Source organism: Centruroides vittatus, unplaced genomic scaffold, assembly GCF_030686945.1.
Source record: "Centruroides vittatus isolate TY-2023 unplaced genomic scaffold, ASM3068694v2 contig_2734, whole genome shotgun sequence".
Classification (NCBI taxonomy): Eukaryota; Metazoa; Arthropoda; class Arachnida; order Scorpiones; family Buthidae; genus Centruroides; species Centruroides vittatus.
The window spans coordinates 67,484-139,572 of record NW_027121741.1 but is presented as its reverse complement, the minus strand read 5'-3'; the positions used below and the strand labels follow the sequence as shown (position 1 = coordinate 139,572).

The 72,089-nt window shown below is 32.9% G+C and overlaps 3 protein-coding genes and 1 long non-coding RNA gene across 4 annotated transcripts; 3 read left to right on the top strand and 1 right to left on the bottom strand.

Moving 5' to 3' along the window:
• The first annotated feature begins 13,398 nt into the window (after nt 1-13,398).
• On the top strand, nt 13,399-28,196 carry LOC136971955 (inositol monophosphatase 1-like). Its single transcript, XM_067266476.1, has 8 exons — nt 13,399-13,646; nt 18,389-18,522; nt 18,595-18,699; nt 20,391-20,436; nt 20,509-20,617; nt 27,568-27,673; nt 27,745-27,896; nt 27,971-28,196. The coding sequence occupies exons 1-8, from the start codon at nt 13,578-13,580 to the stop codon at nt 28,075-28,077; spliced, it is 828 nt and encodes a 275-aa protein (XP_067122577.1). The 5' UTR covers nt 13,399-13,577; the 3' UTR covers nt 28,078-28,196.
• A 5,894-nt stretch (nt 28,197-34,090) lies between these two features.
• Nucleotides 34,091-48,092, bottom strand: LOC136971957 (AN1-type zinc finger protein 1-like). Its single transcript, XM_067266478.1, has 7 exons — nt 48,028-48,092; nt 45,577-45,619; nt 45,432-45,477; nt 42,681-42,915; nt 38,552-38,727; nt 38,407-38,487; nt 34,091-34,441 (listed from the first exon to the last, which is right to left on the bottom strand). Exons 1-7 carry the CDS (start codon nt 48,083-48,085, stop codon nt 34,289-34,291), a joined length of 792 nt encoding a protein of 263 aa, XP_067122579.1. The 5' UTR covers nt 48,086-48,092; the 3' UTR covers nt 34,091-34,288.
• Nucleotides 48,093-52,637: 4,545 nt separating this feature from the next.
• On the top strand, nt 52,638-53,325 carry LOC136971963 (uncharacterized). Its single transcript, XR_010880251.1, has 3 exons — nt 52,638-52,721; nt 52,824-53,152; nt 53,237-53,325. It is a non-coding gene; the product is annotated as an uncharacterized lncRNA (long non-coding RNA).
• Nucleotides 53,326-55,492: 2,167 nt separating this feature from the next.
• Nucleotides 55,493-67,347, top strand: LOC136971952 (alpha-1,3-mannosyl-glycoprotein 4-beta-N-acetylglucosaminyltransferase C-like). Its single transcript, XM_067266471.1, has 4 exons — nt 55,493-55,579; nt 55,656-55,796; nt 62,809-62,912; nt 65,953-67,347. Exons 2-4 carry the CDS (start codon nt 55,703-55,705, stop codon nt 67,168-67,170), a joined length of 1,416 nt encoding a protein of 471 aa, XP_067122572.1. The 5' UTR covers nt 55,493-55,579; nt 55,656-55,702; the 3' UTR covers nt 67,171-67,347.
• Nucleotides 67,348-72,089: the final 4,742 nt, after the last annotated feature.

The window sequence follows — 72,089 nt, the reverse complement described above, 5'->3', positions numbered from 1 at the left end:
TCGGGTAGGGTTTTATTTATATAAAAATTTTTACAATATCGATTATCATAAAAACATTGAAAACAAAAACTATTTTGACATCTTGCACAATTTATGAAGGACGATTGTTTACACGATCAACATCTTTTAAAAGGTTGATCGTGTAAACAGAAAGAGAAATTTTCATTGATGTAAACGAAAGCATACTTCGTTTACATTCGTGAAAATTTCTCTTTCATCAGAAAGCCTGGAAGCATACCAGGCATACCGGATCATTTCTTTAAAAATTGGCGATGACAGTTGATGATGCACTATCGATTGTATTTTTATACACCCTTCACGGAAATTTATTTCTCTATTATTTTCAATCAGATAAGCGCAGTTTTGTATACGCTTTACTGTATTAGATATTTTACCTGTCTATAAAAATAGACGTCACAAGGTGGGACAAGGGGAGTACATTTTGGAGGAATCACTTTAATTGTAGAGAACGGGCTCAAGAACGGGATAATCCCGGAGAGCGGCCCAGCTACAAAAGGGGCCTGCACGGTGCAACCGGAATCCGTATCTTAATCCGGATGTAATCGATCAACTGCGAGTTCAGCGCAGGGCGCCGGATCCGCCCAACAAGCAGGCAGTTGTCCCGGGGAACCCCCCCGGCCGAGCGAAAGAGCTCGGATGCCTGTTGCATTACAGATTGTAAGCAACTGGCAATAATAAGCCTATTGTTGACCTTTGGCTTTTATTAACAATTTTGTGCGTTTATTGCTAATGTTTCACAACTCTAAACCATTTACTTACAAAACGGCTTCTCAAATTTTAAAGCTTTTATTTGAATTCCATCTGAAACGTCTTACTCGTACGAAAATTTCTTAAAAGTGTATCGTTTCTTCCATAAATCGTCTTAAATTCCCTTCCGAAATTGCATTTCGTCGTTATCTCGCCATCCAGTAACGACTGTTGGCATTCAAATTTCTATTAATATTAAAAAATTAGTCGCGAAAGTGTCCTATTGAATTGTCTTGACTTAAGACAGTTCAATAAAACGCTTTCGCGAATCCTGTTACAAGTTCTTTGAAGTTTGCATTTTCTAACTCATGTCGAATTTTTTTGTCCACATATGGCTCGGCGAGTGCCCTTTGGCACTCGCCGAGCCATATGTGCGAAGTCCTGCGAAGTCTCATCCCGAACTGAATTTCCGAGACCGTAAGGTCCCTTGTAAGTGTGTATTACATCTTTCCGAAGTATCCAATCAAGAAACGTGTAGGGAAATTTTCTAGCAACGCTAGTGTCGAGATGATCGAATTCACTGATTTTGTTCTTAATATCTCAGGATTTAGTGATTTTTTGCTGAAATTTGTTGGTGAAATTTTCGCGTCAGTAATCTCGGTATTAGTCAAATCGCTGGATTTACGAATACCACGATTAGGCAGTGTTGGTAAAACATCCTGTCAGTGTTTCCGCGAAACTTTTACTCAACTCAATTGCTGAAATCAGCGATTTTCGACAAGCACGTCTTGCAGAAAATTCAAATACATGTGGCTCGAGTCGGAAAGTTGCTCGCATGAAATTTAAGCATGATTTACACTGGGCGCGAAGGACGCGTAACGTAATAAAGCGAAGAGAGCTATGGACGAAACGTGAGCGTACGTAATCTCGCAAAGCCAGTTAATAATTTTTGCCAATGTCAACCAATGAGAGTACGCGACAACTAGAACGGCTTGGCAAGAGCGAGCCAATGAAATCGACGTTTTCGTCTAAATTAGCCTTCTCGACTCACAGCAGGAAAAAACGGCAGCAAATAATTAACGTGCCAACTGCAGTATGTATCGAATTTTTAAAACGCTATCTATTGATAAAAGTGCAAAACTGGAACTCATGGCACCAATTGCAGTGTAAACAAAAGTCGCTTCGTTTGCTTTGTTTGCTGTTTTCGCTCTCGCGCCCTACCTGTCCAGTGTAAATCGAGCTTCACTTTCGATGTCCTCTCGTGAATGAACGCTGCGACATGTCGGCTGCCACGAATTGCGAAAGACTGTCCGTTCCGGACAGTTTGTTCTCGTGCAGCTTTGCAACAAAAATTAAACGATCGCAATCTCGAATCCTCGAGCTTTGCGAATACTCGTAGCTTTCCCAACAGTTAAATTCTACACGAAGCGGAAAGAGATTGTAGTTTCGACAAACGTGTGCTCCCATGTAGTCTAGTGGCGAGGCTACCTTACTTTCACCCAGTTGGCTCGGGTTCAATTCCCGGTGGGAAATCCAGTTTTGTTCGTTTTTCCGCACTTCTTGCTGTGACTTGGCGTTGCTGATTATTTTTGTACTTCAACTCAAACATGTAAATCCGTCTGCAAAAATTTTCACGAGACTTCAGGTCACGAACTGTAGGTCTGAAGGATTGCTTCTGCCATATTCGAAAAAGAAAAAAACAACACCCGTAACGTTGTTAAAACACGCAGCAAGGAAAAAATCTCCCACACCGGGAATCGAACCCGGGCATCCTAGCCACTAGACCGCATCGGAAGTCGTTCTTGTCATCTCCATGAACTACTCTATAATTATACGTTATCCCTCAAGCACGAATCGGATTAATAATGTAAATGTTATAATGAATTATATAAAAATTTGACTAGTCTTTTATCTTTGAAACGCTTTTGTAATCTCTCCATTTACGTCGAATTATATCTACGCTTCTACGTACGTTACTAACACTATTCACTTCGCAAATTAATCTCCAACAATAAAGGGGTTGTGGCCGACGTTTTCATCGTGAAAACATCAACTTCGGACGTTCAGCTCCGCCTTCCTGTAAGCCTAGAAGTTTGACAATGGCATTTGGTACGCCAGTAGAATCATGCTCGACGTTCCAAACGTCATTGTCAAACTTCTAGGCTCACAGGAAGACGGCGCTGAACGTCCGACATTGACGTTTTCGTGATGAAATCGTAGGCGCAACCTCTCTAATTATCTTTTTCGCCTTATCCTCCGTTCTATTACTTTTTCCGATTCATTTCTCAACGACTTTATTTCGGAAGAAGTAAAATTATTGAAATTTATATAGGAGACAACATGAGCCATTTTTCAAGTTAAAATTTTAGAGAAACTGTTTTGAATCATAATAAAATGATTTAATAAACATAAAATTCTAATAATATGTATTTATTTAAAATTCATTTTGATTAAATTTCGTAAGACTGAAATTGTAAAATAATGATGAAATATGTAAATACGGCACTCCCAATCTGAAAAATACATATATATCAGTTCCAAATATTAAATTTGATAATTAAATTAATTTTTAAATTTTTAATAAATTTTGAATGTTTTAATCGCGACAAAATGATAACGAATGAAAACATATAAAACCAATATTTGGACATTTCTAATGCACCCTGCCGCTCCGGAGAACTAGGTTCGAGTTCGGAGTAGGAATCCCAGAAAATTTTGCTAGCGATCTCTTCCGAATATTTCCGGTTCCGTCCCGCACCACCCAGTCCCTCCAATTTTGGGCTTAGCTACAATTGTAATTTGATGGGGGAAACAGCACTCGGAGCACCCAAAAGACTGAAAAAACTGAATAACACAAAATGATGCGGCTTATTTCTGATTCTATTATACATTTTGTTTTATTACAAGCTGATTCACCCGGACAAAACTGGCAAAGACATTTTAATATGGCAAATCAGTTTGTAATTAGGGATTGCAATCCAGCAGTGTTTTCAATCCAGCTGGATTTTTGCTGGATCAAAATAATTCCAGCTGGATCCAGCGCGGATGTATTTTTGATGCAATAAAGTGTTATCTGTCTATCTATCTATCCAGCAATTTATGCTTTTTTTTTAAAGGAATAAAACATTTTTTAAAAAATACTTAAGAAACTTTTATTATTGCGACTGGTCACTATAAATCATTGTCCTTTCCATAGTTTTAATTTTTTTAAACTAAAAGCTGAAATTTTCTCAATCGACTTTAAAAGATGCGTGTTGCTTCCCTGCAGGGAGAGATTTAGAGCATTCATCTTTTCAAAAATATCACATAAGTATGCTAGTTTTACCAAATAATCTTCAATCACAAATTTTCGGCATACTTGTGGTCTTTCTCTTTAAGAAAAATACAAATTTCCTGTCGCAGTTCAAACGTACGAGACAAAACATTACTACGAGAGAGCCATCACTCTCCCGTGGTAATGCTTTGTACTTTCTCGAAGTGTTATAGTACAACAGAGTTGTACTCGGATCCCACATCCTCACAAAGTTTTTGAAAAAATCTTGCCTTTAACGGTCGTTTTTATGAAGTTTACTGCATGTATTACACATTCTAGTTCAATGCAGAATTCAGATATTCTGATGCCAGTGCTTCCCTGTGAATAACGCAATGGGTCCACAGTGATTAGGGTCTATACTTTGAAAAAGTGCTTGCAATCCTCCAGGACATAGAAAGAGCACCATCAGTAAAGCCACCAATGCATTTGGTCCACTCCAAATTATTTTCGGAAATAAAAATATCAAGGATCTCGAACAGGTCGTGAGCTTTAGCATCAGCAGTGATACTTTTACAGAAGAGAAAGTCTTCTACAATGTTATTGTTATCTATAAACTGTACAAAGCAAATCAAGTGAGCATCATTATTATTAACTGTCCTCACCCAGCTGCGACCCAAATTTCTTCCCTTTTATTTTTTCAATCACAACATTGGAGGTCCTTCGCTATGTGCTGTATTCTGCGACTGATAGTGTTATTGGACAAAGCCACTTTTGAAAGCTGCTACCCAGTAAACTCACCGGCAGGGCCGGATTCAGACTTGATAAGGCCCTAAGCTATTTGAGATATGGGGCCCTTTATAAGTGCCAAATATGATTTTCGGATACCTAGAGGGTTAAACTGAAATACAATTAAGAAGTATATAGATAGTGAAATAATAAATCTAACTTAAAATTGGGTGAAGAGTATGGGAGGTTCCGGACGTGCGGCATTGGGACAAATAATGCTGCAGTATATTTAAGTATATATGACAATTGCTCACTCGGACAATTTTTTGGGGCCCCCAAGAAAGTGGGGGCCCTAAGCTATAACTTGTGTAGCTTATACGTAAATCCTGCACTGCTCACCGGTCATAATGTTCACCATATCTACAGCAGCCGGTAGAATGAGTTTTTCTGCGATGGTATGAGGTATTTTACATTTTGCGATTCTATGTGCCACCTTTATTACTGAGTTAATAATTTGCATCGAATCTGCTAGATGTCGTATCTTATCACATTGAATTGAAAGTGGAAGTAAAATTATGAAAATTTTATAATATATCGCGGCGCCCTTGTGAGGCAGTCGCGGCTCCCTAGGGCGCCGCGGCGCACACTTTGGGAACCGCTGCACTATGGTAAGGTGTCTGGCAACTGCTATAAGAATTCAGATTTAAGTGATTCTGGCTCAGCGAATTAAGAGTCTGCCTCTCCTTATCGCTTGCAATGTTTCGTGTTAATTATATTAATTGCCTTATAAATAATTTATAAGGCAATCAGTATCCGAAAACTTGTTATTAAATCGTTCGTCTAACAAGTAAGTTGAAATAAATTAACATAAATTACTATTAAATATTATGTCATAGAGTCGTACAGGACATTAACGCTACTTTATGACATAATGTACTCTACCATAACATAGTGGGGGTAAAATTAGCAAGGTTGAGGCCGAAGTTTTAATAAACGCGAAAACGTGTATGTCGGACCTTCAGCGCCGCTTTCCTGTAAGCCTAAAAGTTTGACAATAGCGTTTGGAATGACTTTCAAACGCCATTGTCAAACTTCTAGGTTTACAGGAAAGCGGCGCTTCAGGTCCGACATACACGTTTTCGCGTTTATTAAAACTTCGGCCTCAACCTCGCTATTGTTATGAGTTTATGACTTAACGAACAATAATTATTGTGACATCGTCACAATAAATAAACAATGCCGGGCTGCAATTTTTAATTTAATTAATTTAAAATATATGCTCTCCACCTAAAGTTAGTATTGTCTTGACTCTGTACTTTATACTTTTTCTGTTAGTAGTAGAGTCGTGGGGGTCATCTATCTAAACTCCTATTAATAGAAAGTTTTTGAATTGAAGTAACGCATATAGTTAATCGGGGGTGCCTGGCCCTAGTATTTCCATATCCGGTTTCGTCTTTCATGTCTCTAACTCCGTGGTTGAAATTAAGAAAGGACGGACAGACAACAAACGAAAATGGGCATTTATAGATCTACAATTATTTCAAATTGCAGCCCAATAATATATTTTCTTTTTTGAATTGTTGTAATTCAGTTGTAAAGACGTTCCTACAACTATGACCTCATAGAATCATAGAATCGTGTCATCCCGGAACTAAGGGAATGGGAAGGGAAGGGAAATTAAAACGCTCTTTCATACACAACCACTTTTGTATAGCAATGAATTAATATATTCATAACAAATCTGAATTATATATAGTACTTAAAATTGTGCATACATCTTTACGTGAAAATTACTGTACGTGCGAATTTTTCTATGTGGGCAGTTATCGGTGTGTAGAGTTTCTCTAAAGGGATCCCTGTTCATGGGCGGTCTGTCTGGGATTTATCCTTACTATCCGGCTTCCTATATTGATAGATAGGACGAAACCATGATGGTCGCTGAAAAAGACCCTCTTAGTGCATACGGCGTGGAAAAAGCCAAAAATAAACACATTATATACATATATGTAAATAATTTGTTTTAGGCTTTTTCCGCCGCCCGTATACAGTATATATAGACAATTTTGGCCTATATATAGGCCTAGAGAGGTCGACTAACTCCTTAACTTTCTCAGCTCTTATTATATCTTAAATATAATAGATCTAACTCAATTTCTGTGTAAAAATAACAACTAGAAATCACTTTTACCTGTACAGTTTAATTTAACTACATCCGAACTTCCGATCTGAACAGGAAGTTCGTATATAGTTATTCGGGGTCTTCGACCCCTCATCTTTCCATATCTGATCTGGATTTTAGTAGTGCTTTGTCCCTGTATATCATACTTCTCCTGATAACAATCGAGTTATGACGGTCATTTATCTAAGTCCGTACTGGAGAAACTTTTGAATTGAAATCACGTGACTTCCGGTCCAACCCGGACGTTCAGGTAAATATAATAGAAGCCTACGACTCCTACGCTTTCCATATCTGGTCTGGTCTTCGTTTATCAGTCTCGAGATTAACGAAGTGCAGACAAACCGTGGGAATGTATATGTCTACAATTTGAGAATTGCAGCCTAATAATCCTCCCACAAATACTCTTAATCCTATCCAAAATTTCAAATATTTTCGCAGAGCCTGACAGAAGAAATTATATGAGGCCTGAACTAACCATAAATGTGGACCTCACGCCTCTCTGAAAATCTTACGAATAAAGTGAATAAAATAAATAGATAATATATATGGGATTAGCTAAAGATTAAGAACAACTTACCCCTGATTCATTACATAAATTCTTAATATTGATTATTTATACAGTGGGTGATCGGTTAACGAACAAATCGGATAACGAACACTTTCGCGAAAGATTTTTATGTTCGGACAACGAGCACATGATCGGATAACGAACACCTCACAGAACAAACACAAGAAGAAGCGACGTAAAATAATAAATACCGATTGGTCTTCCCTTGTCTTTAGACAACAATTCGAAACTTTCCGGAGCGAGGGAGACGTCGACATCGACGCTCAACCCGTATATACTGATCGGATAGTATTCCTCCGAACTTTGAAACTCTCCCTTGTAATTCCAGTCTTTTATTTTTTTGACAGAAACAATTCTTTTGTAGTATTCACGAGACTGTATAAAAACAAAGATAGAGTAAGCAGATGTCTGATGTTGCTGGGCAGTATGGCTGGAATAGGTCTACAGTAGGCCGCAGTTCAATCTTATCTAAGAAAGATACTGTATAATCAAGAAGACTCAAGCAGATTAAGGAGTAACAAAAATCACATTTGAGAAATAAAGAATATTGAAAAGCTCATAATGAAACCCGAAACTGATCTGACGACAGAACGCCAAGAACTCTTGAATGAAGAACACCAAGAAACTGCGATGAGTTATGTTTTCTTCTGAAAAAGAGAATTAATGCCGTAATCTGCTATTAAACATTTTTTTGAAGGGGGAAGGAGAAGTGGGAGGATGTCAGAACAACGGCATTAGAATGGCATCTAAACCAGGTTGAAGTTAATAGGCTTGGGGATTTCTACAATTACAATGCTATTAATTACTTCTGAAAATCCCGAAGAAAAGAGAAAAGCAATCGACATTAGACAGATTCTTTAACCCCCACAAACAGAAAAAACATGACTAATAAAAATGCAAGTCTGTGTATAAGTGTATTTTTATTATTACATATAAATAAACGTAGTAAAAAAAGCATATATATATATTTTTTGGGGGGGTCTTCAGAACGAATTAATCAAATTCCCATAAAAACCAATGGTAAATCGATAATCGATTGACGAACAATTCGGATAGCAAAGAAAGTCTTGGAACGGATTATGTTCGTTAACCGATCACCCATTATATAGCCTATTATTTATATATTTGATGCTCAGCTTATGGTCACTAAGAGGACCTTTCCCATACCCATCATGAATTAAGTCAGGTTCAAAATGGGGCATCCGGATGATGAGGTACGGAGGTCGACTTATCCGGGATAGACCACCCCTAGGAAAATTCCTGGGTAATTACAGTAATTGCCTCTGCCATTCATATTACTAATTACTTATTACTCACTATTATTATTTATATTATAAATTTATCTTATATATATATATATTCTGTAACCGGAAAAAATATTTAAATATACATACTGTAGCTATTGCTGTTTCAGTTACTATAAAAATATCCAAACACGTGAAACCAATTTTAGGACCAGTCAATATCTCCATAAAAAAATTAACCTTAAAAATAAATGATTTAAATTAAAATTATTATTATTCGAATTTTTATAATAAAGCATAATTTACCTCCATTTTTTCCTTCGTAGAGAGACACTCTCCTTTCAAAATAAAGAGTTTCTCAGAAAACTGATGAGCCTTAAACGTAAGTAAACAGTTTAAAGCTTAATTCTGATATCAGGATTTTATATATTTATATAAATATTTTACCTTTTTCGTTACAGTTCCAGCCAGCAGACACAAGATTATAAAAGAAAACACATTGTAAACTGTCCAGATAACCATTATAATAATGAAATAATATGAAAAATGTAAAATATTTGTGGTCTTAACAAGTAGGTACAAGTTGAAACACATTTCTGGTATAAAAACAAGGAATACAACAAGTATATACTTCTTAATAAAGATGTTCGCCTTGTCTACAATGTCACAAAGCTTAAGATGTCTCTCGTATATCCTGTACACATCCTTCCAGTTAGATGTTACGTACAGACGTTCAAATTTCCATTTCAAACACACACAAACAAAAAAGTAATACAGTAAACTGCACAGGTTAAACGTATTCGGTATTACAAACCTTATTAAAGACGTTATAATTAAGAAAATTAACGTTTTAATATCGAATATATGAACTGTCTTGTGCACGCTGATTACGTATATAATGACAGAAACTAACGTCCCAATTGGTATAACAACGATCGAAAACATCCTGGATAATTCTATAACCTTTAATTGGTAAGGAGTTAATCCGGAATATGATTCTTCCACCCATAACTTCTCGAGAATTTCCTTGGCATTTTTTCTTGCATATTTTCCGTTGAAAGTTGACGCGATAATAATGTATTTCAGTCTTATTAAAAAACAAGTTATGAAATACCAAAGCTGCATTTCTTGTTCCGCTGTGTTTGCCCATTTTAATCTATAAAAGAGCAGCAGGAGTACAAAATCGATAACTGTTATAATGCACACGAGTATCATAAATGCTTTCCTTAATTTACAAAAGTGGCTTTTACTATTATCGTAAAGTATTCCAAATGTTTTCAATGTATTTAGAAATGTTTTACATCTTTTACTATAACTGTACTCAATTTTTAGTCTATCGTACATTTGAACAATGCTATCGTTTCCATCGATATAAAATTGAGATCCACTGTAATAATCTGCCTTAGTCGAGTGACGTTTCGACGTGTTACCAAGTAATTCCGCTTACATCACTTAGATGTATGTTAAGTGTAATCAATATAAATCGATAAAATATCCATTTGATTCTTCATGAAGGCATACGTATTCTTGCTTTTATCTTTGTGAATATTTCAAGTCACGACATTCAAGTTATTTCTGTATCATTTGTATTATTAAATTTATTGTTATTATTAGTAAATAATTACATATTCTCGATAATATTCCTAATGATAATGATATTGATAAATAATATTAATATCATATTTATGAGAATACCCTTTCTTGAGTCCAACACTAATCGAGTGGTTCCATGGTTCCAGCCACTCGATCAATGATAGAACCAGAGGACACTATTACTTGGTTCTTGATTCGTGCACGGCTAGGATTGCCAGATATTTGGAGGTAGAATGCGGGACAAAATTAGTTCTTCCCGAAAGATATGTGACATTAATATCTTCATGTTCAGGAACGAATCTATATAGGGAATAATAGGGCTTACGGCCTGGCCCCCAAGTGTCAAGGGCTTACAAAAATTGAATTATCATCATAAATTTTTAATACTTCTTTATTAACAATAAGCACTTATTATAAAAAATAGTTAATATTAATAATATAATAATAATAATTTACTATTATAAAGATTTTTCAGATAGAAGAGTGTCAGGAGGATCTTCTAAACCAAATTTCGAAAGTAAAGCTCCTTAAAATTTATTCTTGTGTGTATGTAAAAAATATATTTTTATGTCTTTCTGTAAGAAAATAAACCTTACATTTGAAACTAATCTAACAAGGAGAGGGCACGACCTGGGAAATTCACTTTGGGATGAGACTTGGTATATAGGTAGTACTCCTTTAGGATGTTCAATCCTCAAAACAAGAAAGCGCAATGGCCAGCCAATTTTAAGAAAAAGGCCTTTAAAAATTCGAGCTCAGCTTATGTACTAATAAGTTTCGCTAGGTCGGCAGCTTCTGAGCAGCTCGGTTGACATCGTTCTTGGCTACCGCCAAGTCGTTCAAGGTTCAAATCTCTGTCTCAATTAGTATTTTTTTTTTCTTTCTAAACATTTTTTAAAATAAGTATTTTGAATATATATAAATATTAAAATTTTATTATAATAAATAATTTCATTTAAAAAAATGTTTAACACATATTACATGTCATTTTAATTATAATAATACAAAATAATTAATAATAATAGTTATAAATAATTAGTTATGAAACAATAGTTTTCATTTATTATTCTATTGTATCAAATTTTTCAAAGGTTACTACTCTTATTAATTCTCACCACTTAAAAATAAAAAGTATAAAACGTCTTTTATATTCATTCTTTACTTCCATTTTAACAAAAATAAACAACTAGAATGTTTCCAATTCCAACAGTATTATATAAATGAGATCCAATTTAACACTTCAGTGTGAAAAGTATCACATTAGACTGACATTTTCAACAGCAAAACTAGATTTTTCTCAAGGTCATAAAAATGCGCATGGACTTATGGACTGACCTGATATTTGGAGTGTCAGTTTACTTTTGGATTTCGAAGAGATCATAGTGTTCCGTAATATATCACACCATAATACAAATAGTTTCAATATTTTACAGTAAAATGTCTGTGAATGAAGACACTATGTTTACCAACAGTTGATGATGATGATTATTAATATACTTATTAATTATTTTGTATTATTATAATTAAAATGACATGTAATATGTGTTAAACATTTTTTAAATGGAATTATTTATTATAATAAAATTTTAATATTTATATATATTCAAAATACTTTTTTTAAAAATCTTTAAAAAAAAAAAAAAAATACTAATCGAGACAGAGATTTGAACCCTGAATCACTTGGCGGTAGCCAAGAACGATGTCAACTGAGCTACTCAGCAGCTGCTAACCTAGCGAAACTTAGTAGTACATAAGCTGAGCTCAAATTTTTAAAGGCCTTTTTCTTAAAATTGGCTGGCCATTGCACTTTCTTGTTTTGAGGATTGAACATCCCAAAGGAGTACTACCTATATACCAAGTCTCATCCCAAAGTGAATTTCCCAGGTCGTGCCCTCCCCTTGTAAGTATATTTTTCCCTTCCTATACCCATCTAATGATTCATAAATCATTAGATGGCATAGGATAGAAAAAATTGCTGTTATGTGTATTTTCTAACGAATTTCGGGAATAAATCACGTCACAAAACGTTCTTCACAATTCACCAACAGTCGTGCTGAACGAAACAGCTATACACTTAAGGAATTTCAGCGCCTAGAAGGTTTGTGGAGAAATCTGACTGTGAGGAACCATTAGAAAATCATTTCGCGTTTTTCACAGATAAGAACTTTCGATGTGAAACCAGGATAGGATCAAAAACCGATTGGACACTACGGCAGTTGTGGAGCACAGAATAAAAAATACTCTGCGGCATTAGTAAATGTTCAATATCATAGCAATTAGACATACCTTACACGACAATGTGGAACGTTCTGAAAAAAATATTGGATTTTTATTCATATGTGATTTTCCACAGTCAAGAATTGGTTACTGATGATAATGATGAGCAGGAAACACATGTCATGACATTCATAGTTTGGATGATCATCGTCAATGCCCGGCATTAAAGTCCAGATGGCCAAGCGATTAAGATGGGAGCGGAATAGCAACCGGGATCCAATATTACTGTTTTTGCGATGGATCACCCTCTGAAAAATTCCTGGGGCTTCTCAACTGCCCAGATTCGTTTCTGGGTCCTCCAGTGCAGTAGACTGATACCTTTTAACGCTTGGCCATTTGGTATAGAGTGTGAAATTTAGTAAAGTATGTAAACAAACGGGCATTCTGAGTTAGGAAATATGTATAGTAACAAGGATCAAATATAGCAGTACCTTTAAAATAAGTTACATATATATATATATATATAGAAGATTTTCATTTACGTTGACCAATTCATTGCGGGTCAGTTGTGCTCTTAAAGAACAAAATTGTGTTCATATTATAGCTATACGAGGGCAAAAAATTCTTGTATTTGACGTAAATTTGACGTCACTCTTTTACATTTTTTATTGTAAAACTTCAGTACTACGTCAAAATGACGCAAAAATTCCAACCAATCGAGCAGACCCAGCGTTGTGACGTCTGGCATTAATTAATCAATTATGTCAAGTAGTAGGACCGTTTCGGAAACAACGAGCTAATCATTAATTAAAATTGTACATCGTTTAATTATTTAAATAAGAAAACAATTGATATTTTAAACTGTATGAAAAAAAAAAAAAAAATTAAATTAAGAAACACGAAGGTAGCGCCATCAGCTGAAATTGACATATTTTCGTCTGTGGATTGTTCTGTAATACACATAACCCGTTATCGCGCTTACTTGCTGTGTTTGTTCTTTGAACCGATTGATATTCGATATTTGACGTCATTCGATAGCGGATCCTTGGAAAAGTTAAGGCTAAAATCTAGAAAAAGTAATTGAAGAAGATGTCGGAAGAAGTGAATTTAGATGATTGTTACAAGACTGCATTAGCCTTAGCAGAAAAGGCTGGACAGGTGGGTGTGATCAGTTTCCTTTCAATACATTTATCAACATTGAAGAAATAACAACAGAAAAATCAATTACAAAGTTCTAAATAATGTAAAGAAATGCCTGTTTTTTCTTTCTTATATTATTTTTCTGTGTTAAAAACATGGTTTTTAATTTAGTGAGACACAAGAGGAAGTTTTGTGTTACAGCTACTCGAAGTTCACTGGTGGCCAAGCAGTTCCGTTCCCCGAACACTGGGAGTTTGTAATTGACATAGTTGTATTACATGCTTTCGTGGCCAAGCGTGTAATACAATTCACCAAACACTGGGAGTTTGGTCATGGGTTTGCGCCTTGCCAGAACAGGCTGGCCACGTTGAGTTTTTCCAAGTTTTCTTTACATCTGTTATGCCTAAGTGGGGGCCAGTTATCCTTAAAAAGACCTCCCGGAAGGCATATCCCAAGTGTTGCATTGCGGTAACTTGACAAAACACACTTCCCCATTATGAAACGATTAGGAATGATATCAGACTAATGTAAACATGTATACTATTCTGACAAAGTGAATGCACCTTTTTAGTTAAGTTGAAACTATAGCTGTTACTGTTAACACTGGGAACAGTTTTATATTCTCCTCTTAGTGAAATAATATCATTGGCATTGTATATAGGTCTATAGTAAAACATGTTGCTTTGTTATCTGAAGTATTCGATTCTAATTCATTAATAACTGGGACTAATAAATAGTTATAATAAGCCAATTGATACTAAAATTACCAGCAGTACAGCTTCGGTAAAGTAAATAGTTTGAAATTGGAGATAAAGGATAAGGAGAGAGATAAGGATGTTATCTAAACAATATGACAAAAAGAAGTTTAGGATGCAATTTTATTGAAAAAATTTAGTTTTTATACAATACTTTTGCAATTGTATAAAAGAATTGTATAATAATATACAAAATTGTTGTGCAGTATTGTACAAATTACTGTACAGTAAATCTGTATGTTATTAATCTTTACAAAATATTTATATTAAGATAAAAAGAAATCTTTTTTGAGAATTATTTATAGCATTTATTAATATCTTTATCAAGAAACCTATATCATTTTATTTAAAATGTATAAAATTCAAATTTTAAATAAAATGACATAGATTTCTTGATAAAGATCTTTGTTAAAGTTAATATTAGTATGAAGTTATTGTTCCCATGTTACCTTAAATAGCATTTATATAAAACTAATACTAGCAAAAATTTCTGGAGAATACCTGAAATATATAAAGGTTAATGTTACCTTAGTTAGCCAAGATGGCGACTCGTCTCTAATTCCAGCAAGGAAACAGTCGGATGCATGTTCTAACCTAACATAACCTATTCTAATAATTTGGTTGCTAATAATAATTGTAATTTATTAGAATAGGTTAGGTTAGGTTAGAACGTGCATCCTACCGCTTCCTTGCTGGAATTAGAGATGAGCCCCCATCTTGGCTACCTAAGGTAACATTAACCGGTTAAGTTGTATAGACTAAAATATGACATTTCCAAAATGTCAGATATATTATTTTTATACTACTCATTGGAAAGACAACAAGCAGAATTAATTTGCTGAGTGAATAAAACTCCATGGATTCATACTTTGCCAATGGGCTGGCCATATGGAATTTTCCGTTTTCTTCACAGTTGTACTACCTGAATTGAATAGGTTTCCCTTAATAGAAAGACTTTCTGGGAGTATCCCCCTTACAAATTTCCCATGTGTTGTTGCCATACACAATCAATCTAATCCAGAATTAATTTCCAATATTTTATGAAAATCAATTAATATATAATTTATTTCAAATTAATTTAAAATGTCTATTCACAAGATGTTAGGAAGAACATCATCAATATAGTTCAAAGTGCACTGTTATGTGTTGCCATCTTTTACACCCAAACCCTTCATATATAACTAATTATTATTATTTTTTGTATGATTTCTATAAGGAGTATAAAATGATTTTTTAAGTATTCTCACATACAAACTCTCATTCACTTTAAAGTATGATTTCTTACATTACTTATTAGAATGCTTATCTAATATACTTGTATAGAAGAGAATGAAAATGTGCATAAAATAACTGTACAAATTAATCAGTTATACATTTTCCGGTTTAATTTTTTTGTTAATTTTGTTATAAATTTTTTCTTTTATCATTATAATAAAGCATTTAAAGTTGTTAAATAAAATTTAAACTTTCAAATTCTTGAATTGTAAATAATAAAGTAAAATTATTTACTGTATAGATAATTTGAAATAATTTTCCAAATATTGACTTATTTTTTACAACTACAATATGTTTTATTATTATAGTAAATGATAACATAGCTTAAATTAAAATTAAATATTATATTCTCTTTAATGAATCAATGAATTTAAACTTTTGGTTAATGTTACCTATGGTTCCAAGATGGCGGCTCATCTCTGATTCCAGCAAATAGAAGAAGGGAAACAGTGGGTATGCACGTTCTAACCTATTCTAATAATTTTGTTGGTAATAATTATGGTAATTTATTAGAATAGGTTAGGTTAGGTTAGAATGTGCATCCCCACTGTTTCCCTTCCTCTATTTGCTGGAATCAGAGACGAGCCGCCATCTTGGAACCATAGGTAACATTAACCCAATTTTTAAAGCCTGAAGAGTTGAAATATTACGTTTACAATACAGATTTATTGTAACAAAGATTTCAGAGCACAATATTTTCATTTGTACAATTTATTAATTAACATAATTATTTATGAAAGTTTTTCCTACATTTATTTGTGAAATATAGGAAAAACTGCTACAAGGCTGTTCCACTTATTTGTTCTGATGTGAGAGACCAATGATTAATAGTAATGTTTTTCTTCTTCTCAATCTGTTTCTCATTAACTCTCAATGATAAGCTTATAACCTAAGAGTGAGTTTAGCTCTGTTTTTGACAGTAAAGTTTGAATCTCTGCACACAAAGCTAGAACTAATTTAAAATCGTAGGCACAAAAAACCTTTCACACTCTATTTCTAGCAGACAAATTAATGAGCACAAACGTTTTCGGCCGTTTTAAAAGGCCTTCTTCAGGTGCACTGAGGACGGTTGGAAAGTCGGATAGCCAATGTTTACGTGACGTCATTGTTTATGAGGGGTTTCCTCTTACAAGTGACATCTTAGCAGAGAAGGTTTAAACGAAATTGACCTTGGAAAATATTTTAAGATTAGCCAAGATGCGTGAAGTATTGTCGAAGATAAGCGAATCCTGAAAGGCAAAACAAAGGAAATAGAAAGAAAAAGGAAAAAGAAACCTGATAAATTTAGAAACTGCACGAGAGAACGAAACGGAAAGGACCGGTCCACCCTCTCCTTGTCCGTTTCGTTCTCTCGTGCAGTTTCTAAATTTATCAGGTTTCTTTTTCCTTTTTCTTTCTATTTCCTTTGTTTTGCCTTTCAGGATTCGCTTATCTTCGACAATACTTCACGCATCTTGGCTAATCTTAAAATATTTTCCAAGGTCAATTTCGTTTAAACCTTCTCTGCTAAGATGTCACTTGTAAGAGGAAACCCCTCATAAACAATGACGTCACGTAAACATTGGCTATCCGACTTTCCAACCGTCCTCAGTGCACCTGAAGAAGGCCTTTTAAAACGGCCGAAAACATTTGTGCTCATTAATTTGTCTGCTAGAAATAGAGTGTGAAAGGTTTTTTGTGCCTACGATAGTAAAGTTTGAATTGTATATTTTTATTTTATAGTTTTATTTTATCTTCTAAATATAGATATTGTGTCTTAAAATTAAGAATAACTGTAGAAGTGCAATATCTGGCTATAAACTTCATACATTTCTTTGTTTTTTATTGTACAAAAAGTTACTAAAATACATTCTTTTACATGTTAAAAGAATTAGAGAGATTATTAGAATTTATGAAATTAATGTTTATTATAAAATTTAATGTGATTCAAAATTCTCTAGATTTGATGACATAGAAGAGTGTGCAAGGAAATATCTGCTTAATAAGATTATGAAGCCTTCCAATAGCTTTATATTATTAAAGTAGAATGAAGTACATAAAAGATATTTTTTCTTATTCTGTATAAACACATATTCCTTGTTTAAAAGAAACAATCTTTAAATCATCATACTTTAATGAAATTATGAAATATATCCAAATAATTAATCCTAGAACTGCATTGTAGCATTTAATATGCTAATATTCCTGTAAGAACCAAGATCAGTCCGAAATATTTGCCTTGTCAAAACATTTTATTTCACAAGGAAGTTTGATTTCGGTTCTTACGGCAAAATTACCATATTTTCCGGCGTATAAGACGACTTTTTAACCCGGGAAAATCTTCTCAAAAGTCAGGGGTCATCTTATACGCCGGAAAGTATGGTAGTGTAGGAATTTTTTTAAATATTGCTTTTTAAATGCATTAACTTGAAAATATAGATGAAAGAAACTGTAAAGATATCTCAAAATATCCTTTACGTACTAAAAGAGCATTGTTAATAATTTTAATGTTTCGTACAACTAACTTTTCTTTCTATAATTTTAAGTAGACAGTTTTATTACGATTACAAGTTTTTCCCCCTCCTTGAAGAAAATCTGTTAAAGAAATATTAATTCTTGTAAATATCTATTACAGACAATAATATATAAGAAATTATATTTTAACTTTAAATATTACTCAATTTTCAAATGATTTAAACTTTCCATAGTAATAAATGAAGAATACTAATCATAAATTTTATATTTTTGTAGATGATAGCTGAATCTGTTCATAACTCTAAAAGAATACAGACAAAATCCAGTACTGTAGATTTTGTTACAGAAACAGATAAAGAAGTGGAGAATTTTCTGAGGAAATCACTACAAGAGAAATATCCTTCACATAAGTAAATGTTCATATTTATATTTAATGAACGTTCATAATCAATTTGTAATTAATACTGTTATTATTGCGACAGATTTATAGGAGAAGAATCGAAAGAAAAGGGAATTCCCTGTGATTTTACGGACGCTCCCACTTGGATAATTGATCCGGTTGATGGAACAATGAATTTTATTCACACGTAATAAATTCATTTGTAATCATTTTCAGTTTGTTTCCTTATAATTGTATAATTGTAAATTATAAAATACAAATAATCTTTTTTTTTTATTATTTTAGAATATTTTAGATATTTATTCATGTATAATTATTCATATAAAATTCTGATCTTTAAAATTAACAAACCTAAATCTGCTTCTGCAAAACTTGGTACCATGTATAAATAAATGCAATAAAGACAGCTTTTTAAGGCAACGAAACTTTTTTTTTTTTAACTTTAAGGATCTTGTATTACATTTTCAATTTTAAATTCCTTCCAAGAACACCTTTCAAATCTTACATTTATTTCTAAAATTATGGAAATGAATATAAAGCCTGAGAATGTTTGTTTCTCAAAGTTTGGTTGTCTTAAAAAGCCATTATTATTACATTCATTTAAAAATCTGCTTTATTGGAGCTCACTTATATTTGCTTTACTGGCTTGTTTGCCAAAAAAAAATTGATATTCAAACACCCAGACCAGTTAAAATCCCAACAGACTTTACTCATTCAAAAATTACTTAACCAATAACATTTATACATTCTGCTACTAGAAAGTTTATTTGAATTTGTTCTATTTAATGAATTTTGTTTTGTTCTGCATTTGATGTAGTTTACCTGGTGCCCATTTTTTGTGTGATTGTGTTTGAGAGTTGTCATTTAAGCAGTTATTGTGATACATAAAATATCATTTTATCCATTTAATTAGTGGATAGTTGAGGTGATAAAGGAATCAGTGTGTTATTCTAAAGGATTTAGAATCAAGTCCAGCAAGTGAACACCAGGAATTTTTCACAGGTGGAGTGGTTTGTCCCAGGTATGTTGGGCCTCTCGTCTACCCACCTGTTTGTTATCCTTACTGAACTGATAATGGGCTTAGAAAAAAAAGGTCTGCCTCCTTAGTGCCCAAAAGAAAATTAGTGAAGTCAGTACCTTTAAAGTAACTAAGTTTATAAACACTAAACTAAACTGTATGTATGCAATATAAGAAAACTTCAAAACCATAATCTACTTATAAACCAAACTGGATTATGGTTTTGAAGTGTTCTTGTAACTAAGTTTATTACTTAACTATAATTCATAAATGCATTTTTATATACAGTATAAGATACAGTGGAATTTATACATTACGTTGGTGGATGTATGTATATTTTTTAGAAAGGAAGTTCATACAGTGATATGAGAATAATACATAATTTTGTCAACTATTTATTTCACAAAACTAGGTGAGGTTCTAGGTATTTTATTTTCACTATAATTTTTTTTCAAGAATTATTCTAATGATATAGCTTACAATTATCAAATTATTACGACAAAATTTAATAGAAAATTATTCGGAATACTCAATTTAAATATTTTTTTCCCACTTCTTTTGTATATCATATATTTATAAGTAAGCAATTTTATGATTTAAGAGAACTTTTTCATTGTATATAAAAACTTTTCAAATGAGAAGTTTCAGATATTCTTAATAATAAAAATTTAGCATGATCCTCTGTATGCTATGAAATGTTTTGCAGTTAGGTGAGAGAGGTTATAGTCACTTCCTGTGTATATCTTAAAACATATTAACTTATGTTGATGTCAGATGATAAGTTTCCAAAATCTATAATTGGGAATATACAAATTTTGCATTAATATATTAAATATTCAATTTTTTCTTTTTTAATGTAGATATCCTTTTGTAGCAGTTTCAATTGGTTTGGCTGTTAACAAAGAGGTAAAAGTTTTTATCAGAAGAAAAATTAAAAATTAATTTTATCATTAAAAATCCTAATGAAATAATTTTTAGGTGGTTGTTGGTGTTATTTATAATCCATTATTGAAAAGATTGTATGAAGCAAGAAAAGGAAATGGTGCATTTTGTAATGGTATCAAATTGCAAGTTTCTGGACAGACAGGTAAGAATTCATCTTTTGTTTGTTTGAATACTATAAACAAAAATTATATATTTATTATAAAATATTTTATATATTAAATTTTCTTTATTACATTCTTTTATATATACATAACCAACTATATTTAATAATATCAAATTGCAGATGATCTGCTTTACAGATAAATTCTTTCGCTTAATTAATATATATTAATTAAGCAATTATAGTTGTTATATTATGCAAATCCATTGATGAATTGTTTGAAACGTATTAATATAAGACATATCAAATAACATTTGATGCCTGTCATGATAGTGTATATAAAAGGTTATTCAAAAGTAATACACCAGATAATGCTTCCATACATAATGTATATGTATCTTACTGCACTGTTGGAGAAAATATGTAATTTATGGTGTAAATTGTAACATATAATCAAGATATACTGTACAGTTAATTATTATTTATTTAATATGTAACTTATATGATGTATAACTACAGTATTTAACCATTTTATTATGGTACTAGCAGATAAACCTGGCGTTGCTCGTGCAAAAAGTAACGATAGCAAAGATTAAGATTATTACATTATAGCCTATCTTACCCATTTTCACAGAATGCAAGAATTAGGCTCTCCTGTTTCCAGACTAATTAGAAAGTTTTTAGATGGGTCTAAAAATATGTTCGATTTCTCACAAAAAATGCAAAAAACCGCATCTGCACCTGTAAATCTTGCATGTCACTTTCTCTTAACACTTCCCCGTGGATGGGGAATTTCCAATAATCCCTTCTTAGTGTGCATTCTTGTGGCATACCTGATTAAACACAGTCAAAAACGCAAAAAATTGCATCTAAAATAGTACAGTAGAAGCCAAGTTAGTGGTAATTGTTGTATGTGTGTTATTATCAATGCTTAATTCTCTCTTCTAATATCTCTTCTGTAGGCTATCCAAACAGGTGAACTAAATAAAGAACATTATTTTCGATCTGTAAGACTAAATATCTGCATCCATAATTTCCAGTATAATAAGTCCTGTTAATATATAGAAAGTACTAGTATACAAATATTATCAATGCTTGTTGCTGGATTATCCTGACAGGTTACATGATCTTCATTAATGTTAGATGTTTCTGTCTGTTGATGTATTTGATCAGCAACCTGTTGTTTGATAAGTTCAAGTGTTGTTTGTGGAATAAGGTTGTTGTGTATAATTATTCTTCTTTGATCAACGACCCTTTGTTCGGTGACAGTGAGATGAGGATACTGTTGTGTGAATCTATGGTGTAGTTGTTGTCTGTATGCTGTCATGTTTGTTTCGAGTTTTGTGATCGTGTAGTAAGTACGGATGATAAACTCATTCATTTCTACTGTCCATTTTATCCGTTGGCGTGGTTTTCCAGCCTTTGTGGTCTGTGGATGCATTGCCACAGAAACACCAAGGCTGGGTTGGTTCCTCACATGTGTTGAGGGCATAGCCATGCTTGGGCTGGTGCTGCTTTCGCCACCGGTAACCAAGGGAGACTGTGGTCTATTTTTCGAACATGAGCCTCTACCTAATTCACGAACGCGGACCTTGTTATCCTGGGTGACGTTCGAGCCGGTATCACACTTTGATCTGGTTATTACCATAATAAATATCTCCACAGAATGTGGGTGTGGTCACTCTTAGCTTCATTTCTCCCCATAGACCCTATGTGAGCCTGCATTGCCCTATGGATCAGTAAAATTACTGGGCTCTTCCACCACGACCAGATGGTGACCACGGGAGAGTTGTTATCATCATCATCATCATCATCAACCCATCTCAATTATATATATAGATGACACACAAACTAATATTAGGCATTGTATGTACTGTAGTGTTCTAAGTTACAATTTATTAAATAATTAATAACTACATTTGTAAACATATAATTATTATCAAAGTATATTGTTTTAAATCATAAATTGTTTCTTATTAACAGCATTCTGTATAGTATATACTATGTGTGAAACCATTGTGTTGCATTACTTTGAACAACCTGTATAGATAAATATAACTATACAGTCACACAATAGAAATTTATTACATAAATAAGCAACTTAAACTGTTATAAACAAAATCTAACACCTTATCTTCGCTGAGAAAGTTTAATTTTAAACAAACGTTTTCGGCCTATTCTATAGGCCATCATCAGGCTAAAAAATCGAATAGTATCGTTCCATAAGAAACTGTTAGTTTATATACTACATAAATTTGTGTATTATGAATTCAAGTAACTGAACCTGTATACATAAGTACAGTATATTTAGTGCACTTCTTGTTGAATGTTGAAGAAAATATCAACAGGAAATATAATCATTTTTTGTAAAATTACTTATGTTTATTGTTAAATTTATACCTGTAATATGAATATAAAGTGGAACTGCATAAAGAATCTGTATTTTTGATAATTATTACTGATATTTAGCAAAAAATTTGTGCTTGCACAAACATATATTTAAAATCCAAAATATGATTTCAATGCAGCTTTTATACTGTAAATGAATGAAATGAACTATTCACAAGAGGAACCTGGAAAGTTGCATCACCAATTTCGATGAAATTTTGTGGACATGTATTTACTTGTAATTAAGCTCCATTAAAGCCACAGGATCCACTCACTATTCAGGAATTTGAGAAATTCATGATTAAAGTTTTTCTAGAGCCACTAACACCTACACAGAAGTGCCATTCACGTATTTGTGGCATGATTAGTTAAGGCATTGCTTGAAGAGCATTAATATGCAGGTTTGAATCCCGTATGAGATTATTTTCTTTTTTATATTTATAATTTAATTTTCATTAAGTTTATGTACAGTTTTTAGTCATCAAAAATTTTTTATTTTGATCACTTCATATTTAGAAAATACATATAACATTACACTAAACAATAAAAATGTGATAATGTAGGTTGTTACATTATATCAATATATATATAATGTATAAATATATTGATGTAATATAAATATATTGATATATATATATTTCATATGTAAGTGTGAGAATACAGGGGCTGTTTTCTTGTAAAATTTTAACGAAAAGATATGTCTAGAAACTTTCCTTTTACCGTCTGTTTCCCATTGGACTTAACTGTCAACAAGTCCTTTCCTCTTTCACATCAACTCCATATCACAAATATGTTATAACAGTCGACTGTCAAATGTGAGAAAGTTGACACTTAACTTAGTCTAAGGAGGAATACAAACAACCACTACCAAACAAACAGTCACTTGATCAGATTCCCACACTAAATACTCATATAATGCGAGTGCACTGATCTTCGGGGTGACCAGTCCCTCAGGAATAGCTTTGAATTGTGACTTTTTGTCTCTCTCATTTCCCTATCTTGATCCGTATATGGGCCACCTGGATACTTACCTCGACTAGATCCACAATCATCTTACCAACATTGAATGAACAGGATCCGGAACCATCAAGTCTCGAGGTATTATACCCTCAATTGTAAACACTCTCTCTCAGTTCGGTATAGGTACTCTGTCATTTTAAAGTACAAGTGCTTAGCTACTTGATATCGAGCCAATCTTAAATATACTATTAAACGAAGATGAATAGTGTATTTGTGTATAGGCTTAGTGCTGTAGCTTCTACGTATTCCTTGCTATAGCTCATTAAATTGAATTACTTGTTAAAACAGGCCTTGTTGGACTTCTGGTACACAAAGACATCCTATCGACTTACTCATTGCAATGGTCAAACTAGCCCTCCTACTCAACATTTATTTACAATTTGTGAGTTAGGACATGAACTTTTACTATTCTAACTGGTGTCAGGTTCTGCGTTGGAAGGATCTTGCAATCCTGACCACAATTTATAGATTATCCAGTGATAATTGAGCAGTCTTTGCCAGAGTTCACTGGGTGGGTCCATTTGATGTAGAAAGGGAAGTGACCAAAGTTGATAGCTAGGATATTTTTATAGATTATTTTGTTTACTGTATTTGATTTATGTGAGATGGATATTCCTATGGCATTAATGAGCACTAGTGCACTGTAACTATCTCCTTAAAACTGACAGAGAAATAGCCAATCATGAAGATGCTATTAATAACTCTAATTTACAACCAATTTTTTGTAACTTGTTAAAATATGCATTGTTTGCATCTCAAATAACATGCAAAAGAAATATTTTCAAAAACATTAATGAATCTGTTTTCCACACACTGTTATTAAAACAAAATGTAAAGATTGTGCAAAAGGAAGTAGCAATGAGTGTGTGTGGTGCACCTAACCATTATATTTTTATTGTTTTTATTATAAATACCACTCCAAAATGCTGTCATATTCTTGTGAAACAGTAATTGTATTTATTGCATGTGTAGTTTTTGTGCCAAAAACTTTAAATAAAATAATCTTTGAATTCCCCGATATTTATAAAGAATAAATTTAACATTCAGTAATTAAAAATGGCATGGAAATTGTTCATAACGAATTTAATAACAATGAGATAAACTAAGTTATAAATGTAAAGAATCTCGTACAGGATTCAAACCTGCATATTAATGCTCTTCAAACAAAGCCTTAACTAATCACACTATGAAAAACTGAATGGCACTTCTCTGTAGGTATTAATAGTTCTAGAAAAACTTTAATTGTGATTTTCTCAAATTCCTGAATAGGATCTCCACCAAAATTCACAGGACCCAGGATTTGGTGGAGTTTACGAGTAAATACATCTGCAAAATTTGGTTGAAATCAGTGATGACAACTCAGGTTTCCTTTGTCAGACAATATGAATTGTATATTTATATTTATTTTTTTAAATTTGTGTAATGATTTTGTGTGTGTAAATTTTCTGTTTTTCATGTTTCTACAATGTTCAAAACAAAGTTTTAGAAATGTTTTTAGAAATTAAAGATGTCTATAAATAATGTTTTGAAAACAGTTTTTAGATTGATGTACAGTACATTAATTATATATTAATTTATTATAATGTATGGTTTAATTATGATTTTATTAATAGAAACTTCTTCAAAAAAAGAATTTAACGCAGAATACTTACAAATAGTTAAACTATTAAAAATTTTTTTTATAAATTAAGATGTGATTAGAACAATTTTTTAGATTGATACATTTATACAAGGTCTGTACAGAAAGTTTGCAAACTTTGCAAGTACAGTCGACTCCTCATAAGTCGACACCGTAAGTTAATTAGTTTTTTGCGGTCCCAGCCGACTTACATAGGCAATAATGTTATTAATGTTAAAAAACTCGGTTTACTCGACATCGTTTAACTCATCACCACTGGATAAATCAACATACTTTTTCTGTTTCACACTTTTTAGACGTCTGATAAGTTGACTCCCCTCCTGAAAAAGTGAGTTTACACCGTACAATAAGCTGTGTGGTGTGAACTCATTTTTCGGGAGGGGGGAGTCGACTTATCAGAATTCTAAAAAGTGTGAAACAGAAAAAGTATGTTGATTTATCCAGTGGTGACGAGTTAAACGATGTCGAGTAAACCGAGTTTTTTAAGGTTAATAACATTATTGCCTATGTAAGTGGGTTGGGACCACAAAAAAGTGACTATGTAACGACGAGTGTCGAGTTATCCGGGTGTCGACTGTAGTTGTTTGCATTTATCTAGAAGGTAGTCAATTTTGTCACTGTTGAAGTAGTCTTGAGTTTATGTACAGAATTCAGCATTTCTGCCATGAAAATAATGCTTCCTGAAACAGTTCTTTTGATAGGAAGATTCACAGCTCCACTAGCAAATTTTCCTTAATGGCATCAATGGGTTTAACAGCAACATTTGAGATCAGATTTTAATTTGGGAAACAAAAAGAAGCCTGCTGGGGTTTAAGGGAATTTGGAGGTTGGAGAACAAGTGTTATAATGTTCTTGGCCAAAAACTGCATTATCAGCAGTGTTGTGTAGACTGGAGCATTGTCATGATGCTGTTCTCTCCAAACAGTCTGTCTTTTCTTCACTGCTTCACAAAAACGTTTCATCACCTCCAGATAGTATTCCTTATTTACTATTTCCCCTTCTGGAAGAAATTCCTAGTGAATGATACCAGGAATTTCTTCCAGAACAAAACAGCGAGCAAGACCTCCACATTTGACCAAACTTGTCATTCCTTTTGGGTCATGGTAAATGTTTTCCCACCAAGATAACTGATATTCTGTTTCCACATCACACCGATAGGTCCATGTCTCATACTCAGTTATAATGATTTTCGTGAAATTTTTATCAGGTGATTATGCAAATTAATATAATTTAACAACGAATGAAGATAGAATAAACTGCTTTTGGCAGATGGTATTGTGGCAAACACTACCTTCTGCCCATAGACCTTACTGGCATGGGTGTCCCTACCAGGAGCTTGTGCTCCAGCCTGCATTGCCCTATGGATCAGTAAAATTACTGGGTTCTCCCACCACGACCAGGTGGTGACCACAGGAGAGTTGTTATTATCATCATCATCAACCCATCTTGATTATATATATAGATGACACACAAACTAATATTAGGCATTGTATGTACTGTAGTTTTCTAAGTTACAATTTATTAAATAATTAATAAATTCTAACTTAGAACCAGGGTTCGTTTCTTGTTTTCACCATGGTGAAAACAAGAAACGAACCCTGGGTGGTACGTGTCATTATTTCCTAGAGTGAGTCCAAACACACCTAGTGAGCACCACAAGTAGTTGTATTTTGTTAGCCGCAACAATGAGACGTACAACTTTTGCGAGGAAGACAATAAACTTAGTTGTTTGAATGAAACAAAGTTATAACACTTCTATTATGCACGGTGACAAAATTAAACATTAGTAGAACCACTACAGTACAAAAAACTTGCCAGTAGAGTTGTGCAAGCTGTATTCTCAGTTGGTGTGTAATTTAAAAGTTTTTACACTTTCTGGACAGACCTTGTGTATTATTCTGATTTCGAAAAATTTATTAAGTATTGAAATATTCACTTTTTCTAGAGCTAGATCAGTCGCTTCTAGTTTCAGAAATGGGCAGTAGTCGAAATACAGAAAAAATTGAATTAGTCTTTGCAAATATGAGACATTTAATTAATAAAGTCCACAGGTGAGATTTTAAAAAGTCTCTATTTATATTTTCATAGGAAAATAATTATTTAATGGAAATTATAAATGTAGTTTCAGAGCTTCAGGTTCGGGAGCTCTTAACATGTGTGCGATTGCATCCGGGGAAGCCGATGCCTATTATGAATTTGGTTTACATTGCTGGGACATCGCTGCCGGAACCATAATTGTGAAAGAAGCGGGAGGAACAGTCATTGATACAGAAGGTATTAAATAAAATTCGAGTATAGTGAAAACTTTTATATAAATTATTTTCTCGTTAAAAAGTATCTGTTTTCAGGTGGTCCCATCGACATAATGGCTCGAAGAGTTTTGTGCGCCGGCTCTTCAAAATTAGCGTATTCTCTTAGTAAAGAATTAAAGCATATGACACTTGAGAGAGATTGAATGTTTGTCCGTGTTATAAATGAGAAACTAGTTTATCTGGAGCAATCGATATATTAAATACAGTCAAACCTGTTTTTATGCGCTCTTTTTATGTGCGATTTTTATTTGTGCGATTTTTTTTAATGCGAATTTTTAATTTGTGCGGTATAGTTGGCGACTAGTCTCGTGCGATTTGTCATGTCTTACGTTGACTTATTATAGCTAAATAAACTTATTATAGCATAAATGCACTTATTATAGTAATATTATTGCATGAATATGCAAAAAATGAAATAATTTACTTTTTAAGTCAACAAAACACCACCTGGACAAAAATATGTAAAACAGACGATAGACCAGACGATGCAGTCAAGTGCTGACATCTGTTGTCAATAAATTCTATTTCGTACGGTTTTGAGTTATTTTCTATGTGAGACTTTTTTTATGCGGTCCCTGTTGACCGCATAAAAAAATATTTTTTAATTGTGTTGCGAAAACTATTATTTACAGCCATTCGTGAAGTTTCGTAAGATTTTTTTTTATGCGTTTTTTTTAATGCGGTCCCTATCCCCCGCATAAAAACAGGTTTGACTGTAGCTTTTATACAATTGTTTTGAAATCTTTTCTAATAATAATTATGTGGAGATGTGATTTAAAATGAGCTGCAGGCATTTGTAAGTCAGCAATGATGTTGTAATTAAAATTTCTCATTGTTAATTATGTATAAAAAAAGATTCAGAGTAAAATTATATAACATATTTATTAAGAAAATAACTTTTTAAAATTATTTGATCTTTTTCCTATGTGATAACAAATCAAGCTAACAATTTAAATAGCCAAATTTGCAAAAAATAGATGACAATTTTCAGTTGGTTAAATTTTTGTTCTGGAATTCTGTGTAATTTTCTTAAAATCGTCAATTTCTAACACATACGTTTCTGAAGTCAAATAAAAATTAATTTTACAGATATTTACAGTACTACAGTATAGACGTTTACAATAGTGGAAAAATTATATTAAAACTTTGGTTATTTCATTATTCACTGTCCAGATTTTGGGTAAAGTGCAAACTGCAGTTTGCCTGAGGAGAATAATATAATCTGTAGATTGCCCAATACATTTTGGGTAAACCTAAGATTGCAAGCTGTGAAATGGGAAATGCCTAAAATCAAAATACGGGCTTTACTACTTTGCATTTGATGGTGCTAAGATGATTACTGCATCAAGCTTCGGCCATAACATCTACGTCCTAAATTTTTCAGGCAAACTAATTGAAAATGTTATAACATTTTCAATTAGTTTGCCTGAATCAATTCATTTGATTTTTTTCCGTTAATGTTACCTATGGTTCCAAAATGGCGGCCCGTCTCTGATTCCAGCAAGTAGAAGAAAGGAAACAGTGGGGACACACATCTTAACCTAACCTAACATTCTAATAAATTACCATAATTATTACCAACAAAATTATTAGAATAGGTAGGTTAGAACGTGCATTCCCACTGTTTCCTTTCTTCTATTTGCTGGAATCAGAGACGAGCCGCCATTTTGGAACCATAGGTAACATTAACTGATTTTTCCATAATTATGCTTATTAAATGGTTCTTAATTTTCTGGGATTTCATTCCTTTTCATATAAAAACCAATTTATCTAAATATAATGAAATTATTACGATGTAAACATTTTGGGAAAACTTGATCTCAGTAAGATTATCTATCATGGATATAAAATAAAGAAGAATGTCCTAATTTGCATTTTCCATGCTAACTTGTCTTACATAGCCTCTCAAACCCAGCTTTGAAACCATTTTAACAGATGAAAGCATCAGTCTACTCCTCTGGAGACCAAGAATGAATACTGGTAAGCACCTTAGGAATTTTCACGAGTTTCTCAGATATCAGCTCCCATCCTTTACCATATGGTTACCTGTCTCATTGTTGGCTTGGTTGAACTCACATTAGTGTCAACAGGACAGTCAAAAATGGGAAAAAAGGCTGCTGGCTATAGCCTAAAGTGGATAGTAGGAAAGGACTATTTGCCTTTGGGTATATAAATTAACTAGCATGTAGGCCCGGCATTGCATGGCCAAAAGTAACGATAGTGAAGATTAAGATTATTACGTTATAATCAACCTTACCTGTTTTCACAGAATGCAAGAATTGGATCCCTCTGTTTCCAGCTAATTAGAGAATTTTTAGATGGGTCTAAAAATATGTTCGATTTCCCGCAGAAACGAAAAAAACTGCATCTGTGTCTTGCACGTCGCTTTCTCTTGACACTTCCATTGTTACTTAACACTTCCATCAACAATGGAAGTATTAAGCCTTAATCCTGTCCCTCCCCCCCGTGGGGAGGAATTTCGAAAAATCCCTTCTTAGTGTGCATTCTCGTGACGTACCCTGTGTACCAAATTTCAACTTTCAACTACTAACCGTTTGGGCTCTGCGCTGATTATTATTATTATGTTGGGTTAAGTGAGATATACTCGGTTAACACCGGTGGCTGTGTACTATGCCGGACCAAAGTCAAGGCATAGTAACCAAAACAGAAATTAAAGAAGTGTATCAGTGTGTGCGTCTGTATTCAGGAGTTTTCTCACAATATGACATGTATTCAATATAGTGGCCTTCTGTAGTGTGATGTATGTGTTTCTACTCAATTGTAATGTGCCCAGGCTTTTGTGTAGTGTGTGTGGTATCACACCTGTAGAGGAGAGAACAACAGGTACAATAAGCACCCTATCCATCCTCCATAGATGCCTTATTTCCTGGGCGAGTTCTGTGTACTTGCTAATTTTTTCAGTGCATGTGTTTTGTATATTGTGAGTGTTTGGAATGGATATGTCTATAATGTATGTGATTTTATTGTGTTTGTCAATGAGTGTGATGTCTGGTCTGTTGTGGTAAATTGTTTTATCTGTGATTATGGCTCTGTGTTTATTATTATTATTATTATATTATTATTATCAACTCGTCTCGATTATATACATAGATTAGTATATGCTGTTATAACACACACATTGTTTGTTATATGCATATCGGTAAAAATCCCAAATGCTGCAAATCCAATATTTGTGGCTTTCTGGTCAATTATTTTCTATATTAGCAAGTTTATAAAAATGGTGTATCGGATTTAAAAGAAAGTAATCGCTAACGATAAATTATTTGTGATACCATCACGATGCCAGGCTCAATTTGTAATCATACTTTTTGTTTAAAAAGAAAAATGCAACTGCTATATAGTGGATTATCGAGAGATTTTCTTTTTAGACATTATAGGCCTGTTTATAATGCAATCCTCATGGTACTGTGCCATGTGGGTGGAAATAAACCTCGAACAAGTATGTTTTAAATTGTAGATTGTAATTAATTTCAATTTCTCCGCAAATTTGTTCTACAACAGATAGCCATATATTTTATGTATGGCTGATGAGAGTGTTGTGTACCGAAATGCATAACAGTAATAAAGTTGCATTCTGATGATAGAAGTGTCATTTTGATGTTACCAGTAGTAGTGTGATAAGTCTGTTATCTCTACTATAGTATTTGTGATATTAATTTCAACAATTTTTGAGAGAAGAAGCTCTCTTATAATTAATTTATTTAATTTAAAATATATTCTCTCCATCCCAAATTAGTAGTGGCTTGCCTCTGTATGTCATACTTTTCTTTTAACAATAGAGTCGTGCCAGTCATCTAACTCAATGTTCTGCAATGTTTTTCTACTTGTGGCACACCACGACTCAACACGGCACACCAAAATGTTATTCTCAAAAACGTGTGATGTGATACTATTAATAGAATTACATAATGCCACTAACCTATTATTATTATTATTATTATTAAATAGACATCAACACCTGTGAGCAAATTTAATTTACATTTAATTTCTTAGAATACATAAAAATGCATGGCTTGTAATAAAGAATAAACAATCATCATCATCTTTCATCAGTGCTGCAGCAGAGAATGAAATAAAAGTATAAGAAACACAGTAACTGTTATAAAAATATATAAATAAAACTTAAAATTAATAGAATATGTAAAAGTTCACGTCACACCTTACACCTTGTGATGGCACGCCGGTTGCGGAACACTTATCTAACTAACTCCTTTCAAAAGAAAATTTTTGAATTGAAATAATGTAATAGTAATAGTTAGAGGCTTCCTGCACCTAAGCTTTTCGTATTTGGTCTTGAATTTCATTTATCTAATGCCATTTCCGAAATTAAGGAAAGATGGACAGCGACTTGAAATTTATAGGTTCAACAATGGGGCATTTATTAAGCTGGAAACAACTATAGTTTCAGTTATATTTAATAATGATTTTTGGATCATCAACCTAACAAGGTTGGTGATCCAAAAATCAAACATTTACAAATACTAATGAAAATAAAACAGAAGTAAATTACTTTATGAATTGTAGTGTGGCTATGCCAGCCAAATCTGATTGTAACATTGTCTTAGAGATCTGTAAGACCATTATGAAACTTGCTTAGTTGAATGCCAAAAACATGTATATTTGAACCTTATTCGGTGTTTGAATATTTGTTAGTATTTGTAAATGTGGCATTTATCACATCAAGTTTTATTTATTTATTCTTTTTTGTTAATGTTGAAATATATACTTGTACAATTAAGGATAAATATCACTTGAATTTTTATTAGCCAAATTGATTATTTGGTGTAAATTGTTAATACCATAATAAAATATGATGTGATAGAGGTTGATCACAACTAATCAATAGTAGGACGAACGAATGAATTTCATATCAACAATATAACAAATCATTGAAATTTTATATTTGTAAATGACAAAAATTAATTTTCATCTTATACATTTTTAACAATCAAATAACCGTTTATTTTCTTTCCAAAACAAATTCCTTTTTTGGATTACTTTTATGTTTTTGATACCATTCTACAAGATGTATTTTAGACCTTTAGTTCCTAATCAATTGAAAAGCAGAATCTACCAAATGATTTTTTAATTTAAAATTTAATTTAGTATACTTGTGATGTGTAAAATTAGAAAATCATTGTACAGATTCTACTTTGCAACTACGATCCAAAATGTGTTTTGTAGAATGGTATCATAAAGCAATAGCAATTGTTTTATTGGATTACTTATGTGGTTCAAGGAAGATTTTAATTAAATAATGATCAATGTATTGTTCATTGCTTTTGCCCTTATGTTATCAATACTCTACAACGATTCATTATATTTAGAATGGGAGTTCAAATATTTGCAACTCTGATTTGACTTTTAAACTGACGTTAAAACCAAATAAAAAATTATTAGACAAACATAATTTACAATTATCAATGATTATGTAAAAACAAAAATTTCACTTATAAAACAATATAAAAATAACATTAGCATTTATTAGTCATATTATACAGCACACAATCCATCTAAAAAATAATTGCTGTTTAAAAAATCTTAACACAATATTGAGTCTAGTAGAGTGGCATGAGATCACTGTATATGACTGTGCCTTTTGAGATATTCTCTAACTGGATATCAATGACAAATTCAGCAGATAATTGGAGGTAGAGCCAATATACTATGACTATCTCAACAACCACGATTAATAACATATTACAATTCATTTTGAAACATCGCAAAAAAAATTCTCTGTTCTGTCTTAGAACAGTTGACAGGATTTAAAGCTACTATAGAACAGCAGGTAACTTGAAGTAAAACACTTCTAAAAATAACAGACGAAAAACTATCAAACGATTCACAAACACAATTTAAAAATGATCTCGACGCTGATCTGTTTTTGTAGGCTACGGCATCTACAAACATTAAAAATCTTTCACGACAGCATTCTTGTTATATTTTTAGAAGTGTTTTACTTCAAGTCGCCTGTGTTCTATAGTTCCTGGTTGGAATAAAGGATGAGAAATTAGGATAAAGAACTCAAACATAGTTTGTATTGCCTTAAAATTCATTATTGAATTAACTAAAATAATCCCGGGCAAAGATGTGTAATTAAACGCTTTATACTTAAATTATTTAATATTTTCATTACAACCATTGAAACAAACCAAATTTTTGGTATTAAAACTACAAAGTTTTATACATTAATTTTAAAGAAATATCAAAAATAAACACTTGCACAATATTATAATTCACTATTGATTGTAATGGTAAGGTTAGATATAAAAATTACTTATTTCTTTATTAATAAATAAATATATATATATATAATTTTAAATTATATCATCATCAATCCAAAATCTGCAGTTCTGATGATTCTGGTGATTTATATTCTAGAACTAATGATTGTCCTGAAATTAAAGAATCTTTTTTTAATAAATCTTCTATTATATCTCCTGTCCTTAATTGTTTTCCACTAGTGTAATCAAACAGCAGTAACTTCTGCAAAAAAAATAAATTTTATATAACTTCAAATAGTTCATAGAACTAACCACTAAATTAGCTAAATTATGCACTATGCTTTGAACTGCATAAAACATACTTTAGTGTTGCTTTGTTCTATATTCTTAATAAACCTGTATATTAATATTAAGGAATATTATGTTACACGATGTTTCAAAATTACATGGACAAATTCAGGATGCTTTCTCATCAAAAATCAAAAAAGTCCTAAGAACATACAGTGGCGTAGCGAACATAACTGGCACCCCTCTCCCCCCTCCAGAAACACATATAGTGCTTGCAATGCCATAAGATTGTAAATGCCATTTTTCTCAAAATTCGTTTTATTGAAGAAATGAATTTTAAATGCAATGTTTTTTCCTACAAAAGAATATTGTGGCGATTGTGGCGCTCTAAGTGGCTATATTTTGAAGATGACGTTATGTGCAAGCCATAACATTTTAAGCGCCGAAGCGCAAGCCACGTGACTTTTGGCGCATAAAATATTACGGTTTACTTTTACATCATTTTGTTATTCCAATTTGTAACGCAGTGAGTTTTTTACGAGTGAAATGAATTCCTTAAAGTATGAAATACCTAAAAGAAGAAAGAAATGTGCAGAAAAATGGAAGAAGAACATTCGAAAGAAACAAAAAAATAGTGGCTTAGAGTACATTTCTCCCATATCACAGAAAGTTAATCCGAGAAAGGATCCACCAACAGGGGTAAGTAAAAGACTTAATACTTCAAAAATATAGACATAGATTTGAGATTTGCAAGATATGGATAGTTATTGTGTCTATGCATGGGTGAACAACTTGTATATGACTGTTTCCAACAAGTTTGTCAAACTTTTTGTTTACGTTACAGGTGACATGCAAGTGTTCCTTCGCTTGCAAAAACGTAACGTTGGCTTACCGTCAGGAACTCTTCCAACAATTTTATGAACTGGCTGACTACAATAAGCAACAGAGTTATCTTCAAAGACTTGTTCATCCCCAGATGATAAAAAGGAGACGATATGGGAAGTACCACCATCCTTCTGGAAGTAGAAGGCAACACTCTTTCAGTTATCATTTGCTTCTTCCCGGTGGAAGTGAAATAAGAGTTTGTCTTAAGACTTTGTGTAATACATTCGGGGTTACTGCAAGAAGAATTCAGTTGATTAGAGAAAAGATTTTGGAAGGAAAAATGGATGCTACTGATCAAAGAGGAGGCCAGCGAAAATGTACTGAAAAGCAGTTGTGGACGGAAAAAATAATTGAGCACATTAAGAGTTTTCCAAGTGAAGAAAGTCATTATGCTCGAGCCAAAAGTACAGATAAAATGTACTTATCACCTGATCTCAATGTTAGCAGAATGTATAGAGCCTTCCTTGAGAAATATTGTCAACAGTATGCTGGGAGCAAAGCCCCAGTTACTCGACAATGGTACAATGAAATTTTCCTGACCAAATTCAATCTGTCTTTTCAAAGACCTCGCATGGACACTTGCTCAACTTGTGACCGCCTTGATGTACGAATAAAAGCTGGTGATGCATCAGCAAAAACAGAACTGGAATTACATCATTACAGAGCTGAAGTAACCACAAAAGACATGTCTGATGACACAAAAAATGCTAAAACCTCAGATTCGTATGTTATATCTTTTGACTTGCAGCAGCAAATGTATATACCACAATTAACACACACTGAAATGTATTATGCTCAACAATTGGCATGCTACAACCTTGGAATTCACGATTCAATTAAAGAGAAAGGATGCATGTGTTTGTGGAGTGAGAATTTTGGAGGAAGAGGGTCTTTGGAAATATCATCCTGTATATACCATTATATTACTACTGAGGCTGCTATTGGTGACCGAAAGAAGCTGACTTTGTGGACAGACAATGGTGTTGGTCAAAACAAAAATCAATACGTGATAGCCATGTATCTGGTGTTATTGGCCAATAATGTATTTTCAGAAATAACACATAAATACCCTGTAAAGGGTCACACATTTCTCAGCTGTGATCGAGACTTTGCTCTAATTGAAAAACGGAGGAAAAAATGCAAAGCCTACACACTAAAGGATCTTGTGGACATCATTAAAAGTGCAGGGACCAAAAACCCTTTTACCTGCATCGTATTTGAGAAATTTCATGACTTTAAATCGATTGCCCACGCATTTTTGAATACAAAAGACCTGGGAATCTCAACAGCATCCCAAATTAGACTCTCATCAAATAACTTTGGTAAAGTTATGATTGCTAAAGATGGAGGTAAAGCAGCAAGATGGTGCACTGGGCTTAATGTGCTGAAAGATGGAGTTAGCATTGATGATTTCAAAAATCTTCCACTTCCTCTTGCTCGCTCCCATTTTGGGATTCCTCAAAAGAAGAAACCTGACATTGGTAAAATGATACCATTTTTAAATCCAATAGCACAAACCTATTTCAAGGAGATGCTAGCAGAACCGGATAACTAAATGCCAGTTTATTAATAGTTAACCTGTCACTTTATTATTTGATATTTCAAAATGATATTTGGACTTCCATTAATCTTTCAAATTTGAAGTTTTTAAATACGTTTTAACTTTTATTACACTAAATTAATACCTTATTGATAAAGATTACAGCCCAGTTCAAGTCATTAATAGATTATTGTCAGTTTTTAATGTTAAAATTGATATTGAATTTGTAAATTGTGTTTAATAATTTAAATGTAAGTTTTTGGTATTCAAAACTGTTTTTCAGCTGTAGAAACATTAATTTTATGACTGCAATCGTTTTTGGCATTTACAACTTTATGCACTTGCACAATTTTGGCATTTACAACGTTATGGCTCTAACCCTGTTTTTAAACTTTTTTTGTTTCCTTACTATTATTTGTAGGTGTTTGAAATTAAACCCAATGTTTTATTCCAAACTATAAATTGTTAAAATAATTTTTCTAGCATTTGATTAAAGTTTGTTCATTAGAAAAAGTGTTTTTTCTCTCTCCTGAAAAATTTGTTTTTTGGCATTTACAACCTTATGGCATTGCACGCTTCACATATAGTTTGTCTTGGAGACCATTTGGGCACCCCTCTGCAAGTGGCACCCAGTGCATGATACGCCGCCTTGCACCCCCCTCGCTATGTCACTGAGAACATAGGTCTGGAAATGAAGTTTACATGTTAGATATCTCTTACTCATGTCGATAGATTGGCGGTGGGTCCTATGGCGTAGTTCTTCGTTCGTCCAACTCTGAACCAATGGATTTTTATCTGTGGGGACATCTACAATTGATGATGTAGCAATTCTAGAATAACATACTTTGGATGACTTTGAAATCATTCATGAACGGCTCGGGACCTCGGAACAAGTGCAACAGTCCATGACCCAATGAATAAATGCATGCATACACTCACATGGAAGACATTTTGAAATTTATTATAGGTTTTGTCTAGTAATTAATAATTGTCTATAATGCTAATAAAGTACTGTACATGTATAACTATTTACATGTATTTTCAATTGTAACCTGTTACCAAGTTTGTCCAAGTAATTTTGAAGCGCCCTACATAAAATATAGGAATTTAGTACAATTATTTAGAAAAACTTTATACCGAAAATTCATTAATATTACAAGTTACTTTTACTAATATGAAGTCTTAAATTTGATTTATGTAATAGCATTAGAATCTTAATAAATGAAAGGTTTAATCTGTGAAGATAAAGACCCAAAAGTATTATGGTTGAAGACTGCATATATTATTATTAATAGAAGCTCCAATAATGTGTAGTTTTGTTCATTATTAATGAGTTTGTTTTTATTATTGTCTCTTACATTTTATCACAATATAGGCTGTTTGTTTCTCTTATTATATCATATATGGTACAATACACTATATATGAAGACACTGTAGTCAACTATAACACAGAGATTGATTATTATTGAATAATTTTATATTAGTTAATATTAATATGTTATATTTATAGTTACCTCATTTGTTGCTGTATCGTTTTCATTTTTAAAATTTTCTAATTCTGCTATAGTATCTATAATCTTTCCAACTGTCCAACACTGCAAATGAAATAATTCCATTTTCAAACTGTCGATATTATTAATATAATTACTTTAAACTCACCTTATTGAAAAAATAATCTTTTTCCGTAGAGTTATACTTTTTTGGAAAATGAATTTTGAAATAGGCTCGTTCTGAAAGGGGCAAGTTGTTATTTCCGAAAGCATTCAGTTTCATCTTCATTAACTGAATTTTTGCTGCGGTCTTTTTTGACTTCTCACTTTTGAACTGTGTCGGCACTTGAATAAATTAAAATAAATCAAAACTGTGCAACAAATGCAATTTCAAAAAATGGTTAATGTTACCTTAGGTGCCAAGATGGCGGCTCATCTCTGATTCCAGCAAGGAAACAGTGGGACGCATGTTCTAACCTAACCTAACCTAACCTATTCTAATAATTTGGTTGCTAATAATTATGGTAATTTATTAGAATAGGTTAGGTTAGGTTAGAACATGCGTCCCACTGTTTCCTTGCTGGAATCAGAGATGAGCCGCCATCTTGTCTACCTAAGGTAACATTAACCTAAAAATTATATACAGGAAATCCCTGTTAGTTCAAAATTTATCATTGCTGTTCCAACAAAACATCGGGTCAGCCAAGTCAACTTTGTCTGTCCAACTTTCACTTCTTTGACTGTTTGTACATAATGTAATGTAATGAAACAGGGCACGTGAGAGATGGTACCAGATTATAGTAGGGAACAGCATGCAGAAGTGAAGTACAGCAGGAACTAAATAAAACCCTAATGTAGTAGCCTAGAGCCCTACGAATATCTCAATCTGCTACTTGTAGCCCAATCTTGCAATGCTGAAACCCAGTCATATTTTATGAGATAAGAGAAAAACGGATAGTTCATATTTAAGGTGACAAACCAAAAATCTATTACTGTGAAATCGAAGCTAAATTGACCAGATTAGAGTTGTTCTTGGTCTATTGTTCTCTTACAGTATGGAGGCACTTCGATCTATACGAATGAGTCAACATATGCATATCACAGTTTGGACAGAATTTTCACTTCCTCAGTTTCAAAGTAGCCATATTTTGGACTAACCAAATTCCTTAACATGTAAATCTCTATATCCTCAGCCAGAACAAATAGTACAGTTACGAATTAATGGGATTTTGAACTATCAGAGTTCAAATTAACAAAGATTTCCTGTATAAGGTCAAGCACTGGTAATCTAAATGCCAATTATCCTAATTATTTATATTTTTTTAATATACAGAACATAAGCTAAATTATACTAAATTTTAAACATTTTAGTTTAGATTTAGAGTTGAAAAACAGTAAAAAGACAGGTTCTTTTCTGTTATACCCCTGCATGTCGTGTTCCAATGTCACTTGATGTTCTGTCAAGTCACAAGCTATTGCATTGCTTATGAAACAACACAGCATAATAGAATTATAATTTAAAATTGCAAAAATTAAGATCTAAGTAAGAATTATTTACTTATAAAATTTTATGACTATTTTTTATTTTTGTATTTAATATCAGAATTAATTAATTTTAAGCAGAAATTTATATTTCAAATAACCTGTTTGTATGCAAATTAGTCTATCAGTTCAGCATTTTATGTTAGATATACTGTTCGGGAGAATGACGTATTTGTACAGTTTTTTCAATTTGTATTAGAACAAAGATGATAATGTTTGTATTCAGTGAGAATATGGTATTTTACATTCTCATCATTTATTCAAAGTTGGATTTGTAACACAGCAATTTGTAATTATTATTTTGGTGCAAAGACTGGTTAATATTACCCTAGGTATACAAAATGGCAGCTCATCTCTGACTCCAGCATACAAAAGTGAGGAAATAGTGGGGACACACGTTTTCTAAACCTAACCTATTCTAATAATTTAGTTGCTAATAATTATGGTAATTTATTAGAATAGGTTAGGTTTAGAAAACATGCGTCCCCACTGTTTCCTCGCTTCTGTATGCTGGAGTCAGAGACAAGCTGCCATTTTGTATACCTAGGGTAACATTAACCCAAAGATGAATTCGTGAGTGCAATGATCAAAGGTTAGTTTTGAGTTTTGTAGGCTTGAGGAATTATCATCATCTAAGTTTAGTCTGTAACTTTTTAAATGTAACTTGTTATTCTAAGGCTCAGTGCACACAAATAGATTTTTTGACATCCTGCATTGCTGCACCAGAACTGGAGATGGCAATTCACAAGTTAACAGCAAAATACTACTCATTCCCGAGATGGATGTGTATAAGAGGATATAGTGTTGCCACCTGTCTGGTTTTCATCTGGACAGTCCAGTTTTTAATTCATTGTCCGGGTTAACGATTAATTTTGTTCGGGATTTTGTAGCAACCTGTGTCAACCTTTTTCCCCCCCTTCTCAGCTCTTTAAAGCTACATTTCTTAATTTAAGTTGCTCCTACACAAGTCCCTAACTGGTTTAGAATTGGTGTACACATTATTCTTCACATGGTAAATAACATTGCACATGCATTAGGGACTTCTGTTCGAACAAACCTGACCTGCCGTCCAGGTCAGAAATTTTGAAAAGGTGGCAACATAGGAGGAAATGTATGAATTTTGTACATTTAATATACCGTATTTACTTGCATATAAGATGAGGTTTTTATTCATTTATCACAGCTTCAAAATCCTAGGTCATCCTATATGCGTGAACGAAAGATTCTTTGCATTTTTGCAAATAATTCTTGTGAACCGTGTATTTGCATTTTTTACTGGATGCTTACCCTCTTGTATTTAAAAACAATTTATCTGGGTCATTTCAATCATTCTTGTATATTGTCAGGAATAAAGATGAATAGAAATAGGAAAAGCAAAGCTTTTGAATTGAATTCCAAAATTACACGGGAACCCGATAGAAGTTTTAATTCATTCCCACGTGAAAACAGATGATTATTTGGAAATCATAATTAAAATAAATTCATAAGTGTAATCGACAAAGAGTGAATTTGACTGTTAAGAATTGGCAAAAAAGGTTTCCGATTGTCCTGCTTCACATGAACAAATTATGTTGTCAATTTTACAAGATTTTTCCTTAAAGTTTAAAATGCTAGTAATTTTTGCAGGACAATGTGTGCATTTACACTCATTTGATGTTTTACTTGTGGTTAAACAAAATAAAATTAGAATTGTATTAATAAAACTAATTTTCTTTATTTTGATCTTTAAAGTCACACCTTGTCCTATATGCGGTCATTTTATATTTGAGTAAATATGGTATATGTGTTTTTGGTGAGAAAAAAGGCAGAAGTAGATACATCCCTTTACCAGTACAAGACTTCTAAAAGCTTTATTTAAATAATATTAATTATTTAATTATATAAAAAGATTTTATTTTTGTCCTTATCATCCTTTTCATTAAATCCTTTAGAATGTAGCCTACAAATGTTAATCCACGTACTTCATTTTTTACTTTTTACATGATATTCTATTACTGTAACATTTTAGATGTTAGGATATTATCTCACTTTATCAATAAAATGTTCTGTGATGATTTCTTCTGGAGTTATAGCATTCTCCATGTTAAAAACAATGACAAAATGACAGACGTGCACTACTTGATTGAGAGAAATGTATTGAGAGGACAGAGATGAACATGTGGCACTGTCACGTCCTTATAGAGTACTGCAGAAAAAAGTACATGTTACGGCACTGTTAAAGTGCCATACATACGTGTGCAATGTTACATTAAGCTTCACTAGGCCACACAGCAATTTGCCATAGTTCACCCACAGCAAAAAAATTATTTGTGTGCATCAGGCCTAAGTGAAGGAAAGTAAGTAGCATTACTTTAAAATGTTGTTCAAGTAGTAATAAATAAATGTTTTAATGTAATAAAAATAAAGTTAACAAAAAGTACATAACTGTAATATTTTACATTAATCATTTTGGTTAGTTTTTAAAAAAGTTTGAGTTTTTTAATGAAATGTTGCAACATGGAAATGCAACAGGACAGAAAAGTACCAAAAGATTTAATACTGGATTTTCATTTTTTACTGTGCAGCTTCTCCATTTTTGTATCGTTTTATGTCTTTGTAACATGCTGATATAAATAAACAATCTGTGAAACTGATTCTAAATGTTCAGCGTAGCAAAATACTAAGGTAACTCCTTTTGATTCAATAACCCAAACCATCATTAGTTCCAATTATTACAGATCATCAATGTTCTAATGAATATAAAAATCTAAAAATACCTTGAACTGGTTTTACTTCAGCTAATAACTTCACTGTCTTTGATTGTTTATCACAAATTGCTTGTTTAAGCTTCTCACATTTGTGATCAACTTGATGTCTGTGTTGAAGACAAAATATATGTTTACAATGATCACATATTACTGGCACCAAAGTTGTCTGATCACAGTCTTGAAGACTACATGTGTAAGATGGTTCTGATTTGCATTTATTTTTTGCTCGAGAATCAAATTTATCCTGAAATTTTAATAAATAAATAATGCTACATAACAACAGCTAAAATATTGAATTTACATATTAATATAAAATATTTCTCCATGCCTTTCATTAAATATATTCATTAAATCTACTGTAGTTAACACAAAACTTTCTATAATGCACTTAACATATTTTATTCTGAAAGCATACCAAGTTGTACAGTCAAATTTTGATTTTGCCCCACTATTTATTCACTTTAGAACTTGGCACTAAATCAAACTAAAGTATCTCAAACAATAATAATTATAGTGTATTCCAAAATGAATGCTACCATTTTAAATTACTGCATCATTGTGCAACATGAGCAGACACTTTCAAGGTTATCCACCATGTAAAACAAACATTCTTCAGTGATATTGATAGCTCCAGCAGCTATCAATATCACTGAAGCTATAAATATCAGCAGCTATCAATATCAATTTCTCCTGGAGCTATAAATATCACTTGCAAAAAGACCAGGATGCAGTGCCATAACTAGCCTTTTATGCGCCCGGTGCAAGCATCTGTAACTACGCCCCAGAACTATGACTCAAAACTTGGTCCAGGTCATTTCTGTGCCCCCCCAGGGTCTACGCCCTGTGCCTGGGCACCGCTCTAGTTATGGCACTGCCAGGATGGTCCAAAACATCAGAGGAAAATGTGAATTGAATCAAAGCCCAAGCCAAACCAAAGAAAACAAATGTTTGAATGCAGATGGGAGATGAAACTTTGAAAGTTACTGTATGAATTGATGTACTGTATATTGTATACTTCTCAATAATAATTAATATAATTATCCTTCTAAAGAGAATATAATGTTGAAAATATAAACACCTTAAGGTCTGTATACTAAATAGATTAACTATGTGTTATATGGTAGGATAAAGGGAAAGAAAACATCTGGATTACTGCTATAAAAAAAACTGTCTAGTCAGCTTTCCTGTAAAAAAATATGCAAGATTTGGCCATTTGGAGAGTTTTTAGCAGTAAAATAGAGTAAACTGGATATCAATTCTATTATAAAAAACTTGTATCTTTATAAATCAGCAATGAATTTATAAAGGTGTAAGATTTTTTATGAACTATTTCCAGTTATTTTTGAATTTCATAGTTACCAGTTGTATCACTAGAGCAGGTGTGTCAAACTCATTTAAACAACGGGCCATTAATGCAACTGGTAAGATTCACGTGGGCAACATCACATTTACAAATTTTCTTAAAATTATAATTTGAAGTGACAATGCAGGAATATAGATAGGGCAATTAAAACACATTGTGTAGTTCAGTGAATTCAACTCAACAATATGTAATTGCTATAGTATTGCTTTTATTTAAACATTTATTTTATTTAATGTACGTATTTATAAAACCAAAATTGATTGTATTCACCGGAAACTTGCCAGCGCTACCTTCCTCCTCCTAATTTTCCAAAATCTGGATTCAAAGACTGAGAACAATCTTCATTATGGCAGATAGATGTTTATCAGTTAATCTTGCTCTTGTGGCTTGGTTGAGCCTTGTTTTTCTTTTTGTTTCTTTTTCTTCCACCATTTTTTTTTCAAAAACTTCACTTCTAGCCTTTGTTCTCTTGACCTCACCATAATTGGTTGACCCAATGGTCTGATGGGTCTCTGGGGAAAAAGGAGTAACGCCGGATTGGTCAAAGGGGACTGGCACAAGAGGAGAGAAAGAGGAAAGCGGAAAAAATCGTCACTTTTTGAAGAGAAGAGTTGGGAAGGAGAAGGCCCAGATGTCAGCGAGTATGAAAAGAAGACCCCTCAGGAATAACGGAATTGAGGTTTATTTTTGCAAGCCACCCCCTTTTCACCCTTCTCTTTTTCTATCAAAAATCAAATCTTCTAATTCTTATTAACCCCATCTTGATCTAGGTAGGGCCCTCTACTTTGTAAATTCAGTTAAGTTATAGTTAAGCTAGACATAGGTTAGAATAAGTCCTTTGTTTTGTTGGCACGTGGTGATCAATTGGTGATATTGTTACGGGTGATCCCAAGTATCTTTGTATTTTCCTAGTTAGTGTGTACAATTGTTTCTTCGGAAACTATTGGTTTTAACTGTAAATAATAAACTTTTAATTTCAATGCCGAGTGATTCTTTGGACTCTGTTAATATTTGTTCTCAGCTACACTCTGTTGATCAGTTGATCTGTAAGCTGTTTTATTTAATTTCATAGGCAAAAATCACATCAAAGGCTGCCAGTTTGACACCCCTGCACTAGAGGAAGTAGGATTGCCACCTTTCTAAAATTGTTGACCTGGAAAATAGGTTTTTTTGAACACAAGTCACTGACTAATTTGAATTTGAAACCATATGAGGCATGCACAATGTCATTGCCAAGAGTCAATGCCAAGAATCTGGGTAAAAACTGGCCTGGTGGCAACACTAAGAGGAAGAGATTTTTTAATTATACAGGAAAGAAATAAAAATGCATTTCTTGAAAGGCTGAAGAAATATTTTGAATTTTATCAAATTGATGGAAATATACAAAAATATTTTACCTGAAATGACTTGCACTCATGATTGGATGGATATTGGTGATCTGAACTAAACATATTTATAGTAAATAAAAATTTATTAAATATTCAAATACGTTTCAATTAATTAATTTCTGGGAAAAAATTTATAATAAAAAAATAACCATACCAATAAATTTCTTTGCAGTATTCACATGTAAATGGAAGAAAATCTGTATGAAATAAAAAATCAGATTAAAGATACTTTTAGTTGACAAATAGCTTAATCTTTGGTTAGTAATCAAATTATCTAATTAGTCAATGTTGTTCAATATGACAGTCTAATTAGTTTCATTGACGGCCAGATGGCTGAGTAGTTAAGGTGTTGGCCTAATCTAATGGAAAAAACCCCAGAATTTTTTGAGGTGGTCCTTCACAGATACGTCAAGATATTGTGGGCATGACCAAATCACAATAGGCTTGGTGAAGGCCAAAAACATTCAGAATTTTTGTTAATATTTGTTACTGGTAGTTAAAGGTTTTGTTTCATTTGATTAAGTCATTTTAGCTTATTATTAAGGTGACCAATCATCCTCCTTTTGTAAGTTCTGTCCTCCCTCGAAAAGTGTCCTCTTTTTTGATATTTGAAGACAAATAAGTCATGAAATAAACCTTGATAACACACTTTAACATTAAGTCATGGAAAGTTCGACCAACTGAACAACCCATGACTAAAAAACAAAAAAAAAAGTCAACGGATTCACGCTAGTCAATATAAACCTATGTGATGATATCGCTTATTCGATATAGCGTTCAAGTTTGCTCGAGTGCGGGCATATTACAATTTAATAATCCGATACTGTTTTGTAAAACAGTTAAGAAGGGTGATACCCATGGTGTGACACCACGATATCCGCCCTGGGTGTCACCCATGCTAGCTATGCCACTGCGCATGCAGTAGAGATTATTGTAGTGTATTATTATTGCAATGAATAAAATGTTCCTTTTATTTACAATATTTTTTCCTTCAATTTATGTGTCCTCCTTTTCATTATAAAAAAGTTGGTCACCTTATTATTATGTAATAGAATAATCACTAGAGAATAATCTCATTGTTCATCAATATCATGGTAACTTCCATCATAAGTAGAACAATCAATGTTTGTCACTGAGAGGTGTTAAATATATTAACTAATAAGGTGTTGATTTTCTTAGCTTTTAAAATCAAAGAAATATTTGTAACATTATGTTTCGAGCAAAATGATTACTTAGTTTAGAAATTATAAAATGATAAAACTTTTATTGAATAATTTATATATATAAAAACAAAATACCACTTGATTGTATGGATTATTTACAAAACACAAGAGTCTAGTTTAAGAGAGTTTATTAGCTGAACTGATAAATGCACCTTTAACAGTAAAATTTTTAGAAGAATGCTAACATTTTTGACCTGGTTAATGGGGTCAAAACATTAGCATTCTTAAAATATAAAAAAATATGTTTATTGAAGACAACTGTTCATCTTCCTCTTCTGTTGTTTACAATAACCAGTAACAATCCAAAAACAGTTTTCACTTATAGAGACAACCTTTCATTTGAGGCTGTGCCATCATGATAAAAATGTAAAATGGATAAAAATGTCCTCTGGAAACAATGCCGATGCCATAATGAACTACAATAGTTGATTACAATTAAAAATTGGCCAACAGTATTTGTATTAAAATACAAAAAAATTAAGACAATTTTGTATCTTCAATATACATACTTTTCAGATTTTAATGTAAATACCATTAACCAACATTTAATTTTAATTAGCATTATTCTAAACACTTCACCGTTAAAGGTGTATTAATTATTCCAGCTAAGCTATCACAGTGGCTAGTATATCGTCGTAGGAAATTCAATCTTAAAATGCAACAATTTATTCTAATAAGTTAACGATGCATCAACAGAATGAGGTTAGAGATTATCTGCACGCTCCTTTCCATTCCTCAATCAACTGTCACGTCGTAACTTTAGGGAAAGATATCTTTTGACGGTTACATTTTGGACCGTAGTCCTTTTTATTTGTTTGGTCGCGCATATAAGGGTCGAGAATCCTTCATATTAGAAATTAATATTGTAAAGTTTGGATTTTTGAGAATGCCAGAACATATTGGATCCTTGTCTAATATCTCAACTTTTGAATGGATTGGCTCCATACCCAATGAGTTTTTTTCTAGGAAACAAGTCTCATGCAACCAATCTGTATGATTAGTTGTTCTGGATATATTGGAGTTCCATCCCCCATTATCTGGCCAACCTCATGACTATAGAAGGCCCTCTTATGCCCAAAGGTCAGTGTCAAAAATAAAAACTATTCCTTGTTTAATTCCATAAAATATTTTAAATTATATCATTCATTATACATAAATATGATTATTTAAAAGTTTATTTTTATTACAAAATAATCCAAAATTTTCCTCTCTACTTTTTATTTTGAAATTGACAACAGAACAATTACACGTGACTTCAACCGCACTGTACACTACGTTTTTATTATGAATGAAATTGACATATAAATAAAATTATAAAATTAATTGTAAAATAAAAAATTATTAAATTATTAATTAGAAATATAAATTAGGAAATAATATACCTAATTTATTACAAGATTCGAAAGAACAATTTTTTCCTAAATCGACTAACTCCGCCATGATGACAGAAACAAACTTATATTTTTATTATTATTATATATATATTTTTACGGGCGACCCCTCACGAGATATAGCCCCCCCAAAATCGGGCCGCGCGAGATCGCGGCGCGGGTCTCCCTGCTAACTCGCGTCGCTCAGCGCGCGCGTCGCTCAGCGAACGTGATAGCGATATGAAGCACACGCGACAAAACGTACGTCATTTCCGGTCACGTGACTCCGCAAAATGGAAAATATAAAATCGTTTATATATAGTATAAATAATTTTTAGTCACGTGACTCCACAAAATGGAAAATATAAAATTGTTTATATGTTTATATATAGTATAAATAATTTTTATGTAATAATTTAATAAATAGTAAAAATAAATAATTAATTCTGCTAAAATTTATTATTATTACTTTTAGATGCTGACGTGCTGTTGCAACTTGGGTATTGCAACTTGTAATAACAGCTATCGTAAGGGTCGAGTTATAAACTCCGTAACGTAACCGTATCCGTATTCGTAAATGTTTGTTACAAAGCGATGCTCACGCTAGACTCATCGTGAGCATGCGCAAAATCATCGGTTGTTATTGCCAGATCTAACACTATAATTATTTATTCATTTTATTATTTTTCTATTTTTTTTATAATCAAAGTAATTCTTATCTTAAAATTTTATATTATTCAGAAGCAGCATTGTCGGGCAAAAGTTACGTTTAAATTAATTTGTCAAAGTTTCGTCGGTTGCTTCCGGCACAACTTCCGATTGTATATCGACTCATTCGACTGACGGCGACCTAGCGCATGCGCAGTTGGTCAATTCTTCGTATTCCTACCATAAAAGTTTGATCGATCCAAACTTTTCTTACGGAATACGGTACGGCCATACGGATTCGATACAGAGTTTATAACCACGATATACGGATACGGTTACGTTACGGAGTTTATAACTCGACCCTAAACAGCTATTGTCATCTATGCTAGTAATGAAAACTTTCACTACCGACAGTAAATTAAAGAAAGAATTGTTTATTAAAAAAAAAATCGAATAAAACTGATAAGAAAACTTTTACATGTAAATAAACAGGATTAATCAAAAGAATATGTTAAATGTCGTAAAACTTTACAAGATCTTCATTTTAAATTAATATATGGAAATTGTATTTTAAAAATTGTAATAATAGAATATTTAAAAAAGTGTGTAGGCCTACCTGATTTTAAAAATTTGTTTATTTTTGGTTTTAAAAAGAAAAAAAAAGTGGTTTGACGATGTAAATTAAATTAATTTACTTGTAAATTCTACGTAGGTGATTTATATATTAAAATTAATTTTTTAGGAAACTATTGTTGTTATAATATCATAAAATAGATAAAATCGATTTCATTTACAAAGTAGAACCAGACATAAAGAAAGATGCGTATTAATTCATTTTACGATATATACAATTATTAGTGTGTTAGATAAAATGTATAGATTAAGTTTATTACTGAGCGCTCATCGCCACATGTGATTTTGTTTGAGGGAACTAATCGTGCGTTCATTAGGGAGGGAACATTCGTGCGTTCGATTGCGGGTACGAAGGGGTTAAATTGATATTTTATATTGATCGAAAATTACTGGTGGAATATACACATAGGTAAATTCGAACTATCTGTACAAATTTTCTCTCTCTTGCCAAAGCAAGTCATTTGTACGCAAATTAAGAGACTCATTCATAATTTTTTTCGTTTTGTTTGTATTCTTTGATCTATGTATAGTCCTATTGACATTTGTTATCGCGAAATAATTTTGGGAGCTTTTTGCAACATGAAAGTTTTATTTTAGATAGACAAAAAATGTGTGCAATGCAAGAACGAAGGCAAGTTAGTGAAAAATAGACAAAAATGTTATTTTCCGTGTACAATTTGCATTAAATTTTATGCTTACCCTACCTTACACATCCTTTTGGACGGTCGGATGGCCGAGCGATCAAGGGGAGTATTTTTTTTATTCCTCCGCGCGAGCGGCACCCGTTTAAAAATTCCTGCCGAAGTGAGCGCTGTCAGACGGCAAAAACAGCCGCTTGTAGCAGTAGTTTACGGTGGAAAGCAACATGGCGTCCTCCATGGCTCAAACAGTTTCGTTTCGGGGTCCATTATGTGGTTTTATGAATGAAAATTTAGAAGTTATGAAAGCGCAAGTTAGTACACGCAGTGATGTATCTTCTCGAATTTTTTTGAATGGTGCCCGGCATTCTAATTTTTTTTGTGGCTACTTTGAATGCTCTGTCTGCAAGATAATCCATTTCATGGTTAAGGTTTACAATTGAGACTCTTGGTCTTTAAAAACGCATATTTTAAAATCGTAGATTTTTCTATTAGGATACTATCGACAGTACCGGCGCCGACATCTTTCTTTCATTCACGTCATTTCTAAATGCCTACAAACAGCAGCGCACTCCTGTAGTAGTGGAGACGCGAGCGACTGCTATTAATTAACGAACGAACCCAAGGTGGCAGCCTACCGCTTTGGGGACCCGGGATCGAGTCGAAAAATCTCCATGAATTTTTCGGGAGGTGGTCTGTCTGGATATGTCAGGCCCCATCCTCACCAACCCGGTCTCTCCATTGTGGGCCTGGCTAAATACATAATGGGCTAAGGCCATTATTAGCTCACAAATGACTCCTTGACAAGAGAGAAAATTTATACAGCTACACGGAATGTTCATATCCCGCGTTTCTTTATGCAGCGCTCGAGAAGCGCTTTACAGCGAACACACTGAAACTGGTTTCTAATTGGCCAACATTGCTCATGATGTCATTTCGCTGCACTCTCGCTGCATAAAGAAACGCGGCCTATATAACAAACACTGAAAAGAAAAATATATAGTTTGGTTATTTTTGCCTACCATTGTCACTTTAATCGCGATACTCAGAAGGTACGAAATTGCACAATCTGATTGGTCAAGTAGACACCAATTGGAAATATCTTTTAAAAAATTTAAGATATATTTTTTCCTAATGTTAACTCTAAAAATTTCATTGCTAAAATTGCATGGTTACAAAATAATTAATTTTTATGTTTGGGCTACAAATAGCTCAAATCGGTTACTTTTAGAGCACAACTTTGATACTTTTTGACTTTCAGATCTGGCAACATTGTTCATGCTTTTCGTTACTTCATTTGAAAATGCCGTTCAGTATGGAATCTGTTTCCCAGAGCTCCGATGTTAATCTATCGAACATTTTTGAAAACGTGACTTGTTTCACGTTTTATCGCTATTTTCCAACAGAAGATATAGCTAAAAAATTTTGTCATCTTGTGGGAATGGTTCCACATCCGGACTTAACCGGTTTTATTCCGCCTTGTCCACATTGTGAAGGTAAGTTTTCCTTGATTTTTGCCTGTGCCAGGAGCGCTTTACGTGAATATCTGTTAGCTAATTCAATTTGTCGTATTTTTCAGGCGCGATGGAGAAGAGATTAGATCAGTCAGAGAAGTTCGGATTTAATTACCGCTGTTTGAAATTAAAACTAAAGGAAAAACATAGGAGACGAACTGGCGGCTTCGTCTGGCGATCGAAGTGTACGGGCGGGCTGTCTTGTACTCAAAATACGTTTTTTAAAAATTCTAAACTTTCTGCTCAACAGGTATGATATCGTGTCATTGGCGTTATATTTTCTGTAACCACATTTTTCTTTCCTTTGTTCTGTCTCTCTCCTCTTTTTAGAATGTTGGCTCAGAACTTCTTTCGTCTTAGAGTCACCTGGTGACTCATACCTGAGACAAAAGAAAATCAATGGCCCGAGGGGTAAACAAGATCAACAGATTGGACAACTTACAAGGGAATGTTGGGAGTGTCTTTCAATAAATTTTAATAAAATTTAGTTAATAATTACATTAAAGGTAAAAAACTCTATATTAAATTTGTAATATTTACTCAAAGTGTTACTCAGGATTAATAGCAATCAAATGCCGTAGTATTTTATAGTAGTTTAACACGTGCAAATTTTTAGTTGTAATTGCATGGAGTAAATGAGAATTTTTTTTATTTAACAGGTCCTAATGCTGATATATGCATGGATCATACAGCAGCCAGTCACCCTCGCCGCGAGAGAATGCGGCGTGGCCATACAAACAGCGGTAGATTGGTTTAATTTCTGCCGTGAAGTTGCGGAGGTTTTCGTGTCTCAGAAACAAGACATCAAGCTTGGCGGTAAAGGCCTACACGTGGAGGTGACGATCGAACCATGTTTCTGACTTTGCTGATATGTCACAGTGATGTGACTATCATACCCATGTTTTTTTTTAGATCGACGAAACCTTTACCAGGAGACAGAAATACAATCTCGGGCGCGTAACCAAAGGCACCCAAATAACTATATTAGGTGCCTATTGTCGGGAAACAAAAGAGGTTGTGTACTGGCATGTAAGTAGTAACGAAACATTATTTCCTGTTATTATTTACTTTTAGTAGAACGTTTTGTGTTATATTTTCTCGTATTCTTTCAGGTGGACAACAAAAGCAGGAGAGTTATTTAGGAGCACATGTTAAGATGCATTGCTCAGGACTCCATCATTCTTTTCGACAGCGCCCCACAGTATCGCGGTTGTACGACGATGGGCTTCTCAGAACACAAAACAATTAATCACAGCCAGCAGGGCCCCGGGAGGTAAATAGGATGAAACTGTGCTATGTGTTAAGTGAAAGAAATGAACGAGCGTTAGTGAATAGGGTATCAAAAAGTGACATATTTCTTTTTTTATTTATGCAGATTCGTCGACGTCGATGATCCCGAAGTTCACACTCAAAACATCAAATGTCAACATCGCTGGCTGAAGAAGTCGATCAAGTCGCTCCGCACGGACAGGAACTTGCAGAGCTATACATGCACATACATATACAGGACGCGGTTCCTGAACCAGTTGCCAACACCATCGGCAAGATTCCGGCAGTTCCTCGAGCATATTGTAGCCGTCTACCCGGGCCCCGGTCGTGAGAGGTCTCAAACTGAAGACGATCGGTGTGCCCGTGGACGAAGATCAGCCGCCAGACGAGCCCTACTTTGATATTACTGACGAAGAGGAAGATGACGACCCCCCAGTGAGTAGTGCAGCGTGTGTATAGTGCGCATGACCAAAGGATAATTCTTTGCGGATGTGAAACGTGGATTATGTGATTTTTCAGACATCGGATGCGACCAACACTTTTGTCGTCGACCCAAAGGACCTGGCGGAGGCGGGGACCAGCGGCCTCACTGCATCGTAACGGAGATGTCGCCATATAGCAAGAGGACAGCGCCTCCTCTAGCGGGAGAGGCAGGGGAGGCGCTTTGAAGGTGAGTGTCTGTTCTCTTCGCTTTTTACATCGGCAGTTAAGCTTAGTTCACACTGGGCGTGATTCGCTGGCGAATGCGAAAAGCAGAGCGAATATCACGTCAGACATGACGTCGTTTCCGGCGAATTTTACCATTTCGTGAATCGCTTGGAAGTTCGGAACAGTTCAGCTTTTTCGCTAGCAAAAAAATTTCGCCACCAATCGTATTACCGCTAGTTGTCACGTGGTTCTTGTTTTCAAGATGGCTACAGAAACTTTCTTACGCAATAGAGTAAATGTGTAATTACGGATTTTTAATATTGCTCTCACCCAGCATCGTTTTGTTTCGGCGTATCTTTCTTTATCAGTAAATAAACAAACGTGGTTAACGACAGAATATCGGAAACGGCCATTTTGGTTTTCTAGATGACGTTTTTGCTGGCTTGCAAATGATCGGCTGCTTAAAATTCGCAATCGCTTCTTAGCTTTGGTAAATTTCGCTAAGCAATTAAAAATCGGGCACTTTTCGCATTGGCTTTCGATATTCGCTCAGTGTGAACTAAGCTTTAAGCCTGATTTGAAACCTTGATTATGATTTTTCGGATAACATCTGGCACCACAAGCTCCGTCATCGACCCCAGGGACCAGCGGCATCACCCTATCCTCCCCATAACATCACGAAGAGGCTACGCGTGGCAAGGTACCGACCGAAAAGACATCGCGGGAGACGTCAAGAGGAGTCACTTTTGAAGGTTAGTGTAGAATCTGTTTTCTTCGCCTTTTACATCGGCAGTTAGAATGTATAGTTCTTTTCGCTTAGCAGCGCGCCAGTCAATTGACGTGATCTAACTCACGTGTATTGGGTTGATAATCGGTTCAGATAGCCTTTACCCATTTGGGTAATCCTATTTCACACTGAGTACGATTATATGTCGGTGGCCGACTCGTAAGGACCAATCGTAACGGGTGTTAGAAATCGTTTTAATATGATCTTATTTCGTTTATAAATTCTTACGAAAAGTCTAAATAATACCATCTTTTCTCGTTACGTCGATAATGTTTTTTAATATAAGGAAATGGTTAGTAAGTTTACAAGCGGTTACAGTGGCAGTCGCGCGCGATATCCTAGCAAAGCGACGCGAGCCGCGACCTCACGCGCGATACTCTTAGCAGAGCGACGCGCGCCGCAATCTCGCGCGACCCGATTTTGCGGGTAAATAAAAATGCGTATTATTTTCGTTAAAGTTATTTATTAATAATTATCTACGTTATTGAAATATTAATATAGCCATAAAAATGGTTGGAATTCGAAACCAACGAATAAATTATTGCTTTAAGTAATCTTTATAACAGAAACTAAAAATAGTATCGATATTTTAATTTATTTTATTATATACTATAATTAATATTAATAATCGAAGACTTAGAAATCGTTTAATTCTATTAAATTGTCCTTTCTTTTAAACTGCTCGAATTGCCCTTTCTTTTTCCTTTACTCGGATCGAGTCGATTAAGCCTAAAGCTGTATTAAAAGCGGTATTAAAGGTGGTCGCTCTCGCTCGTTTACCTCGCTTTCGTTTCGAAGAATAATTGGTAAGGAGGGGGGACCCCCCAAATTATAGACCCCCCTGTGCGAAAACAAAGGGAAAAACAAAATTTTGGTATATTACGTAGGTGTCACGTGACCGGGATGACGTAGGTATAGTCCTCCCGATTCGATGGCGCGGCCCGATTTTGGGGGGGCTATATCTCGTGAGGGGTCGCCCGTAGGGGTGTGGTTCATTAGACATTTTTTGATCGCACAGGGGGTCTATCGTTTGGGGGTTAAACCCCCCTTTCCCTCTCCTAGAATGTTACCAAATTAGAAATATAAATTAGGAAATAATATACCTAATTTATTACAAGATTCGAAAGAACAATTTTTTCCTAAATCGACTAACTCCGCCATGATGACAGAAACAAACTTATATTTTTATTATTATTATATATATATTTTTAATTATTTATTTATCTGGAATAGTATTTATTAATATTTTAAATTGAAAATTATATGATATAAAAATACTATTACAATAATATAATGAAAAATTAAATATTAATATTCGGAATTCTACTTCCTGTTTCATATCCGGTCATGCCGTATCAATGGATGTTGTTGTCACGTCTTTTATGTCGTATTTTTGCATTGTTTTCAATAACAATGCACGTGATCAGGTAGTTTTTTAAAAATATATTTATAAATAAAGCATGAATTGATAAATTAAATGTTTTTTTTTCTTTTTTTGTCTAGAGAAATATAAATATTAATGGGCAGTCTTCACGTGTCAAAGTAGCATCATGAGAAGAGCAATTTTGTACAGTTTATTAATTGGTAGTTGCTTTTTAATCTTGTCGAATTGGTTTTGGACTAAATACACATTCTTACCAGAAGGTAAATACGCTGTATTGTAAATATTGTTTTTTCGATAGAAGTTACTTTTAGCTAGTTTGATTATATGTAATTACATGGGTAAATGAACTAAAAGTTACTTCATTGTACTCTCTGAATGAGTGATTTGCCATCTCCAGTGTTGTAAACCTCCCTGTACCAGCAAAAAAGTCAAGGGGGCTGTATGTGCAACCCTTGGCAAGATATTCTCCTTCAAAGGTCATTTAGCGGTGTGGCTAAAATCCATCGGCGCATTTCGGTAGAATTGGTTCGAGTTTGGTCCTACCTTGTACGATGATCGCTTCAATCTCGACTACGTGTCCCGTGTCCTTTGTTCATCTGTGAAGATTAACAGAGACACTGACCCTGGCTAAATATCTTACTTTATTTCTCGTGACTATGGAATATTTACAAGGTCGTTAAGTTATACAAATATGAGATCGTTGGTGCAGTTGACTCCGAAAGGTTAGCGTAATGAAAGCGTCTCTCTTTGTTAGCATCCGAGAGCGAAGTGAGGTCAGAGGGTGAAGGTCAAGCAGTGGCGCCCTCTGCCCTACAGTCAGTTTTTACTGTGAACTGGAACTGCTGCTTATTCTCTCTCGTTTGCACTGGTGCTTGCTGTTGCTTGCACCTTGGCATTCGCGTAGGGGTAAGCCCTACACCCCCTAAAACTACATAAAATCAAGTACTCCGTGAACAGTCAAGTGGGCTATTCAAAGCCAGCATATTCACACGGGCTAAATAGATAAATATGACTCCTGATTGCATGCGTACTGGAAGTAGACTGAATCGTGAAGGGTTATGTGTAGAAGTATGGTTCCTTTGAATTTTTTTGCTCTTATGGGTATGGTCTACAGCTCTGATAAAGTCCCAACTGTCTCATTCAGAGGTGTTATTGTACCTATACCTACCTTGTTTTTATAGTTTTCAATTACCATTCACACCCTGTAATGTTCATAATGCTGCCACGCAAACTCTTCTCCGAAATTACATAATGCATATCCTCTTAATTGTACTAAGAGATAATACAAAGCGTGAGATATTGTATGTTACATTCTTTTATTAATTACACATATAATTTACAAAGCAGTGGCTTAAACAGTATGGTTCACCACGCAACAAACAAGAAACAAAAATGAATAATAATTTTACATAATGATAGTCTCAACCCGTGGGTAACATTTTTGTAAACACCCTCACCTTTTTGTAATGCATCATAATAATTAACCTTCATACTTACCCACTAATATCTGCATTACATAATTTGTGAATAGTCCTTCTGTAAACATTACAGGGTGTCGTAAGATTTGGAACCTTAGACAAAATATTTAAAACAGCTTATAGTTGTAGAATGTGTTTAATGTATTCATTAAGGTTTGTATTCAAATGTAGATGGGATATCCACTAGGTAGAGTGAGGTACTACAAGCATCGATGATGTACAGATAATATTTATTCTTTTCCTATAGCATTTTGTTCTTTGAAATCTCTTTAAAGCATAAATCAATGCCATTAAATGATTTTGGAGATGGTTGGCTCAGTTTGTTTTGCATTTTGTCCTTGTCAAATTCATAACTATAAATTCTGATCTAAAAGAATAAGAACAAGACTTTTTGCTAGCCATTGTATGAAATGAAATAATTGTAATTTATCAATATAATCTTATAGCCTATGATTTCGGACTTATAGGCTATCTCATTTGCTTTTTTCTAAGTTTTATATAATATCAAAATAAATTGAGAAAATTTCTGACCATTGTAAATATACCGATATATGGTAATTGAATGTTAATCGTCATAAAATAAAAGAAATTCATCCGAATAAGATTTTTGTGAGGATGATAAATTATATTTGTTATTCAGTTATTTTCAATAATAGTTTATCTTATTAAATTTGTATCGAGATTAAAATAAAATTATAAAACTATAGTAGATGTAAATACATGGTAAACCATAGCCAAATTTTTAATAACCAAACATATCTAAAAGCTAATTATTAATCAATTAAAAGAATTTAGTCTAAAGATAGATGGTTAAGGAGCCATTTCATGCTAAGATTTGAATAATTAATATTTTCTAAATTAATTGAAGTCATGTATTACTAAAAGATGAGAAATAATGATAATGCAACATTTGATTTTTTGTGTAAATGAAATAAGTTAAAATATAAATATAATACAACTCAAAGCCCGAAGTTATATTAAATAAACCAACCAACGCCTAAATAATCGGGCTAATAAATGGCTATAATTAAATAATAAATATAAACGAATTTGGTATAGAGATAAGTGTTAGGCGCCATCAAATATCTAAATTAATAATTATAATTTTAATAATTTAATAAATAATTTAGAACATTCTGGAAGAAAATAACTGACCCAGGGCGGGGAATTTTCTTCCAGAATGTTCTAAATTATTTATTAAATTATTAAAATTATAATTATTAATTTAGATATGAGATGGCGCCTAACGCTTACCTCTATACCAAATTCGTTTATATTTATTATTTAATTATAGCCATTTATTAGCCTGATTATTTAGGCGTTGGTTGGTTTATTTAAGTTAAAATATTAAATTACAAATTTTTAAGATAAAATTTTATAAATTACTACTTTCAAAATGACTTGATATATTATCATTTCCCTATTAGATTTGTTTTGTGTCAGTTTATAACTTACTTATCTTTGAAAACTGTATACATTTAAAAATCTAAGAATACATCTTTCATTACTTAATGAGTATATTTTGGAATTTAAACGTTATTTTGTTTTCGTTCTTTGTAAAGTTAGTCATTATCGGACTACATTATCTGATTCTGAGAGTGAGAAAGAATGAATTTTGAAGACATTTTATTTCAAAAATAACTTCAACTGTATTTAACTATAGAAAAACCAGCATGAAGTAGATTTAATCAAATGAAAAACAAACATTTTCCTCTGTTTTTAACGGTCATCCTTGGGTTCACACCACTAAGAACTAACAGAATTTATGTTTTTAAAAAGAACAAAAACTTAAAGTTTTGAACATCGTGAAATACATGCACTGGGCGTGCATGTATTTCACGATGCACTTAAATTTATTGAAATCTGATGGAAAGCATATCAGAAAATATATTTTGAACAGTTTTTGTTTGATCATTGCTTTAAAAAATATCACACTTGTAATTTAAAAAATATATTTTTAAAATAATAAAATTTGACAAAAAAATAAAGTTTTTTTTTTCCTTAATAAACACGAATTGCAATTTTGAAGCCCTGTAAATATCAGACCCAACACAAATGGTCCTGCTCCTCCCTTGTGTGATCGAGCCGGATATTATATTTGAAATGGTTTTATATTATGTGATTCAACTCATTTATTAGAAATTTATATAACATTATTTTTGATGAATTGCTTTTTGTCCTTATGTTACAATATGAAACTATGAGCACTAACAAGGGGAGGGCACGACCTGGGAAATTCACTTTGGGATGAGACTTGGTATATAGGTAGTACTCCTTTAGGATGTTCAATCCTCAAAACAAGAAAGCGCAATGGCCAGCCAATTTTAAGAAAAAGGCCTTTAAAAATTCGAGCTCAGCTTATGTACTAACAAGTTTCACTAGGTCAGCAGCTGCTGAGCAGCTCAGTCGACATCGTAATTGGCTACCGCCAAGTCGTTCAGGTTTCGAATCTCGGTCTCAATTAGTATTTTTTTTTTTCTTTCTAAAAATTTTTAAAAATAAGTATTTTGAATATACATAAATATTAAAATTTTATTATAATAAATAATTTCATTTAAAAAAAGTTTAACACATATTAAATGTCATTTTAATTATAATAATACAAAATAATTAATAATAATAGTTATAAATAATTAGTTATGGAACAACAGTTTTCATTTATTATTCTATTGTATCAAATTTTTCGAAGGTTACTACTCTTATTAATTCTCACCACTTAAAAATAAAAAGTATAAAACATGTCTTTTATATTCATCCTTTACTTCCATTTTAACAAAAATAAACAACTAAAATGTTTCCAATTCCAGCAGTATTATATAAATGAGATCCAATTTAACACTTCAGTGTGAAAAGTATCACATTAGACTGACATTTTCAACAGCAAAACTAGATTTTTTTCAAGGTCATAAAAATGGGCATGGACTTATGGACTGGCCTGATATTTGGAGTGTCAGTTTACTTTTGGATTTCGAAGAGATCATAGTGTTCCGTAATATATCACACCATAATACAAATAGTTTCAATATTTTACAGTAAAATGTCTGTGAATGAAGATACTATCAGTTTACCAATAGTTGATGATGATGATGATGGTGATGATTAATACACTTATTAATTATTTTGTATTATTATAATTAAAATGACATGTAATATGTGTTAAACATTTTTTTAAATGAAATTATTTCATTATAATAAAATTTTAATATTTATATATATTCAAAATACTTATTTTAAAAAATTTTTAGAAAGAAAAAAAAAAATACTAATCGAGACGGAGATTTGAACCCGAACGACTTGGTGGTAGCCAAGAACGATGTCAACTGAGCTGCTCAGCAGCTGCCGACCTAGCGAAACTTATTAGTACATAAGCTGAGCTCGAATTTTTAAAGGCCTTTTTCTTAAAATTGGCTGGCCATTGCGCTTTCTTGTTTTGAGGATTGAACATCCTAAAGGAGTACTACCTATATACCAAGTCTCATCCCAAAGTGAATTTCCCAGGTCGTGCCCTCCCCTTGTAAGTTTTGTCTCTATGGAGGACTTATCACACGCTACTTATGTCGGAGTAATCACACAGAAGTAGGTAGACGCCGGTTTATTATGATGACGGTATGCATTTCGGACAGGTTGTCTGTCCCTCTTCAGCCATATTTGTTACAGTTTGTTGGGTTTACTTGGGTTTACAAGCATATACAAAAATACAAGTGGTTTTTCGTTACAAACATTTGCGTTTATGATTAAAATAGTTCAAAATTACATTTTAAGCATACTTAAAAGGTACATTCTATTTTGTTGCTGATGCTTGGATGACTTCATTTTCGGGACTTTTCACAGACGTTATAATATGTTTTCCATACAAATGGTAACCAGAGATTAAAATTGTTACTTAATAAAATTAAATACTATGGTAAACAAACATAATACAAAGTTATAAACAAGATTATAGTTACAAAAGCAAGAGCTGTTTTAAGAAATGTTACATACATTTTTGCAGTCAGTGAGCTCATACAAACAATGTTCTCTACTACAGAAGCAATGCTAGTATAGGGTTGTATCCATTATTGGTGATATAAATATTACCTGCTGCCTAATAGGTTTCAGATGTTTAAGTAAGGGTGCCAGATGGGATCTAAGCTGCATCGTAAAGTTTAGGTCCACTCTATTTAGTTAAGCAAACACAACACAAACACATCTAAAGAAACACATACATTTATTTGTGTAGGTAGCAGAAACATGTAAAAATAATACAACATCATTAAACTAGCATATTATTAGACAACTGTAAATGTATAAATACACAAAGTGAGATAATCCATGTGTTGCAAAAGTTTAGTTCCACTCTGTAAAATTACACATTATCATCCCAGAAACTCCTTTTTTTGCATCCCAGTGTCAAAAACATAATGAAGCATGCTGTCTACAAGTCACTGGAGCACATCTTGACTTATCTTGTCCTATACAGAGGTAATGGCTGTCTGCAGTTCTGCAACAGTTGAAAACTGATATTTGTCGGCATACACCTTCCTAACAAGGATTCGCCAGAGGTTTTTCGTGGGTTTAAGGTCAGGGATATTAGTAGTCTACTCCATTACATGCACACCATTGTCTAAGAACCACTCCCATGTAGTGTGTGCTATCTTATGTGCTGGTGTTAATCTAGACTGACGTTTCTTCTTCTTGTACAGCAGTTTTCTATTGTTCTTTACAGCTCTTGATAGAGTCGACTTATGAACTTAATCTTTGGATCAAGTGCCAACTGTCTGATTATTTTAGGGTGTTTACAACCCATCAACGTTGACGTTCACTAAGTGCCTGTGGATGTCCTGAACAGGGCTTTTGGTTGTAATCATCTTAGTTGTTGTAATCATCTTAATTGTTCACAATGTTATGTGACCAATTAATCCTTTTTGTTATGGCCTGTTGAACAATTCTTGCTGCTTTAATGCATCAATCTTGCTCCTCTCGTAGGCAGATAACACCTTGCCACGGCCCATGTTTCCATAAACCATTATATCAAGCAAATCACACAACTCAAAGTTGCAGCAGTATGACAATTTCACTCTTAACACACACAAAATAGTTTGTAACATTTAACTTGCAGGTTCATATCATTATTTCTCCTGGAAATGTGGTGGAACTAAACTTTTTCAACACATGGATTATCTCACTGTGTGTATTTATACATTTACAGTCGTCTAATAATATGCTAGTTTAATGATCTATTATTTATACATGTTTCTGCTACCTACACAAATAAATGTATGTGTTTCTTTAGATGTGTTTGTGTTGTGTTTGCTTAACTGAATGGAGTGGACCTAAACTTTTGTATGGTTGAACTGGTACAATAAGAACATTAAATTGTTTGAATTTATCTTGAATCTTTTTGAAAATGTTTTTGACATACAGAACCTTACAGGATTTTTCTGGTGAACTAACCAAACAAGTTGTAACAAATACGGCTGAATGGGGAGAGACAACCTGTTCGAAATGCATACTGTCATTGTAAGAAACCTCTCTCAACCTAATTCTGTAAGATTACTCCAACAACGTCAATAGTGTATGAGCCAAGTCGTTCACAGAGCCAAAACTTAGTAACATTATTTTTGTTTAAACTGTATTTTTAAAAATAATTAAATATGATCTTTAGATTCTTTATGATGAAAAGAAATTATTGTAATATATATTTATTTGTGTTTTATGACATTGAAAATTTTTTGATTTGTAAATATAATTATTTTATATACAGAAATGGATATATAATTTTGTTCTCTTATTAATAAAACCATTTATTTTAAAGGTTTTAATAAAGCAAATGCAAACTGTTATAAGAATCCAAAATCTGTTTTATCCTGTGAAGGAATGATCAGAGAAACTATATATACATGTTCCCTTTCTACACAGGTAAGAAATTAGTTTGAATATTTCTCTTTATTTTAACTATGGTAACTAAGATAAAAGTTAAGCAAATTAACATGTATCAATATGTTAATTAAAGTAACGCACGAGTAATGTTCGTCAATCGCAGTTACGTGAACATTTCCATCACTTATGTAGTCGTTGCATACAAAAGCATACATGATTTTAAAGTTTAAATGATGTCAGTTACATTTAAAGTTTTACTATTACATAGAAAAATAAATTATATTAAATGTGATTCATTATTTGGAAGATTTTTGATGATGTATTCTATCAAAATCTATGTGAAGAATATCATTAAACAAATTTGTGTACAACAGATTATTGCCATCCTCAAAGATCTGTTGTAAATTCTATTATATCAAAGATGTTTACAAGAAGACAAATATCAAATGGCATTAACAGAATATGTCACTGGTCCAAATGCAAAGTTTTTTTCAGAAAGGATCAATGAAAAGGGATGCCATGAAACCACATCATATTACACCACACCTGTAGTGGCCATTTATGCAATGGAATTTGTTGGTGAATTGTGGATTTTCATCAGACCAAATATGGCAATTATGAATGTTCACATCACCATAGAAATAAAAATGAGTCTCATTGCTCCACAAAATTTGCCAGGGCCATTTATCATCAATTATCAACTTAGCTATGAATGTCATGTCAAATGTTTTCCATTTATCATCACCAGAAATCAATTCTTGATTGTGTGATATCTTGTATGGATAAGGCTACGTCCTTTGTGGCAGCGTCCAGTGACTGCGGAAAGAATCTTTGTACGTGCAAGCGACTTCTGTCCAGATGGACGCGTCTTGTTTACAAGATGGTGGCGAGAAGACTTTGTCGAATGCTACTATGGAAAATGTGACAAGCATTAAAACGGTAAATTTGAAAGGTAAATGTTATCGCTAACTAGATATACAACAAATATAAAGAATCTGTATGGAATAATAAGTTAAAAAACAGTTTTATTTTTAAAACGTTACATTTATACAAAATCAGAAATTATTAAATTACGTAAAAGATTATTAATTAAAGTACATACAACATATATACACAATTTATTTGTCATTCTGTTTTTATTTATCTACAAAATCAGCCATTTTCTTCTTTGGAAGCACAAGCAGTGGAAACGGCAATCAAACTGGCTTGGTAGCTGCTTCCTGCATGCATGTGTAGAAGCGTCATCTGGTGGTCATTGCATGCTAAACGCAGTTACTCTGGACATGCACATTTGCTTGAATCAGTTTGTCCACTCCGCTTGGAAGCACATTCATGCCCATGGTCACTGGACGCTGTCACGTAGGATGTAGCCTAAAAGTGCAACAGTTTTTTTCGGCAGAACTCTCCATACTGAAATGTAGGGCATATCTGATTGCTGTGATGTTGCAGGTATATTATTGAGATTTGTCCAATGGTTTGTTTCTAAAATTAGCTGTGAACCTCTACTCTTTAATATGATCACCCTGTACATTTTTTCATTATATTATTAACTTTAGTGTGCATCTGTCTCATTCCTTTCATACTTTTGTAGCTAGTCATCTCTATCTAAAATCTTTTAATTGGAAATATCTTTCACATTGTATATCAATATGATGATAAAATAAATATTTCATACACAGGAAGTTTTTGTCCTTTGACATTTGATTTCCAGACAACTTGCTCTTCTGTATATATTACTTTATATCCATAATTGCTATTTACACATTGAATTTGGACTTTGAAATCTTTGTTTATTGTCTGAAAATATATTAAAAAAATTCTTGTAGAGTGACACTTTCTGCCAGTTTTGTTTTCAGCAGCAGCAAGATTATTTGAGAAAAGATAATTGCATTTTATTTTCTAGATTAGGCATGCCAATAAATTGATTGAGATTGACCAATCGATCACAGCATCATTTTTGATCGATTGCAGATATCACACAACCAGTTATAATATAAAAATATTTGTGGTTTCCATATTTCTATATTTTTCAAGGAAGAAATTTTTTAACTACTATTGTACTCCACGAGAATGTGTGATGGTCTTTGTGGATAGTCATATCTAGGTTCACCTTTGGACTCGCAGGCCAAAATTACCGACATTTCTTGGATGATATCATCACCTTTATGAAGGAATAAACAACATGCTGGTAGATCATCAGTACTTTCGCCTCATGAAAATGGATCACATCATATTACATGTTGTCCAGATCTGCTAGACTAGGCTAACTAGAACATAGTTCGTTAGATTCTAGAAGCTATAGAAGCTAGAAATAATTGCATATTATTTACAAACTGTATTACAGTAGACCCCCCTATAACATGGTAGATACGTTCTGTGTTATATGAATCTGTGTTGTACGAGTCCTTTAAATATATGAGCCAATCACAGCCCGGCACGTGTGCAGTTTAGGGGCTACGGCTGTTTGAAAGGTTTTCTTCCATAAAATTAATCGATTCTAGAATAATTTGACTCAACATTTCCAAATCACGTATAATTTTTTGGGAATAATCGATATAAATTATGCTATAAACAAAAAATTGTTGGATTACTTACCGAGTATGCACCATTCGAAGACGCCATTGCTTAAGCTTGTTTTCGTTGCAGAGTGACTCATCGAACGGCGGATGCGTTTCCTGATAAGTTATTCTTTCTGCGAATAATTCACTGAACTTTGGAGACATTATTAATAGAAATATAATTTTTATGGCTGTTGAATAATATTGTAAATGTTTTTTTCACAAGAACTGTATAAAAATTTATCAATACTTTCCCACTTAAACTCTCTATATATATGCCTGGTGCTGGACAGTGGCAAGTAGTTTGGCTGCTTGTCCACTATTGGTCCAGAATCAACCAATCCTGTCTCGACATGAGTCGGCAATGACGTTTTACCGTGTTATACGAACTCGATCACAATTTTTTCGCCGTGTTATATGAACCTGTGTTATAGGGGGGTCTACTGTATATATATCATTCAAGTGTTTGTTTTTTTTATAAATTTACACATCAGCAATTAATATAATTTTATTTTTTACAGCCGAAATTTTTATTATCTAGTCGTCGTAAAGATATTAAACCAAATCTCAGTGCAGAAGATAATCCAGGAAAAACATACTTAACAATTGGTATACCAAGTGTAAAGCGTAAAACAGATAATTATTTATTTCAAACTTTGCAGTCAATAATTAAAGGAAGCTCACAGGAAGAATTGCAAAATATTACGATTGTCGTGCTAGTGGCCGATGTAAATTCTGTTGATCGTCATGGCCGAATAAGAGAAATTAAGAGTGCCTTTGAAGATCACGTTAAGTCTGGACTTTTACATATAATTGAGACGTCGCCGTCAATTTATCCACCATTTATTACTTTACACCAAACGTATAATGATTCGATGGAAAGAGTTCATTGGCGTTCCAAACAGGTTATCGATTTTGCTCTACTGTTTAACTATTCGGTCTATTTATCCGATTATTTTCTCATCCTTGAAGACGACGTACTTTGCGCTCCTCATTTCATAACAGCTGTCCGCGAATTTATAGATTTTCAGCAGGAAAGTTGGGTATCGTTGACCTTTACCGGATTTTTAATTATCGGAAGACTCCTAAAATCTTCAGATTTGCCACGTCTGGTCTCATTTTTGATGCTTTTTTATTCAGAAAAACCTATCGACTTACTTATATTACAGTTTATCGATCTCCTAGTGCCTTCACAAAGAACAATCATCAGAAGAATACCCAGTCTATTTCAGCACATTGGTCTACGTTCATCTTTAGATGGTAAGATTCAGAAATTAAAAGATAAAACCTTTACGGGTGCTGCTAATAAATTCGAAGCAAATAACCCGAGTGCAGATATCATTACGACAATTACAACTTACGATAATTTTTATCCGGAATTAGCATATAATTCTGGTTTTGGTTATTTCTGGGGGCAGTCTCCAAAGATAAATGATACTTTTGACGTCATTTTTCACAAACCATCTCTGATAGAACATATTTATATAGAAACTGGTTCAAAAGACCATAACAAAGATATTTTACTCCATGGAGTGGTAGAAGTCGGTTTGCATTTTATAAAAATGGAATCTAATAATAAACCACTTTGTAGTAATTATACAATGGTCGGAAGTTTTAAAAATGGGAAAGCCGAAATCAGTTCTTTAATGCATCAACACGTACCAGTTCAGTGTATTAGAATTCGAGTTTTACAGAAACAAAGTAATTGGCTCGTAATTTCTCAAATTGCCATTTTTTAAAATGGTTAAGTACGAAGTTGTGTTTATGCTATCCGAAATAATAAACAACTTGCCAAATTTGCTATTTATTATGGTAATAACACCTAAACTTGGACCTAGTGAACGGATGAATAAAAATTCTATCTAGAATGCATGAATTTGCTTCAATATACCGGCTCGAACTAACTTAGATCCGAACCAAATTTTTATTCATCAGTTCAGATAGAGTAAATGCATCTTTAAAGGATTGTTTATGAATACAAAGATAAATTTGAAAATGTTTAGGTATAATTTATTACTACTATTATAAAAAATATGTGTGTTAGGTACTTAGTTTTGTGTATGCTTATATGTACACTATATCTTTATAGCTATTTTGTTAAATGCTATAACATTCATTGCACTCTATTACTATAATGTTTTAACTATCATTGCACTTCATATTGTCAAATTACTACATTAACTTTCTGTTTATCATGGAGTACAATCAGAGTACAAGTACTTTTGGATGCTTCTTGTCCATCATCAGAGTCCAAATCTTTTAAAATACATCTGAATACCTATCAAATGCTACATCATATACAACTTCATATTCTAAAATTTAAATTCGAACATTGGCATTCTTAATCTTTTACGGCACTTTTTATGCAACTTTCAAAAATATTGGGAATGTTTTTGAAAATATTTCCGACGGTCGAACTTACGTTTTAGGGGAAGCATTCGGATACGACGTAACATTCGACGGGAATTCGGAACCTATTTTGTAAGATTTGGAATCTGACAAAGGACAAGAAGCATCCAAAAGCATTTAGTAGAAAACTTGATCATACTCCATGGCATTCAGAAAGCTAATGTGGTAATTATATTTATTTTTAAGTGCTAATACAGTCATATGTTGTGTTAACATCATTTAAATGTTTATCTGTCAAAAGACACAGAATAAGAAAAAATCCAGAAAAACAATGTTTACAATTGCTTTTGGCGACTATGACTTATTCTGTGTCTTTTAATACTTGCATCCAGTTTATTGGACTGTTTGTACAATTGTTTATCAAGTGTTGTTGAAAATTTAATAGGCCAGTATTTATTTTACAAAGTATTGAAATTTTATCTAATGGTTTTTATGCAACTTGAACACAAACTATATGGTGTATTTTCTCGGACACATGGCAAATTTCATCACTAAGTTTTCTTCAGTCAACTGAAGAAAACTTAGTGATGAAATTTGCCATGTGTCCGAGAAAATACACCATATAGTTTGTGTTCAAGTTGCAGAATAAGCACCGGCACGGTTTCATAAACACTAATGGTTTTTATATTTTTTAGCATATATTAATTTACTTTTGAAATTTTAGGGGGAATCCTCAGGTATCATTGTTACTTTTTTTAGCAAACTCTATAGGGTTTAAATTCTGCTCTGCACCTGCTTCACACTGGCAATCTAGGATCCCCGAATATGATGCCAAATTAAACTTTGACATTCTTACTACAGTAATGAGTTTATAAAAGATTGATTTGGGGCCCCAGGCAACTGTCCTTTCTGCCAATAAGATAACACATCGCCGGCCACATTTCCAAACAAGGACAAATAATAGTGCCGACGCATTGCCCGTTGCTGACATTTGTGCTCTGATATTCTTGAGTGCCGTGTTTCTATTCCGACAAATATCTTGGAACGAGTAGATTTAGTCCACTGGTTCATAAAATTAAAGGTCAACAATAATGTATTTAAACTACAGGAGAGTGAATTATGAAATTATTTATTTAAATAACTTTAAAATGTCAGAACTTTCAATTTTATTTTACCAAATATGAAAATGACTGGACTATTTTAATAAAAATAAAATTTTTGTACAGCTTTGAAAATTCGAAATTTTGATGACATTGAAAAATATCATTTTTAAAAATTTATCTTTACGGCTGTTGTGGGTTGTTAATCAGTTCCTATAAATTTGTTATTACTGGACAGTTTTAATGTATAAATATTAAACTTAAATAGTGTCGTTGGTTATATCATATGATATCAGTTACTGTCGGCAGGCATGTAGTACAGGTTAGATGTAAATCCGATCTAAACCATCACGATTTTTCACGAGTAGTATGATTTTTAAAGTATATATAATGGCTTTATATAATATTTTATAATACATATCATGTCAATAGTATTGAATAATCTTAATGTAGTGATTCATTTTCCAACGAATAATCTTTCTGATTCATTCATAATCACTTAAAACTGAAGTTTTTCGAGTGTTGTTTTTTAATATCTAAAACCATGATGGCTGGATATTTAGGTGATTCCTCTAACACTTCATTTTGAGGTATCCTCTTTTGATCCTGATTTATATGGATTTGGAGGTATTGATCCCTTTGCCTCATCACAAGCCAGCCATTATGAGTCTTGTATGATGGATGTGAGACCTTTTAGGGGCTCACAAGGCAAAGTAAATAGTTTTAAATTTGATAATTTTGATACAGTAAAATTTTGCTAAGTCAAACCACATTAACTTGAAGGTAGCTAAAGAACTCAATATGGGTTCTTTAAATACCTTCAAGCGTTTACATAATACAATTTGAGTCAAAATTACTGGTACTTATACTATTTGTCTAGGTTTGAGTTATGTTGAAGTCTATGCTAAATGTTTCATATAATAATAAATAAAGTAAACACTGTCAGTCAGTGTTACAATAAAAGGATTTTAATGCCATTTGACAGTGTGTTTACAACCTATTTTTCCTGTGTATCTTCCGCCTTTTGTAGGTCCATGATCATTTTCTCTTATATTCTGTACAAATACAGATGATTAGGATAAACAAACACTATGGCTCCTTGCTAAACATAACACCATGCCATTACAACCTTGTATCAACATTCTTTTACTGATATAGTATGTTATGGGTGTTCTTACAAGGAGGTTCCTACACAATACTCAAAAGCAGCATAAACTACGTACAATTTTGTAATCAATCTGTGAACAGATCTTTGAGAAATAACTTAATAACGGGAGATTTAGTTGCAGAAAAATTTAAGAAAAAACCGATTTTCTCAAGTTAATCAATGTGTTAACTCAATATGCTTTAATTTGAAGTCTGGATGTTTTTATTCGTTAAAAGTCAACATAATGGGGTTCTATGGTAATAGCAAACACTGTTACTATTCTGTAAATATTATAGTGAACATATCTTTATGAATGAATGAATGTTTTTGTGTCTATCTGTTTCTCACTTACAATTGTTTAAGTTCTGGAATTCTAGAATTTGTAACTGTAAATGTTCTAGTGATTATTTCGGCATTTTATTTCGTCTTTTGTAAAGTGTTATTGATTTTAATACTTAACTTTTTCGATCATTTTAACTGACAAAACAATATAGAATGTATCTTGGCTTCCTATGTGCACTTTGAAAGATAGATTATTTTGGAATTTGAATTTGAATTACATAAAATTTCTTATTTCATTATTGAATCTCATGATCTGCTGTTGTTACTTAATTCTGTTTTTCAACTTAAGATGCAAGACGGATCAGGACCGGGGTGCCTAGTCTCCAGTTACGTGAGAAATATCATGAACATGTAGGGAGTGTCACTTGTCACGAACTCGTTCGGTGAACGAATTAGTACCAGGTGACATTCTCGACACATTCGTGACGTTACTCGCGTAACTCGACACTTGACATCCAGATTACTGGTTCGCTCTTCTCAGAGTCATAGAAATGTACGAGTAAAATAAATAAATAACTTTAAATTTTGACGGTCTCTATGCCGGATGATTGAAAAGTCACATCTTGTTTAATCAGTCTTAAATAATCTTACAAAATGTCATAGTTAATTGACTTTGGAGCTTTCTTGTATCTCTTTATATGGGCCTACTATTTACATATACATTATTTTTTACTGTAATTTTTATTAAATTTTCAAAGTGCAATTAAGTATGTTTGGCAAAGTGTTTTGTATTGAAGAATACTTGTCAAGAAAAACAGTTATTTTCTGTTAGAAGTCCATGTTTTGATCTGACATTTTGATTTCAAGTTACTTAAACATCTAGTCTCATTGTAGTTTCAATAAATTGAATGGTAAATCTTGATGAAATTCCTATTTATTATAATACAAATTTTTTATTAAAAAATGTATTAGATATTGTGATTTCTCTTGGTTTTAATTTTTATATTTTATCCATTATTTGTTATAATTCTTGAGTAAGTACCCAATTAAAACAACCAACCTTACTCGATTTCATAAATCAAAACTTCAAATTCGGACAATCAATCCATTTATTGATGGATTATTTTTCTCAAAATGTTTATAAAAATATTCTGAAATTGTATAAAAATATATTTTGCTAGATAATTGAGTACTTATTCTATTCGATATCCACGTGCATGTGCACCGCTTAATGACTGAAATACATTCCGAGAAATGCATTGTTAAGCGAATGTTGTAGCGTGTACTTACACAAACTTGTACATCATAGTTTACTACTTTTATAGTTGTTGCACAAATACTTATAAGCTATATGTATCTAAACGTAGAAAAGATAAGCAGCTATGAATCTTTGTTTCATTATAACCATGCAAGACCTCTCTCGTTAAGTGACACATGCTCTTATATAATACGATTTTATCCGTTTGTAACAGTATTTTTGATAAATTTTAATTGTCAGTATTATTAATTTGTAATAACGTGTAAAACTGTCAAACATTTACAAAATTTAATCAAATGGGCAGTTTTATTTAGAGAATGTTTTAAATTATACTGCAATAAAATATTTTTAATCTTATTTGAATTAAGTGCAATGCCATTATTTGTGATGTGATTTCCTCAAACACTTCTACTTATCAAAAGTGCATATTTCTACCCCACGATCTTATAAATAATGCCATAACACACAATTTAACTTCTTTATAGTATTATTTAGCTCACTGATGGGTTAAGTATAGGTACT

What these genes read in the sequence shown, in the direction of transcription:
- LOC136971955 (XM_067266476.1), top strand. Translation starts at nt 13,578, where the DNA reads ATGTCGGAAGAAGTGAATTTAGATGATTGTTACAAGACTGCATTAGCC. An exon ending in TTAATTAATAAAGTCCACAG is followed by an intron (nt 27,674 to 27,744) that starts GTGAGATTTTAA and finishes TTATAAATGTAG; the next exon opens with TTTCAGAGCTTCAGGTTCGG. An exon ending in AACAGTCATTGATACAGAAG is followed by an intron (nt 27,897 to 27,970) that starts GTATTAAATAAA and finishes ATCTGTTTTCAG; the next exon opens with GTGGTCCCATCGACATAATG.
- LOC136971957 (XM_067266478.1), bottom strand. Translation starts at nt 48,085, where the DNA reads ATGGCGGAGTTAGTCGATTTAGGAAAAAATTGTTCTTTCGAATCTTGT. An exon ending in CGAATCTTGTAATAAATTAG is followed by an intron (nt 45,620 to 48,027) that starts GTATATTATTTC and finishes TATTTCATACAG; the next exon opens with ATTTTCTTCCATTTACATGT. An exon ending in TACTGCAAAGAAATTTATTG is followed by an intron (nt 45,478 to 45,576) that starts GTATGGTTATTT and finishes AAATATGTTTAG; the next exon opens with TTCAGATCACCAATATCCAT.
- LOC136971952 (XM_067266471.1), top strand. Translation starts at nt 55,703, where the DNA reads ATGAGAAGAGCAATTTTGTACAGTTTATTAATTGGTAGTTGCTTTTTA. An exon ending in ATACACATTCTTACCAGAAG is followed by an intron (nt 55,797 to 62,808) that starts GTAAATACGCTG and finishes TTTATTTTAAAG; the next exon opens with GTTTTAATAAAGCAAATGCA. An exon ending in CATGTTCCCTTTCTACACAG is followed by an intron (nt 62,913 to 65,952) that starts GTAAGAAATTAG and finishes TATTTTTTACAG; the next exon opens with CCGAAATTTTTATTATCTAG.